Source organism: Schistocerca cancellata, chromosome 5 (genome assembly GCF_023864275.1).
Source record: "Schistocerca cancellata isolate TAMUIC-IGC-003103 chromosome 5, iqSchCanc2.1, whole genome shotgun sequence".
NCBI lineage: Eukaryota > Metazoa > Arthropoda > Insecta > Orthoptera > Acrididae > Schistocerca > Schistocerca cancellata.
The window spans coordinates 400,104,817-400,176,905 of NC_064630.1; positions in this window are offsets into that span (position 1 = coordinate 400,104,817).

Here is a 72,089-nt window from a genome sequence, read left to right on the forward strand (position 1 = left end):
AACGATGCTAATTTCGCATGTTTTAGAGTAAATAAACACACTAATGACGGCGATATTTTCGCTGAAACTAGTTTGATGAACAAATGAAACGAAAATGTTTTGCATCAAAGTGTATCTACAATCCCATACTCTTCTACGAATACACGGGCCAACAGAAGATGACGAGACCTTAATCTTGGTTCACGTTTGATGGAGCAAACGTCTGTAGCGTTCTTGTCAGTGCAAGTAAGTTTTATTTCAGATACATTGCGCATAGAATTTAGGTATATTCGAATACTGACGTAGCTATTTTCATGAAAAATTAAAAGGTGTACGTTTCTCTTTTATAATTTAATTTATGTTCTTGGTTGTTTGTCAGACTTACTTTTACTGTATCCCATGAACTTATTGCAGCTACAGCACTTTTGGAAGCAGGCATAGTCTTTCCACTCTCTAATTCCACTGACGCCCTACGTCACATGAAATCGTTAGAAGAATATGACTCATTAAACTGCATCATGAGCGTAACGGAATCTGGATTATGATTTCACACAACGGGCCAGGTAATGGGTTAAAACAACTTCTCTAAGCATTTCTCAGATATTCCCATTATTAGCTATCTTATAGAGGATGTGCGAAGATGGCTAAATGCACGCAAGAGGAAGAACACGAACTGAATTACTTTCGATGAGATTTCAAATCACTCGTCAAATACAAGCAGAACAAACTCATAATTATCGTTCCTTAGGGAGTTGAATTTCCAACAGATGTCAGTATAGGTTCAAATGGTGCAAATGGCTCTGAGCACGATGGGACTCAACATCTGAGGTCATAAGTCCCCTAGAACTTAGAACTACTTAAACCTAACTAACCTAATTACATCACACCCACCCATGCCCGAGGCAGGATTCGAACCTGCGACCGTAGCAGTCCCGCGGTTCCGGACTGCAGCGCCAGAACCGCTAGACCACCGCGGCCGGCGTCAGTATAGGTGTAGAATCATTACAGAGATTGTACTTGGGAACATCATAAGCTCTAAAACACTCGTGCATTCCAACATTTACACCAGTCAGATCAAGTGGAAGACAAAGGTACGCAACCATCAAGTAATGCAATCACAACTGAATGAAAAATGCTTAGAAACCAATTTCACCACACTGGAAGAGATTCTAATAATCGTGGCACATTCTGAAACTAGTAATGTCTTCCCTGGCTGGCCTGCATTCATATCGCTCAAAAGCGGTGCGATAGCAATATTATGAACGAATCGACGTCGTAAAGTCAATCCTGCAAAACGGAGAAAATTCGTTAAAATCACCACATGCGTCTTGGCGGCGCCAGGCTCTCACACAGTCTGGATGCTAGCAAATCATCAAGAACGAGATAACTCGATCCTATCGAAGTTTGTCGGACAAAGCTCGAACAGAAAAGGCACTGAAACTTTCCACAGTTTCCCGCACTGATTTTTATTCGACCAATCATAGAGCGTACTATTTAACCTTTGGTGTCCGACCGAAATGTATATATATATATTTAAAAATTTTATGCAAATAAATTTTTTAATTTCCCTCACATAATTATACTTTTTAATGATAGTAAGCAACGAATGCAAAAAGTAACTGGCAGAAACTAAAAACTCATTTCAATGATAATTAATTGAAACCCTCAGCTGCCGACAGGTGTTGTTGTTATACGTTGATGCGGACAGCTGAAAATGTGTGCGCTATTCATCTGTGTCCTCGGTGGCTCAGATGGATACAGCGTCTGCCATGTAAGCAGGAGATCCCGGGTTCGAGTCCCGGTCGGGGCACATCTTTTCAGCTGTCCCCATCGAGGTATATCAACAACACCTGTCGGCAGCTGAGGGTTTCAATTAATTATCACTTATTCTAGAGAAGCAGCATGGTCATCAAAGGTATCTGTTATCTCGAGAACAGTTACTATCTACATATATATAAACAATCATTTGTTTTTAGGAGGTGGTTTCACTTGACAATATAATTTTAAAATTTTTCACGGAATTCACTGTTATCATCAAAGTCAGCAAAAATGTAAGAAGAAGTTGGAAAACGAAAACAGTTATTTTTTTACTTTGGAACCACTAGGAAATACAATTTTCCATAACCCATCATTTCAAGTGACATATTTGAAACCAAAGTGGTAGTTTTCTTAGACACAGTCCTACATCTCGAAACTTCCATGAGCTCATAACGTCTAAAACATGTGGCCCTCCTTAAAAAAGAAGCAAAATGGGCCTAAAATTTAATAAATTTTGCATCAAATCTATATATTTCCCCAGAGGACCACTCACAAAAGCAGCAGTAAAAACTCAAATTTACGTTATGCGCTACATTCGTGGGAGTACATCAGTATACCACTAGAAGTCTCTATCTCGCAACGGCATCAGTGGTCGCTTGCTAAGGGCATTCCTAGTTCAAAAAAAAAAAAAAAAAAAAAAAAACTGGCACTCAGAATGATACGAAGAGCGGGAAGTTCGTTGCGTACCGTCAGTTCACGCCATAAGTCAGGTTCGAGAATAAAATTCAAGTGGAAATTACAGAGCCGCAACACAGAAGGAATAAGACAAGCTACTCTAGTCACCAATCAATGTACAGTTACTCATTCATTCACACATTATGGAGCTTATTCTTGAAGAGATACGCTCGTGTATGCTGAGAGGATAGCACAGAACGCCGATGTGAAAAACAGTCAATTTAAATGAGTAGGCAGTTGAATTGATTCAATTTCAGAGAGTTTACAGGTCTCATATAGATATGATTTTACATATGTAAACTGAAGCAGAGAGTGAAAATTTGTACTAAGGCCGGGAATCGAACCCAGGTCTCCTGATTACTCGGCTTGGCGCAGCAGATCGCACAACTGCACGGATTACCCTGGCACGCCTCCCTCCTCGATCAAATTCTCATTGCCGCCCTCTGTGTACTTTAAATTCCCTCTTACACATCAGAATTGCCAAAGCTCTCCATGTTCTGGAACACCACAACACCACCTCCGCACCGAAGGCGAATGGAGGACCCAGCCTGAAACCCAGGTGCAGGAACTTAAAAAAAATAAATGAAACAATTTCAGACACTTTACTGGTCTCATACGGATATGATTTTATGTATATACCCCGAAGCAGCAAGTGAAAATCCCCCGTTCACATTCAATGCTGGAATGCCATTCGAAAACATGGAGAGCCTCGGCAATTCTGTTCGTGTTTAAGGGGGACTGAAAGAAGACTGATGCGGCAGTGACAATTTGGATCGAGGAGGGAAGCGTGCCAGGGTAACCCATGCAGTTGTCTGAACACCTGTGACGAGGTATTTTGGTGGCTAACGCACTGCATAGTAAGCAGGGGACCCGGATTCGATTACTGGCCTTGGTACAAATTTTCAGTTGCTGCGTCTGCCTATATACGTGAATAGGCAATGGTTCCCTAGGCAATTTTTCTCCTATCTCTTATTTACACAAAGCAAAAATTAGCAGAGATACCTAATAGACTAAATGAACGGAAGATACACATTCCCACAAGTATTACATGTTATGGTGACCATTAAACATTAGTTGAAACAAACGTCAATATTTGAAGATAAAATATCGTGTACATCTACAGCATTCTCAGTAAGCCACCTTACGCGGTTGGCGTAGAGTACTTCTGGTAAATCTACATTTACAAATTATACTCGACAAGCCACCTTGGCGGGTGGTTCTTTGGACACCACAGTCACCTCCCTCCTTTTCCTCTTCGAGTCACGAATGGTGCGCGTGAAGCACAATAGTTAATAAGCGTGAGAGGAACCTCGGATCTCTGATTTTCCCTTCATTGTCTTTACACGAGATAAGCGTAGCGGGAAACAATGCACTGATGGGCCAAAACGTTTGACAAAAATGGTTCAAATGGCCCTGAGCAGTATGGGACTTAACATTTGAGGTCATCAGTCCCCTAGAACTTAGAACTACTCAAACCTAACTAACCTAAGGACATCACACACATCCATGCCCGAGGCAGGATTCGAATCTGCGACCGTAGCGGTGGCGCGGTTCCAGACTGAAGCACCTAGAACCGCTCGGCCACACCGGTCGGCCGTTTGACAAAGGCACATCGCGAGATATAATACCGGATAGTGGCACTGCGGACAAGTGGAACGGTGAAAAAAAGTATATAGGTAGGGAACAGACGATTGGGAAATGGAAAAATCATTCTAGTGAAGGAAATGGGAAATTCACTAACATAAGTGACATTGAGAAATGGCAGACTATAAAGGTCCGGCGCCTGGGAACGAGTATCTCGGAAACTGCGGAATGTGGTTTACCCTTCCCAAGCTACTGTCGCGAACATATAATGTAGAAAGTGAGTAAATGACAGTGAGACCATGTCTCGGTGACAAAATGTTGGACGTCCACGCCTCATCTTAGGACCTGGAGGTCAGGGTCTTGCACGCTCTGTAAAGCGGATAGCTGGCAGAATAGGTGGAAAAGATGTCGAGAGAGTTCAGTTGTGCACACACCACATTTCCGAACACCTCACTATGTGCACGTTGTTGAACACGAGGCTCTGCAGCATATGAGTCCCACCTGCTCTCACGTTGACTCAAGACACCATCGATTACGACTGAAGTGAGCTAGGGATAATATACATTGGACCGTGGGTCAATGTAGACGTGTTGCCATGGCAGACGAAACGCGTTGCTTATTACATCAGGTCGATGGTCGTAGCCTACGTCGTCAAGGCAAGTCATTACTCGTAACGTGTACCACGCCACAGGTGCGGGCTGGTGGTGGTGTTATTATGCAATGGGGGACATTCATTTGGGCTTCCATGGGTCCTTTGGTATAATCGAAGACATCATAAGAGCTTTGATTCACATAAACTTTACTGTAGACCACCTGCAACCCTCAATGTTTGACTGAGCAATGTAGCACGGTAGTTATCACACAGGTCTCGTGTTGTCGATGGCGATTGTTCAAACCCCTGTATGGACATCCATATTTACGTAATCCGTGATTCCCCTAAATTGCTGCAGGCGAAACCTGGGGTGGTTCCTTTGCAAAGTATATGGCAGGTTTCCTTTCACATCCAATTCTTAATCCGAGCTTGTGCTCCGTCTTTAGCAGTACCACTGTCGATGGAACTTTAATCTACAATCTCCTTTCCTTCGTTCCTTCCTTCATGTTTGATGTCCCCTCGATGGCGATGGCGTTTTGCAGCTGGATAACAGCTCATGCCACATGGCCGGGATCGAGATAGAGTGATTTGAGGGGCGTGACAGTGAACTCACGTTGATCTCCTGACTTCCAAATCCGTGAGATTTGTGGAACACATCTGAGACGATACTTGCTGAGCCGTGCTGGCCCCAGCTTATGCGTTGGTTTACACCTTAGCCTGTTACTCTGTGCTTGGTTTCCTGCGGTTATTGCGGTTATGCTGTGGTTCTTCCTCTTTCTACGTGTGGTAGCAGCGGTGTGTATCGATATTCGCACCTTGTACTATCTTTGGTCTGGTGCTTATAGCTTCCGGTTAGCCGGTGTGTGGCAGTCGGTCAGTTGGTGTGGATCAGCCAGGAAATCTCCGCGTGGCGCGGTGGGCCGGGCCCGCTGGCGGTCTCTAAACAGTGTCGGAGTGTTTGGGAGCTGTTCCGATTGCTACGAGGTTCGTGGCTCGCCGTCCCAGGTCATCAGAGTTGGTGGTGATTTAATTACCTAAGCCAGTCTGTTCACATTGTGCCGCTGGTTTTCGTGGTTGGCTGTTGGGGGTATTCCCGTGAGCAACAGCGAGTGTACCAGTTGGCGAAAGTTTGGCCACCATACGGTTCAGTTTAACTGTATATTGGTTATTTGAGCTCCTAGTGCACTAGCGGAATTTTTTGCCTTGTGGCCGATAGCGTTCCAGTTATCTGCCCTGGCCGCTGATATAAAATTCAGGCAGTGTCCTTTCCTCACCGTGTTGTCCAACACGTGTGTGTAGTTTTGAAAGCTTTTGCACACTTGGTTTTGGGCAGCTACGCCTTTTAGGTTTTGGCTTTGGAGTTCCTTGTGTGCTGGTCGGGTGGAAAGCAAATGTCGGTGACTCCGTTGACTGTCTCTTGGTTGGGTTGCCGGTGGATCGGATATACGAGTAGTTGGGCAGACTGCCTGTCTCCCCTAAGGGAACGTTAATATTTCAAGTGCAGACCGACCCCCGGAAACTCTTGAGCACCGCTGGATGTACTGCCTTTTCTTATTGGTGTTTGATTGTGTATTTTAATGGCTCATAGCCGACGGTTTGAATTTGTATGCTTTTAGTTGGATTTCAAATAATCGGCCTTCAGCCGCTTTAAAATTGAAAGTTCCTTACTTCTCAAGTCTTGCATTGTTTGGGCCTTCAGCCTCATTTAAAATATTTTCTTAGATAAAGCTTTGGGCCTTCTGCCTTTTGAAAATTCATTGTAGTTGTGTTTTTCAATCATGGGCCTTCAGCCGTCTTAAAATTAAAATTCCTTACTTGCTAAGTCTGAGATTGTTTGGGCCTTCAGCCTCATTTTTTTTCTGCATAAAGCTTTGGCCCTTCAGCTTAGTAAAAAATTTTTGTAGTTGTGTTTCGAACCATGGGTCTTCAGTCGTTTTAAAATAAAATTCCTTATTGTTAAGTCCTCGATTGTTTGGACCTTCTGCTTACTTTTTAAAAAATTATTTAAGGATAAAGCTTTGGGCCTTCCGCCTTTGAAAATTTATTGTAATTGTGTTTCTAAATCATGGGCCTTCAGCCGTTTTAAAATTAAAATTCCTTACTTGTCAAGTCATAGATTGTTTGGGCCTTCAGCCTCATTTGAAATATTATTTAAGGATAAAACCTTGCGCTTTCTGCGTTTTGAAAATGTATTATACTTGTGTTTTAAATCATGGGCCTTCATCCGTTTTAAAAATTAAAGAAGTTGTGCCCTTAAGCCATAAGATTGTGTGACATATTCAATCGATAGTTAAGCTGAGAAATTTGCGCTGTAATGTTTGGGCAACTAAATAAAGTTACATGTGTTCGAGCGTAATTGACAGCCGCTCATTTTTGGCCGCTTTCAACAGTTCCAACTGCCTGTTTTGTGTGCGGACCTAACGAGGCGTTTCACTGGCCGCAAGCTGTGCGCCCACAGACCATCGGCCCCTCATTTACGGGTATTTCCTGCGTAGACATCTGCTGCTGCGTACGCTGCCGGTAAAAAAATTCGTGAACCTGAAAAGACGGAATCTATTTTGGTCCGTCGACGGCACATGCCCCCTGGGGAATAGGATATGTACCGATAAAGTTTTCAGCGTCGTCCACCAACAGATAGGGTAGTGGCATAGCTACCAGAGCGTCATCTGTGTCTGCCGTTCACAGCCGGAAGCATCAGTGTGGTGTAACCGTCTGAAGCCGTGGGTCTACTGGCACATACATCTCTAGCCCGTCACACACCGACGTGCACGGATCTACTGGTGCTGTCAAGGATCGCCTTTAAGATGGACTGATGCGTCGTGGTCTCCAGCGATGAAAGCAGATTCTGCCTGCATGCAGATGATGATCGTTTCCGTGTACAACGTAGACTGCCTGTACAGCTCTCTCGTAGAGTGCATTCGTCCAAGACCCGCTGGTCCCGTCCCAGGCATTATGGTCTGGGATGCGATAAGCTACAGGTCTCGTTCACCTTTGGTGTTGTGTCTATGTTGGGAGGGGGGGGGTGAGGCTATGCTAAACAGGGTCCTGCTCATGTAGAATTTTGTTATACTCTGTCTTTTGCCATTCTTGTAACAGGTTGTTCCAATAGGATAATGCTCTCCCATACACTGCCCGTGAAATTCAACGTTCTCTGAAAGACGTGTAGCAACTTTTCCTAGCCAGCACGATCTCCATACTTGTCTGATATGATTGACGAAAAGCTACTCGCGCGATTTGTCAACCAACAACTCTTACAATACTGCGTGAACAGGTCGAGCAGGCGCGACATACGTATCCCAGGACGTTATTCGCCATCTGTACGATCGACTGGAGGTCAGGGTCACCTCCTGAACTGCAGCCTCTGGAGGCTACACCACATGCTAATATCGGTGTTTCATCATAGGTCTATACGTGGTACCTCAGAGACACCTGTCTTATTGGTCTATAAATGCAGTCATTTCATGTACTTAAATGGCTCTGAGCACTATGGGACTCAACATCTGAGGTCACCAGTCCATTTCATGTACTCAATATGCATTGTTGCAACATTAAATCTTTAGTGAATTGGAAACCTGTAAAAGGGCGCATAATTTTTTTTTCCATCGGTGTAATTCCGAAGTCCATGCTACGCAGAATTATTGGTTTATTGCGTTCGGGGTTGACCAACACGCCATAACAAGGATAGTCTTGACGATTTGGCTCATCAGTGAATACTAGTTGACCGTTCTAGAGACGTAAACTCTTGGGATTTTAATGATAAACCATAACTTGATGTGTAACGCCTCTATTGTAGCGTCTACCACTGTAATTCGATGAGCGTCACCAAGGTTTTGTCGCGCCTCCAAAGCGAAGGCGCATTCGTGAGGACGATGGTTCAGACCCCCGTCCAGCCTTCTTGATTTAAGTTTTCGATTACTTCCCTAAATCGCCCCAGACAAGCGCTGGGACGGTCCTCTGAAAATGGGACGCCCCATTTCATTTCCCATCCAAGTTTGTGCGCTGTCTCTGACCGGGCTGTTGATAGAGCATTAAACTGAAAATTTCCTATATTCTCCCTATGCGAACTTGGGACGAAACGAGCTGCTCTTCTTTGGGTATGTTTCTATTTATTAAACCTGTTTGATACTGGTCGCAGAATGACGATCAATAATCGAGTGCCTATCGAACTTTCTGCTTATAACTCTCAGTCTAGCATTAGTCTTGTGTCATCGTTCCACATTACGTTTCTCGTTGGCATACTGACTGATATTTAATTGGTGTGACTGCCTCCAGCAAGGGACATGTGCAGACTAGTCAATTTCAGGAATGTTTTTGTCCGCAAAGCATTCTATCACAGGTGGTGTTTTACTGCAGGGTGCATTCTGATGCTCTTACAAGCAACTGTAGTCTCCTAACTGTTTCTCCATTCTACTCTGTGCCCAATGCTGTAGAATGTGTCTACATCCTTCCGCATTTAGTGTCTGCTTAAGCGCAATAAGGGAACTACACTATAATTATGAACCGCCACACGATAACACAAAGTAACGTGCCAAAAATTTGGCTTGGAACGTTACGAGCAAACATCTTGCCTCAAATTATTACGAAAAAGTTTTCAGACCGAAGTTTCGCTAAAATAGTCCCTCTATAGTTTTATATGTGATTAATAGTAAGTACAGTATTGGTCGGAATGCAGCTCGAATCAGTGAGGAGATAAACAGACGGGAAAAATATCGCAGCACCAAAACGTTGTTAATGTACAGTAATGAAATTTCGGGAATACTTTTGCCTAGATAACATATTGAAATGAGTAACATTGAAAGATCACAGGTTAATTAATGTACGCGCGAGATAAGATATTGCAAATGTGAAGTGCTGGAACAGTAACAGCCGGTGCAGCCGCAGGATGTTGAATGCAAGCATTCGAACGTGCATGCATTCTATTGTATAAGTGCCGGATCTATGCATGTAGGATGGAATTGCATGCCTGTTGCGTTTGATCAACTAGTATAGGGACGTTAATGCTGGTAGTGGATAACGCTGGAGTTGTCGTCCGGTGATATCCCACACGTCCTCGATTGCAGACAGATCTAGTGATCGAGCACACCCTGGCAACATGTCGAAACAGTATAGTATGCTGGGGTACAAAACCGGTATGTAGGCTAGCGGTATCCTGTTGGTAAACACCCCTGGAATACTGTTCATGAATGGTGTCACAACAAGTCGAATCACCAGACTGATGTGCAAATCTGCAGTCAGCGTGCGTGGAATAATCACCACAGTGCTCCTACTGTGTCATATTCCAGACTGTAGCTCAAGGTGCAATTCCAGCGTGTCTAGCACGCAGAGAGATTGGTTGCATGACCTCAAGTGATCTCCTTCTAACCAACACACGGTCATCACTGCCAGCGAGGCAGAACCAGTTTTCATCAGAAAACACAACAGACCTCCAGCCTGCCCTCCAAAGAGCTCTCGCTTGACACCACTGAAGTAAGGGACTAAAACCAACAATGCATGACAATGCATGCACAATACAGACACAAACAACACAACAATCATAAAACAAATAAACACCGGCACAAAAATGGTTCAAATGGCTCTGAGCACCATGGGACTTAACAGCTGAGGTCATCAGACCCCTAGAACTTAGAACTGCTTAAACCTAACTACCCTAAGGACATCACACACATCCATGACCGAGGCAGGATTCGAAATGCGACTGTAGCGGTGGCGCGGTTCCAGACTGAAGCGCCTAGAACCGCTCGGCCTCTCCGGCTGCAAACACCGGCACAGCATACTGAGACTGTCGCTTGGGAGAAGAAGGCTCGAAGAACTTTTATTCCGAGGCTCCTCCTCCCCAAGAACAAACTGCATAGTGTTTAAAGTATACTGCACAGAAGCAGTAATGTATTGCTCGTCTTTTTGTGTACAGACAGAAGTATATTCTCTTCTCTGTTCAAAGCTACAATCAATGAATTTTATATATCACTAATGTATTATTTAAAGAATAATGCATTCAAGTAGCAATGAACTATATTCTATTTCTACTAACAAATTAAAAACTTAAGTTTATTTCTCATGTATAGCTAAAATTACTGTATTTCATGTTGTTGTTGTTGTTGTTGTTGTTGTTGTAGTCTTCAGTCCTGAGACTGGTTTGATGCAGCTCTTCATCCTACTCTACCCTGTGCAAGTTTCTTCATCTCCCAGTACCTACTGCAACTTACATCCTTCTGAATCTGTTTAGTGTATTCATCTCTTGGTCTCCCTCTACGATTTTTACTCTCCACGTTGCCCTCCAGTACATAATTGGTGATCCCTTGATGCCTCAGAACATGCCCTACCAACCGATCCCTTCTTCTAGTCAAGTTGTGCCACAAACTTCTCCCTAATCCTATTCAATACCTCCTCATTAGTTATATGATCTACCCATCTAATCCTCAGCATTCTTCTGTATTACCACATTTCGAAAGCTTCTAATCTCTTCTTGTCCAAACTAGTTATCGTCCATGTTTCACATCCATACATGGCTACACTCCATACAAATACTTTCAGAAACGAATTCCTGACCTTTAAATCTATACTCGATGTTAACAAATTTATCTTCTTCAGAAACGCTTTCCTTGCCATTACCAGTCTACATTTTATATCCTCTCTACTTCGACCATCAACAGTTATTTTGCTCCCCAAATAGCAAAACTCCTTTACTACTTTAAGTGTCTCATTTCCTAATCTAATTCCCTCAGCATCACACGACTTAATTCGACTACATACCACTATACTCGTTTTGCTTTTGTTGATGTTCATCTTATATCCTCCTTTCAAGACACTATCCATTCCGATCAACTGCTCCTCCAGGTCCTTTGCTGTTTCTGATAGAATTTCAATGTCATTCGCGAACCGCAAAGTTTTTATTTCTTCTCCATGGTTTTAATACCTAATACGAACTTTTCTTTTGTTTCCTTCACTGCTTGCTAAATATACAGATTGAATAACATCGGGGATAGGCTACAACCCTGTCTCACTCATTTCCCAACCACTGCTTCCCTTTCATGCCCCTTGACTCTTATAACTGCCATCTGGTTTCTGTACAAATTGTAGATAGCGTTTTGCTCCCTGTATTTTACCCCTGCCACCTTCAGAATTTGGAAGAGAGTATTCCAGTCAACATTGTCAAAAGCTTTCTCTACGTCTACAAATGATAGAAACGTAGGTTTGCCTTCCCTTAACATGGCTTCTAAGATAAGTCGTAGGGTCAGTATTGCCTCACGTGTTACAATATTTCTACGGAATCCAACCTGTTCTTCCCCGAGGCCGGCTTCTACCAGTTTTTCCATTCGTCTGTAAAGAATTCACGTTAGTATTTTGCATCCATGACTTATTAAACTGATTGCTCGGTAAAATTCACATCTGTCAGCACCTGCTTTCTTTGGGATTGGAATTATTATGTTCTTCTTGAAGTCGGAGAGTATTTAGCCTGTCTCATCCATCTTGCTCACCAGATGGTAGAGTTTTGTCAGGACTGGCTCTCCCAAGGCCGTCAGTAGTTCTAATGGAATGTTGTCTACACCCGGGGCCTTGTTTCGACTGAGGTCTTTCAGTGCTCCGTCCAACTCTTCATGCAGTATCGTATCTCCCATTTCATCATCTACATCATCTTCCATATCCATAATATTGTCCTCAAGTACATCGCCCCTGTATAGACCCTATATATACTCCTTCCACCTTTCTGCTTTCTCTTCTATGCTTAGAACTGGGTTTCCATCTGAGCTCTTGATATTCATACAAGTGGTTCTCTTTTCTCCAAAGGTATCTTTAATTTTCCTGTAGGCACTATCTATCTTACCTCTAGTGAGATAAGCCTCCACATCCTTACATTTGTCCTCCTGCCATGCCTGCGTAGCCATTTTGCACTTCCTGTCGATCTCATTTTTGAGACGTTTGTATTCCTTTTTGCCTGCTTCACTTAATGCATTTTTATATTTTCTCCTTTCATCAATTCAATATTTCTTCTGTTACCCAAGGATTTCTACTAGCCCTCGTCTTTCTACCTACTTGATCCTCTGCTGCCTTCACTACTTCATCCCTCAGAGCTACCCATTCTCCTTCTACTGTATTTCTTTCGCCCATTTCTGTCAATTGTTCCCTTATGCTCTCCCTGAAATTCTGTACAACCTCTGGTTTAGTCAGTTTATCCACGTCCCATCTCTTTAAACTCCCACCTTTTTGCAGTTTCTTCAGTTTTACTCTACAGTTCATAACCAATAGATTGTGGTCAGAGTCCACATCTGCCCCTGGAAACGTTTTGCAATTTAAAACCTGGTTCCTAAATCTCTGTCTTACCATTATATAATCTATCTGAAACCTTTCAGTATCTCCAGGGTTCTTCCATGTATACAACCTTCTTTTATGATTCTTGAACCAAGTGCTAGCTATGATTAAGTTATGCCCGTGCAAAATTCTATCAGGCGGCTTCCTCTTTCATTTCTTAGCCACAATCCATTCCTTCTCTCCCTTTCCCTACTACCGAATTCCAGTCACCCAGGACTATTAAATTTTCCTCTCCCTTCACAATCTGAATAATTTTTTTTATTTCATCATACATTTCTTCAATTTCTTCGTCATCTGCAGAATTAGTTGGTATATAAACTTGTACTACTGCATTAGCCGTGGGCTTCGTGTCTACCTTGGCCACAATAATGCGATCATTATGCTGTTTGTAGTAGCTTACCCGCACTCCTATTTTTTTATTCATTATTAAACCGACTCCTGCATTACCCCTATTTGATTTTTTATTTATAACCCTGTATTCGCCTGACCAAAAGTCTTGTTCCTCCTGCTAGCGAACTTCGCTAATTCCTACTATATCTAACTTTAACCTATCCATTTCCCTTTTTAAATTTTCCAACTTACCTGCTCGATTAAGTGATCTGAAATTCCACGCTCCGGTCCGTAGAACGCCAGTTTTCTTTCTCCTGAGAAAGACGTCCTCCTGAATAGTCCCCGCCCGGAGATCCGAATGGGGGACTATTTTACCTCCGGAATATTTTACCCAAGAGCATGCCATCATCATTTAACCATACAGTAAAGCTGCATGCCCTCGGTAAAAATTACGGCTGTAGCTTTCCCTTGCTTTGAGCCGTCCGCAGTACCAGCACAGCAAGGCCGTTTTGGTTAGTGTTACAAGGCCAGATCAGTCAATCATCCAGACTGTTGTCCCTGCAACTTCAGAAAAGGCTGCTGCCCCTCTTCAGGAACCACACGTGTGTCTGGCCTCCCAACAGATACCCCTCCGTTGTGCTTGCACCTACGGTATGGCTATCTGTATCGCTGAGGCACGCAAGCCTCCCCACCAACGGCAAGGTCCATGGTTCTTGGTGGTGTATGAAGTGCTAAATCATTATTTAATTTGTATAATCAGTGTAAACATACATTAGCACAACCCATTTCAGTTGAGAATACCTCGAGGTTGTACCGATGCCTTCTCGTCTGAAATAGGTAGAAATAGGCCATTGTCAACCAACATGCTACTTAGACTGTATTACACATCCAAATACAGCGTATCACTTCCCTCTACATACTGCAAATTACTTTCACCACCCCTGTTGTATTACATTTTCTATTTTTATTTTATTTTTCTTTGACACGTGTATTATATAAACTATATTCTCATAAACTAGGTAGTAAGAAATTATATGAAATCGTTTTAACAATTGTTAAGCATTCAATTCGCTGTAACCTCAGAGAAATCTTTATATATAATGTTCCTTCTATTATTTTTAAAAAACATTTACAACTGTACCAATAAGATCGAAAACAATGAGAAGTCTTTGCTGTTAGATTCAGAAGCATCCGACCCACTTTACATTTCAAGGCGGTGAGTTACTCTGTACTGTTAATGAAATAAATAAATAAATAACGCAAATGGCGGTGATTTGGGATCAGTGGAATGCGCGCTACAGGACATCTGGCTCGGGGCTGTTTTCGAAGTAACAGATTTGTAACCGTTGTGTCACTGTAGTGCCAATGGCTGCTCAAATTGCTGCTGCAGGTGCAGTACGATACGCCAGAGCTACGCCGAACACGACAGTCTTTCTTCTCGGCAGTGCCACGTGGGCGTCCGCATTCCCGTCTCTTGCGACCACTGCCAGCAATAATATACAGTGGCTGCATTCCTGCCAAGTCTTCCTGCAATGTGGCAGAACGAACATCAGGCTTCTTGTAACCCTATTACGTTCTCTCGTTGAAACTCAATTAGATGATGATGATGGCGTCTTTGTCGCCTTAAATTCATTCTTAACTAACATCAACTCACCACGACCAACCTCAAAGGTACCTCACGATCGTTACAGCGTGCATTTAAAGCAACGTTGATTTACTTCCTCATAGTGGCACAACTGATGTCACTCTTAAGCGACTGGCGCGAAATTGCATAGACATCATCCTTTAGATGAAGAAACACGCATACCAACTTTCGTGTATGTTGCACAATTCCTTCTAACTTTCCATCGGTGCACATTATTTGACCCTAGTTGTACGTAGAGGTTTGAACGTGTAAGTCAGCGAAAATGCTGGACTTCCAGTTAATGTTATGTTGATAGCGATGTTTGACGCTAATTTTGCACAGATTAGCTAAGATTCTGTACTTTAAGTTTGTATGTTCTGATTCGACTTCGAATCGGTATTAAGCAGTAGGTGGGCTTCGTATATAGTACTTTAGTAGTTGAATCACAGAGGATTACGTTTAGATATTACTGTTCAAGAATGAATAAATTGTAGTTCAGGATATAGATTGGAGAGGAATTATTAATCAGTATTGAGTCCGATATTGTGTTCTGGCTGTGTTGGAATGTGGTCTGGCACCCTCTCATAGTGAAGAGTGGTTTATGGGTGAGTTAATAGGGGCGGTTTGTTTGGAAACTGCAGTGAGTGCGTAGGGACGACTCATTCGCTTATTATGCTAAAAGCCTAAACTATTCAATTCTGTTATGGAACTATAGATTTATTCTGAAATGTCACTGTTACCTGTTTAGAAAGAATATCTGTGCGGAGTGCCCAAATTATAAGAAACAGTACGTGGGATAAAAAGATAGAAGTCAAAGTCTGAAGAGAGAAATTTTATTTTCCTATGTTAAATGTAAAGTGGCTGTGGCGACAGTCTTTGGTCATCTAGAACTTGTTCTTTTGAGGGAGGTGGCGGGGAGCAGTGGGTACACTTACTCTCGCGCAAGGCGGCGAAATATTCTACAAGAATGTACACAAATAAAGAAGTTGCTTACGTGAAAAAATATAAATCCAAGGCTTCCGACTTAATTATTTTGTCAACAGTGGTATAATTCAGAGATCAGTTAAATATCAATATAGAAAACAAAAATATTATAATATTATACAGAAAAGGCAATAAAAATAATTTCGACTTCCAAGTAACAGGTAACCAGTTATTGTAAAAAGTGTATTAGTGATCTTCATTGAGAATAACTTTCAAAAATGTGTCAGTACACCGACTCTTTTCAACTCTACTGTCGAGATGCTTATCTCGCGTGTGAATAATTAAAAGATGCAAAATACAAATACTCAAAGAAGGTAGCATCAAGCCTTTTCTTGTTAAGAGAAATAAGTATGGAATACGTATTGGATACAAACCAGGGAAAAGTTGTTGAAAGAAATGCAGATGTTGACTTTTATAAAAACTGTTAAATGAAGCGCTATTCTGTATAAAATACATGTCTTTTCTTGCTTATTAAAAAAAGTTAGAGTGGTATTGCCAATTCTGGCGGATGCGGTAATAAGATTTCTATATTAGCATTCGTTAAATAGTAAAACTTTAAAAAATTTAACACGGGGCATTTTTGCGTTGACTATTGTGTCAGAGATATAAATATTAGATCGGAAGTGGGAAGTGAACTCGTTTTGGCTTACACTACTGGCCTGTAAGTGATATAAATTTTTGTCACGATTTATTTTAGATGCTAGGTACCAGGACTGATGAGCGGTAGAAATAAAAGGAAGAGTCTCTTTTGAGAAAATGGTTTTGCTGAAATATTATCTATCATGTAATTGGTGTTGTGTAATTCTCACAATCTATCCGAGCATACGCGATAAGGGGAGAGTTTGCGGTTTATTAAGAAAAACAACGCAAGATAAAAAGTGACATTTTTATTGGGTATTATCTTGCATTGACTTTTCATATACCTGTGCGATAGGCTATATGAGTGTCACGTATGATTATTAATAATGGATTACGATACTAAACAAAGACAGAAAGGTGTCGATCTACCTAGAGATATTTTATTGAATGAAAGAAAGAGTGAGCGATAAATAAAGTATAGACAATATTTTAACCCTTAGGACTAGAATCACTGAACATAAATGAGTTTCAGATAGGTTTGTACGAGGTGTTTTTACATGGGTGTAGTGAAGTCTAAATTGGAAAGAAGGGGCGGACTATGCATAGTAGAAAGTAACATGCACTGGTTATACCAATTTGCTCTGCAGAATAAATGTAAGTTTGGACCAGCGTTTACTTATTGTCATAAGGTCTCACGTAGTATTACGAAGATTTTGCAAAATGACAGGGCTTACCTTCCTCAACATTACGGCATCCACGTCTGTCTTTGATTCTTCGCACTCCACATGATGGCAGACGACGTTCTCCAGGTATTCGCCAATAGCGTACAGCGTATAGCATGATTCATCACTGCAAATCAGCAATTACAGGCATCCATTGAACACAGGCGTCGATCCTTATATCATCTTAAGCGTCATTTAGCAGTAACTACAAGGTTGTGTGGCTTCTGAGGACGGACCATTGTACTCCAATCTTTTCTAGTCTCCATGCACAATCATTGTGCTAGTTGGACTGCAGATAGCACTTCGGAACTCAAGAGTGATTCTTTCCCCTGATTTTGTGATATTTTTTAAAGCCACCCTCCGCAATGCTCAACGGTTCCTATCCAGCAGTACATGATGTGTGCCTAGTCTTGTTTTAACTGTGACTGTTCCTATTTCATAGTCCTAACATCAACATTCCACCAGGGGAGCCTTAGAAGAGTAAAACTGTCCCTGATGTCGGGCTGCTGTGGCCGAGCGGTTCTAGGCGTATTCAGTCTGGAACCTCACTGCTGCTACAGTCGAGCCGGCCACTGTGGCCGAGCGATTCTAGGCGCTCCAGACCGGAATCGCGCTGCGGCTACAGTCGCAGGTTCGAATCCTTCCTCGGGTATAGATGCGTGTGATGTCCTTAGGTTAGTTAGGTTTAAGTAGTTCTAAGTCTAGGGGACTGATGACCTCAGGTGTTAAGTCCCATAGTGCTTACAGCCATCTGAACAATTTTTTTTTTTTCCCTGATGGATCTTTTACTCGGACGACACCCTGTGGCCAGTTCGCATTCTGATGGTACTACATGCTGCACTGACAATACGATATTGCCCGCCTCCTTTTATACGGACGGGCCCCAGTCACGTGACATGTAGTGGCTAATTCCGCATTCTGTAGGGATGTTCGGATGCTTTTCTTTAGATTGTGTACGTTTATCTGTATGTGCCGCTCTGGACGTTACCACTTGACTAATTAGGTGTGTACAGAAGTTTGTTTGATCTTTAATACAACATAGTAGGACAGTACTACCGCCCATTTAAAAACATCATTTGTTGATGGCTCGATACTAAATCGAAACCAATAATTTTAACCATTTGTGTGACTTAGGATTGAGATTTTTTTATTAAATGATACATTTTAAACGACTACCACTGACTGCCTAAGGCAATATGAACTAGTCTGTGACAGTTAATTACACTACTGGCCATTAAAATTGCTACACCACGAAGGTGACATGCTACAGACGCGAAATATAACCGACAGGAAGAAGATTCTGTGATATGCAAATGATTAGCTTTTCAGAGAAATCACACAAGGTTGGCGCAGGTGGCGACACCTACAACGTGCTAACATGAGGAAAGTTCCCAACCGATTTCTCATACAAAAACAGCAGTTGACCGGCGTTGCGTGGTGAAACGTTGTTGTGATGCCTCGTCTAAGGAGGAGAAATGCGTACCACCACGTTTCCGACTTTAATAAAGGTCGCATTGTATCCTATCGCGAATGCGGTTTATCGTATCGCGACATTGCTGCTCGCGTTGGTTCAGATCCAATAACTGTTAGTAGAATATGGAATAGGTGGGTTCAGGAGGGTAATACGGAACGCCGTGCTGGATCCCAACGGCCTCGTATCACTAGCAGTCGAGATGACAGGCATCTTATACGCATGGCTGTAACGGATCGTGCAGCCACGTTTCGATCCCTGAGTCAACAATGTGGGACGTTTGCAAGACAGCAACCATCTGCACGAACAGTTCGACGACGTTTGGAGCAGCATGGACTATCAGCTCGGAGACCATGGCTGCGGTTATCCTTGACGCTGCATCACAGACAGGAGCGCCTGCGATGGTGTACTCAACGACGAACCTGGGTTCACGAATGGCAAAACGTCATTTTTTCGGATGAATCCAGGTTCTGTTTACAGCATCATGATGGTCGCATCCGTGGTTGGCATCCGTGGTACACGTTGGAAGCGTGTATTCATCATCGCCATACTGGCGTATCACCCGGCCATTGGTTACACGTCTCGGTCACCTCTCGTTCGCAATGACGGCACTTTGAACAGTGGACGTTAAATTTCAAATGTGTTACGACCCGTGGCTCTACCCTTCATTCGATCCCTGCGAAACTCTGCATTTCAGCAGGTCCTGTACGGGCCTGTCTGGATACAGAAAATGTTCGACTGCTGCCCCGGGCAGAACATTCTCCAGATCTCTCACCAATTGAAAACGTCTGGTCAATGGTGGCCGAGCAACTGACTTCTCACAATACGCCCGTCACTACTCTTGATGAACTGTGGTATCGTGTTGAAGCTGCATGTTTGTGAAAATGTAATCACATGTCAGTTCTAGTATAATATATTTGTCCGTTGAGTACCCGTTTAGCATCTGCATTTCTTCTTGGTGTACCAATTTTAATGGCTAGTAGTGTAGTATCGATTACGAAAGAAATTATATTCTGTTTGAATGCATCGAAGACGTCATAATGTATTCGCATTATGATGATTTCGGAGCAGTCCGGAACAGTCCATATCCTCATCGTAGCCTATAAATGTTTCATTTATTTCCCTGGGACGTTACTACGGTGCGCTTTAAAATAAACTTTTACTTCGACAAGATTACGTACATTTCCATACTACAGACAATTTTGTGCTAAAGGTAAGGGTTAGAGAGCAGGAGCCTTTTGGGCTGAACGACTGACAATACCAGCAGGTACGACGGCCCTTCATTTTGCGCCCTGAGACATTACTGTGGCTCTACGGGAGACGGGATCGATAACGACGTCATATTTTAAAGGCGCTCGACATGCACCCCCGTCTGCCCCATAAACTCGACGGCGACGGCGTCGGCGACGGCAAGGGCGACAGCAGCGCCTCTCGCGGCCCATTGCCTCATCTCGCGCAGACGCCGCGACGCACTCTCGCTCCAGACTTGGCCGCGGCGGCGCTGCAGTAGCGGCGACACTCCACCGCCATTAGCACGTAATTTAATGATCCACTCGGCCGAGACGCAATAAAAAAAGGGAGCGAAAAAACATTTGCAGCACACTCCGGGAGGCTCCAGCCGCGGCGGTAATGCTCCGGCGGCGCGGCGGCTGTTTGCAATAAAGGCGGCACGCGGCGAAAAGCCGTGCCACGCCACACCGGCCGTTATGCCTGCGACCGCGCTCCGCTGTTCCCCGTGCGACGCTTTCTCTTTACCGCCGTGCTGCGTACTTCTCTACACGGCAGCTTCTTTTCTCCTCTACAGGTTGTTGCTTTCTAGTAGCAGGGCTGTTACTGAAAAGTGTCTCATGACGCTTCTCTCTTCACTAATACTTGTCGGGACTACACATGAATAGAATAAGAGAAAACCTTATTATGTCTTCAATTTTCTTTCTTATCTACTTTCACGTTAACGTTGAAGCTTCGAATGTATTTGTTCGTTTTCAAACAATTACCAACGTTAAAAGTGTAGCACTATCCAAAATCACAATGGTTCATTATAATGTTTCTAACATTCGAGACTCGTTCTCATGTGAGTAACGAATTAATTAGAAGGAACCGACTGATGAAACTTTGATAATTAGTCTGCTCACGTAATCTCATGTGTTTTCGAACGCCCCAGATGACAATATCAAGTAGTTACCTATGCACCGCTAGAAAGCACTGTCAGCTATACAGGGCGATCCATTGATAGTGACTGGGCCAAATATCTCACGAAATAAGCGTCAAACGAAAAAGCTACAAAGAACGAAACATGTCTAGCTTGAAGGGGGAAACCAGATGGCGCTATGGTTGGCACACTATATGACACTGCCATAGGTCTAATGGATATCAACTGCGTTTTTTTTGTTTTTTTTTTTACGTAGGAAGCCCCATTTTTATTACATATTCGTGTAGTGCGCTAAGAAATATGAATGTTTTTGTTCGACCACTTTTTTCGCTTTGTGATAGATGGCACTGTAATAGTCACAAACATATGGCTCACAATTTTAGACGAACACTTCGTAAAAGCTAGTTTTTTTAAATTAAAATACAGAACGTAGGTACGTTTGAACATTTTATTTCTATTGTTCCAATGTGATACATGTACCATCCAGCAGGCCAACCATAGCGCCGTCTGGTTTTCCCCTTTCAAGCTAGACAAGTTTCATTCTTTGTAGTTTTTGCGTTTGACGCTTATTTCGTGAGAAATTTGGCCCGGTCACGATCAATGGACCACCCTGTATAAATGATTGTGTCTCATTATGTTTTTGCCCTGTGACTTTTCTTTCATCCCTTAATTCCATAAATTAATAGCTATAGGTTTTGAAATGTTGTCACCTCCTCACATTTAAACTTTCTACACCCTCTGTGCCACTGCCTAGTCTACAGTAAGTTCCAAAAATTTTGTCACTACGCACTTTTTTGGTCATGATGTGTTTTTATACTTCATATGTCTTTTCTTTTTTTCAGATGGCATACAAAAGTATCTACAGTGTGGAAGAACGTGTTCTGCCAAGTGCATGAGCTCATGAATGTGCACAGACCGGGAAAACTATAACATACGTGCAACGGGATTTTGCAGCTTGATTCTATAAAGAAGCTCCATCGAAGCGAACGATGCTGTGGTGGCAACAGAACTCTTCAGAACATGATCCCTTTTGGATGGAAAGAGGACAGGTCAGCCATGAATACCACAATAAACATGTACAGCAGTGGCGAAATCTGTGACCAGCTCAACCATAAAATCATAGCGGAAAAGATTTGCTGAACTTGGAATTCCAAAAATGACTATGTTGACAGACATGGAAAATGACCTGGAATTAAAAACCTTTAGCCCAACGTTCGTAAATTAATTGTGGGCGAAGACACGAAACTTGCTGAGGATTACTCGATGTCTTTATGACTCTCCCACATATCTAAATATTAGCTGTGTGTATGTATTTCAGAAAAGCAAAATAAGAAAGGCCACTGAGGATGCCACAACTGTGTTGAAACATAATAATTTGTGCACTTGCAAAAACGGGGAGCCATCCTTAATGTATTGTTGTAAAGAGTGCTATAAAACTGCGTAAATACTTTCATATTTATATTTAACATTTTCACTAGCGATGTATTTTTAAAGGTGATAACGGTTTTTAAAATGATCTAACACGTTCGAAGCTAGTCACCATCAACTCAAATGTGGACGCAAGTAAGGCAAAAAAAGTGGTGAATTAACACGATTGACGTTTGAAGGTAGTAACATATGCATGTTTGGGAGAAGAGCAAAGTGGGTTTAGAAAAGGACGCTCGTGCGGTGATGATGTTTTCTAGAATCAAGGAAGCTTACATAAACGACCTGATAAATCATGGACTCAGTTAGGGACGTAGTGTGTCACCGATCCTCTTTAACATTTATTTCGAAGACCGCATAAGAAACTGGAAGAAGGAAGTGCATGAAGGCATACAGCTGAGAAGGAACCACCACCTAAATGTTACGTTGTATGCATATGATTAATTACTACAGAAGACAGAGGTACGATTACAACACCCTTCGTAAAGTATATGTTTTGGGAAGAAAAAATTAAACTAAAAAAATAGTTAATACTACAACGAAAGCTATAGACCGCTGCAAAAAATTACCAATTTGATCGAAGATTGTCGAAAACAAACTGATTGAGCAAGACTACAGTTTCAGTTTTTAAGCTGTGACCTTTGTCCCCACATACAATGATGAACCAAGCTTAATAGCTTAATAGCTTGTTTCTCCGTCTTTGAAACGAAATACATCCCTGATTCTGTGTATCAGGAATCCGACAGTTTGTTGGTAAGTTTCGGGAGGTATGCGTCATTAGATGTCTAGCACAGGTCATGTGATTCGCGTAAATAGCGGACCTCTGATTTGCGTATATTTATATGTATATAGGGCTATTACAAATGATTGAAGCGATTTCATAAATTCACTGTAGCTCCATTCATTGACATATGGTCACGACACACTACAGATACGTAGAAAAACTCATAAAGTTTTGTTCAGCTGAAGCCGCACTCCAAGTTTCTGCCGTCAGAGCGCTCGAGAGCGCAGTGAGACAAAATGGCGACAGGAGCCGAGAAAGCGTATGTTGTGCTTGAAATGCACTCACATCAGTCAGTCATAACAGTGCAACGACACTTCAGGGCGAAGTTCAACAAAGATCCACCAACTGCTAACTCCATTCGGCGATGGTATGCGCAGTTTAAAGCTTCTGGATGCCTCTGTAAGGGGAAATCAACGGGTCGGCCTGCAGTGAGCGAAGAAACGGTTGAACGCGTGCGGGCAAGTTTCACGCGTAGCCCGCGGAAAATTGCCTCGTGCCACAACTGGAGACCGACAGCACCGACTTCATCTTTCAACAGGACGGTGCTCCACCGCACTTCCATCATGATGTTCGGCATTTCTTAAACAGGAGATTGGAAAACCGATGGATCGGTCGTGGTGGAGATCATGACCAGCAATTCATGTCATGGTCTCCACGCTCTCACTGAAAGATTCAGTGTTTAAACCTCCTCTACCAAGAAACGTGCTAGAACTGCAAGCTCGCATCAACGATGCTTTCGAACTCATTGACGGGGACATGCTGCGCCGAGTGTGGGAGGAACTTGATTATCGGCTTGATGTCTGCCGAATCACTAAAGGGGCACATATCGAACATTTGTGAATGCCTAAAAAAACTTTTTGAGTTTTTGTATGTGTGTGCAAAGCATTGTGAAAATATCTCAAATAATAAAGTTATTGTAGAGCTGTGAAATAGCTTCAATCATTTGTAATAACCCTGTATATATATACAAATCGAAGTTGTGTAATTCGATAGCAGTGCCTACACAGTTTTAAGGGAAGACATACTGGACGGAGACGAAAAGAGGTAAACATGAGATACAGTCAGCAGAAATAAGACTTTTCAAATATGTCCAATATTGCTCATGTAGGGACCACATAAAAAATGATGGCATCCGGGCAGAATTAGTATTTTATAATGAGATGATCTGACGACTATAGGGAAGAATGGAGACCACTCCTTAATCGTGTGGAAGAAGAGAACATTACAGTCATTGTAAGCGAGTACAAGCCCTCAGGAAGATGTAGGGCTGGCGACAAAAGACGTGGAGTCGGAACAGCCATATTTCGTGAAGTGCAGAAGAAGGAGAAGAAGAAGAAGAAAACTACGATCGAATAAAGTCGTTGGACCTTCACTAAACGAAATATTCGAGTCCCACGACGTTCCATGTGAAAATAGTCCATATTTCTCTACCACGCAATATAGTTAGAGAAAGGAATCATAGACAATGTCGTAGCGGGCCGCCACTCAGCTGCTGCTAACGTTATTAAATTTATTGGCGAAGATGATGATGATGTTTGGTTTGTGGGGCGCTCAACGGCGTGGTTATCAGCGCCCGATTATTGGCGAAGGACAGGAGAAAGGAGACACAGCGCTGTCGAAAAAGTTGACGCAACGTGACATCAGGAAGGTCAGTAAACTGAAATGATGTGATCGTATCTGGCATGTAGCGATTGTAATATTGTCAGTAATACAGAACTTTTCCCGTCTCCATCACAAAGTATTAACCGTTCAGCCTAAGGAGACTTTCAGTGTGGTTCCTGATAAGAGTAGCTGTTTCGATAAAAGTCGGAAGATGGTTTCTGACTTCGGACCTATATTCACTTCTTTCCGGTATCTGCCAATCTCAGATTTCAATAATGTGTACAAAGATATCTCCATTGAACAGATCAATAAATTAAAACGATTTCAAACTCAGTTACATACAACATTTCTGTGGGCTTTAAGCACACGTGTTACGGCTGCTTTCATTTACAAACACGGAGACACATTGAGCATTGACGTCTATCGCTACTGTAGACTTGCACCCAGGAAACTATCAGTATCGACCAAAGCCATTCGACTTCTTTCAAGAGAGTTACACCCATCAGCTAACTGACCGAAAGTCTTCTTAAGATGAACGATCAGTATTTTTATTAAAATCAAGACGAATAAAAGTTACATTGCCTAAAGTTCAGTAAGTCGGTGACGTGCAAATTATGGTGCGTGGAACATAATGCTGAGCGGACTGATATTAAAGTAATGCCTTGAAAGGAGAAAAACCGAAGTTCGCAAGAAATATCCCATTAACTATAGTGATGAATTTTTTATGCGACGGTAAGAACAATGCTACGAAATATCAAGTTCGCGCTAACTTTCGTCGCACAGCACTGGACTAAAACGCTGGCAAGGAACTTCTGAGAAAAAATGTTCTGCGTATGGAATTTGATTTTAAAACTTGCCACAGTAAACGATTAATCATGTGTAAACGACACGAAAAGTAAAAAATAAAACAGCATACCGCTCTAGTCGAAACTAATGCTTTAGAATTACAGCGCCCCGCGTTTTATCAGGTGGAACGTGAACGGAATATGGATTTAGACGCGTTATCTTAGGCATCCACAATAGGAGACAAGAGTACACACTTTTTGTTCATTACAGAAGTCTCTCAAATTTCTATCAGTCTCTGTGTGTAATCTTTTAAACTGCAGAGTTAATATGTCAACCGCGACGAGAAATATTGCTCTTCATCAGTCGCTTTACATTTTACGTTTCCTGAGGTGATATTCCGTTCATGGGAAATTGTGCTGATACCTTGGTGCGCTAATCTGCAGTCAAAATGGATGCGATCCTTTTTCTATCTGTTCCTGTTTCATTCCTTACGCATATTCACTCGGAAAAACCAAATACCATTTTCTGTGCTAGAAGAGGGAGAGAAATGTGTGAAATTCAAGGGCAAAAAGTGTCCTCCATTACTGCGACCTGATCAATGTCTGCTGTTGCGACACGTCTTAGGATGCAGCAAAGGTAATGTGATAAACTGGACACGTGATGATTGTCTTCGCTCTGTCCCAGGCTACTAAAAGTTGATTCCACCAGTGCGGTTCAGAAAGAGTTCTCACTTTGGACTATATCTAACAAAACAAAAAATTTAGCTTTCAAGTTACAGTTTTTGTACTTTAGGTATGACGGTCCACGCTAAAGATATAAAGTCATGAAATCAATTAAATAAATCGCTTAACTTTAGCAGCTGTTAAGTTTTATAAGCAACTGAATTTTCAAATGAGGCATAAAAGTAGAATAAAGCTTTTTAAAAGGTTTATTCCCTGTTTCTGTTCTTTGGGATGTGTTAATGTGATAGTTTTGTTCATATCCAGCAGGATTTTTTGAATCATCCTGACTTTTCCTTAGTTTTGATTTTTCATTTTTAATTTCAATCTACTACTGTAGGAGCGTGACTAAACTATTTTATGAACATTTTCTAACTTTATGTCTCAACACAATAGATATTTTGGATGTAATCACATGTAGACAGAATTTCACATCGTTAAATCAAACAGATGACATTCCAGAGTGGAGATAAAGTACTCCTGGGAAATCTGGGAAGAGAGAGTTTAAAATCATTAGAGCAATAATAATAACCAATAATAAGAATAGCATTCACAAAAAGATGCAACAAAGAAGTTTATTGTAAAGTAGAGAAACAGAATAGAACCGCAAAATGCAGGCATGACCTTATCATTTGAAACGAATGACGTGAATATGTAGTTTAAAAGAATATCAGATTTCATCGAGACAAAATCCAAAATCCCAATAAACTGGTTACAAGCATCACTGATGACATCACAACATTAATTATCAAGTCAAAGATCCCTCCGATAAAGCTCTCTTTCGCAACATTCGTTTTAAGCGTTAGAGCTTTGGAACTCCAGTTGTAAGAACCGCAAGAGAAGAAATTCTAGTTCTATTATGTTATGCGTACAGTACGAACAGTGAAAATTACATACCAAAGTTCTCAGGGGATGGGAAGATATAACATAAACATACAATGGAAAGTATGCAATGCAAAGAGACATGATGTGAAATAACGTAAGTTTCGTTTTATTCTCAAAAAATGTTATATATTGCAAATGAAACACCTCCCATAAATCGATACCATACCAGACTGCACGAACTAAATAAAATAGACGACAAGTTTTCTTCGCTTGTAGTAGCTTTGTATACTGTTCATAGGAGCTAAAATTGTGCCTGAGGAAAATTCGTAATTCTGGAGATGTCCATAGTGTTCCCCACCTATCGGAAGATAATCTAATTCTGTAGTTGAGCTCGGATCAGGAGAAAATGTAAAAGTGAGAGCAAATAATGAAAGAAAAAAATGCTTTGGTGACCAAAAAAGAGTTTAAAGGTTAAATCGCAATTGTACAAATTTATCGTTGAACCTATAACAAGTTATGGGAGCGAGTGTTGGGGACTAATCTTGTGGAGAGCATAGAAGAAAGACAGCTAAGATGGTTAAGGCATGTAAAAAGAATTAAGGAAGACATATGACCTAAGAGACACTTTTATGTCAACCTCCTGGAAAGAGGAGAAGAGAAAGACCACGAAAATGCAAACTAAGGGGTATCCAAGAAGCAATAGAGAGAAGAGGAATAGAAGAGGATAAGAAAGAATGGCGAGTTCGAGAAACTGGTGACAAAGATGCGGTGACACCTGTAGCAAGAAGAAAACAGGGAAAGATGCTTTGTTGCACAAACAGAAGTTACGTGAAATAAATGAAAATGCTGCTTAATGACGTATTCATTCTGCAGGGAATACTTACCGAAATTTAGTTGGGTTTTGCGATCCTAAAACTTTCTCAAAATATTGGTAAAAAAAACTGAGCTGGGAACATTCCATTACATGGAATGTCTGGGGTAATTTGAAACAAATATCAGTTTCTAAAATGAGCGATATAAATGTCTATTATTTTCGGTCACATTGCGGAAACTTTTTTTAAAGTTGGCGCAAATTCTCGTTTATGAGCCACATGTTCCTGTCTAGCCAGCCTCCTTCCTATGTGCATCTAACCACCACTGACCCACAGACACCATCCTTCTAGGTTCTGGGGGCGTCCTCTTTTTTCCTCCTCCTTGAGGAGTTCATTTCCAAATTCGCTGTGCCCACCTATTGTTATTCATCCTTCCCATACTGACACCCGCAGTATCTGATTTGTTTCTCTTGTATCGATTAACGTCTTATTGTTCACACGGTACGTACCAAACTCCACAACTTCTATTCCAAACGTCTGTTTTCGGTACGTCCTCTCTCTCTCTTTCTCTCTTTCTCTTCCTTCTCAACACAGCTCTCAAAAGTTTGCACATTGTGTAGAAATAGTCTCAACAATTACAGATGGTATGTTTCATCCTGTGCATTGTATTGCTATTCCAGAGCGCAAAGCTGAATTGTGTAACTGTTGTTTTTTTCTTTCTCTATTTTGTTATTTACGTCAACTATGATTGTCACAATATATGACAGCGATATTCTTAAGTATGTGAAGGCGTCACGTCTTTTATTTTTAGTCGTCTTATATCTTTCTCCCACCCTTAAATATTATGTTCACTGCATGCTAACCATCAGCCTACTTTCTTCTTATTGTTCCTTCAGCTTTCACAGCACGTAGCTTGTTTTCCTTTATCTGCAGCTATATTAACCTAATCTTCAGCAGAGCGAGGGCTATACGAAGTTTCATCTTCTGTTTGTATTTCCTTTCTCCTCATTCCTTCCTGTCAAGAGATTTTGTAATTTTATTAATATTTATGGCATTATAGAACTGTCCTATATCAGTCGTTCGGAGACCTGTTAATGACTGTGAACCAATGTCTCCTACTTACCCTTCCCGTGCAGCATCTGTAGAATTATTATACAGCTTGAATAACGTGTGCAATACTGCAACAGTGATAATAAGAGGCATTATTCGGCTATCAATTTTTTAGATAGGCTTTGAATGTCCCTAAGGAATGACATTCGAAAGCTATTCATTTTATATTCGACTATTGTCAGTAGTTTTTGAATTGTTATTTGTAGTGCTCTATTCTTTCTATTTTGATATCTGTTTTCCTATGTAATTAGTGCATCCAACATCCACGATATTGTTTCGTGTATTCAAATAATTGCGTACCCCTGGAGCTGTTATGATAACTGCTTTTCGAGTGTCAATTAACATTTACTGTACACCGTAACTGTTGTCACCTTAACGTGTCCCTTCCTGGTATAATTATTATATTTAGACTTCTGACCTTGGCCATCCTTTTTACTACCTCTTCATTTCGTACTTTATTCGTCCACAAAGTTTTCAACAATCTTTTGCAGTGCCACATTTCAAATGCCTTCACATTCAACGTGTTCCCCAAATAGCAATCCTTGCCACAGTGTGCTACAGATGTTGACTTTCAAGAATTGCTTCCTCGTTTCATGTCAATGCTTGAGACCTACAAAGTTTCTTTTTTCCGAAAGAAATCGTTTATTATCTAAATGCATCTACTGGTCTCACTATTTCTAGTTCGACCACCCGAGTAAGCTTGTTTGCTGAACAGGAGATTTCTTTCATTTTTTTAATTATGGTGTTATCCCTTAATTCTTAAGCTCTGACACCGTCAGATGCTGGAAACAAGGCGATTTGTGTTATTATAAATTTTAATAGCATTGATCATAATAAAACGTAATTACAACTTTATTATTACCGTTTTTGTGGACTGAGATCTAGTTTATATTAGAATTGATACCGAAGTACGACGTTGAAAGCGAAGACACCATTTCTAGGCGTAACTTGCCAATACTAAAATACTGGTCAAAGCTTGAGTGTTATCGTATAAACCAGCAGTATATTACCCAAATTTCATGTTAAACATGACGCTATTCTCATTGTTGTTATTCTATATTTCTTCTGTCTTTGCCTTATTTTTCCGTAGCACATTCCGTGCTGAGTAAAGTGTTGGAGCGTGTGTCCTGTGATGAAATTTCAGGTAGAACCAATGGCCAACGTTGACGAGATAGAGATAGATCATAAAACAACGTCAGGAAATGATGTACTAATATTACCAGTAACGTAATGGTGATAAATAATTGTAAAGTGAAATGAAAGAAAATAATGTATGGGCAAGAAAGAGAGTGGAAAAGAAGGAAAGGACATAGCAGTAGCAGGCGAGTACAACCTTAGTAGGTACAAGAGGTACGACATACGCAGAGGAGGTTCAAGGGCGCCTATGGTTTGATATCTTGTCGACAACAAAGTCAGTAACGACAAAGATCAAGTTCAGAGTGAACCAGGGAAGGGAAGGCCGCTGGCCACGACATTTTCAACCGACGTGTGTACCTCAAACGATTTAAGGAAACTATGCAGAACATTAACATTAATACAAAGCCAGGATTTGAACTCTGTTCTCTGCCATCCGAGTCCTATGTCTTAACAACTGAGCTACTTCAGTCGTTCCAGAGACACTAAGGAAAGAGGTAGATGGTGAGAATGATATTGTTGTTGATGTTGGTGTTGATGACTACGATGGTGATGTTGCTGATGATGATGATGATGATGTTGCTGAGGAGGAGGAGGAGGAGCAGAGCAGGAGAAAGCAGAACAGCAGAAACAAGTACTCTCCATAGACCAAAAAAGATTTTCAAATAAAAAATAGAATGGAAACTGTTTTGCGGCAAGAATTGCGAAGTACATTTTTAGAAGCTATTTTTCACGCAATTGGCTCCGATTGTAATTGCAACAAAAGCTTTATTTGACTCTGAGATAGCTAATTTCGTCCCTTTGCTTATTATCAAGCACATTCACATACATCTTAGGTACAAGATTCAATTTGTCGAAAGCCAGTCATTATCGACGTAGCTTGTGTTATATCTTGTTTTATTTTCTTGCGCAAATCACAAAAACGGTTCAGTATGCTGCTATCGGTCTAGACCAGCCAGTGGTCACCATCAGAGCGTCTAAAAGCACCTGCTGTAAGCGGAGCAATAGGATTTCCATCTCGTTTCCACTGGCATTATAACCCTTTTTCCAAACTAATACATACATCACCACGTCACAGCGACGGTTTTGAGATACTCGGCTTCATGGTCAGGATGACTTCGGGTAATTCATGTGCAGGTTTAATTACTGTATTTGGACTGTGCTTTCTCATTCTGGTTCAAATGGCTCTGAGCACTATGAGACTTAACTTCTGAGGTCATAAGTCCCCTAGAACTCAGAACTACTTAAACCTAACTAACCTAGGGACATCACACACATCCATGCCCGAGGCAGGATTCGAACCTGCTACCATAGCGGCCGCGCGGTTCCAGACTGAAGCGCCTAGAACCGCTCGGCCACTTCGGCCGGCTGTCTCATTCTGGGCATGGAACGTAGTATCCGCCAACAGATTTTGTTACACATTCCTATAGTCCTTACTGCTATGTAAATTACGCAATATCTTTGAGAAATACGATTCTTTTGCGTAATGCAACTTCATAATGCGCAAATGACGGAAGAGGGGATGGATTTGATAAACGGGACATTACGTAAAGTGTTTTCTTCCAAAGAAAAATGCTGTTAGATGCTGGAAAAAAAGATGCGGTTGTGATGAGAGCATGAAGAAGACAATTCAGTCAGAATCATTTTTTATACATGTATTAAATGTACATAGCCTATGTAACAAATGTGAAGTTTAGCTTTTGTATAACTTTTTGGAACAAGTCGTACAGAATTCATGCCGCGTGGTCTATGGCGCCTTGCCACGGTTAGCGCGGCTACCCTCGTCGGAGGTTCGAGTCCTCCCTTTGTCATGTGTTATCTTCAGCGTAAGTTAGATTAAGTAGTGTGTAACCCTAGGGACCGATGATCTCAGCAGTTTGGTCCCACAGGATCTTAACACAAATTTCCTAAACCGAATTCATTTAAAGATTTTTTATTATTTATTAAAGTATCCATTGTACTTGGTGAACATAAAGTCTTTCGCTTACTATAATAATTATTTTCTGTGGAACTACGCTAGATACATTATTGTGAACGACTGCTTAAGTCATAAAATTTTTTGTAGTTTTTCTTCCAAAAGATTATGGGATATTTTTCAAACGTCGTTTTTACGGACACACTTCTACATGTAATCTGACAGCATATGATTTCTTCTCTTCTCTTTCTTGTCACAGTTAGCGTAACGTAGGTGTGCTACTGTTATAATGCACTTATGCAGTTGAAAGCACACCGTTTTTGGTAGTTTCATGAAACACAGTCTCCTGTTTAGTTCAGCGAGAGGTACGATATGCCTGTGGTCGCGGTCCTCCAGGACGTAGTGAATCAAGGAACATGATGAAAAATATAAAGACACAGGCATTATTGGTGACTAGAAAGAAGTGGCAGACCTTGAGGGATTGATAATACAGTTGATATCATAGGTACAGGATTCCAACGCAGTACACGGTAATAGACTCGTCGTGTTTCCAGAGTGAGCCGTGGCGGGACTGGAGCCAGTTGTATCTCTGACATGAGTACGATAGATTCCCTAGTGCAGAGGTTTGTCTTTGGGATTCGGCCGGCTCGAGATATAAGGAAGTTCCGATCGCGAGTAGAGGAGAGGACACAATGCTTGGAAACATTACGCGGAGGTGCGCGAGTTGGTTGGTTGGCTGGCGGGCAGAAGCGAAGATGGCGTGTCTGAGGCCGGGCGGCGGTTCCCACGTGGTTGTAATGGAGGAGGCGGAAGTTGGCCGTCGCTGTGTATTCCCCAGCAACCTCGTGAGGTGTGGATGTGCCCGCTTCCTTCGAGAAACACGCTGTTATGGTCTTGCGAAGTGATGGTTTGATACCGTCGCAAAATCCCCCCAGCACCAAGACACCAAGTTAAGTACGCTGTTTACTAAGAGCGCTTAGTTAACTGCCATTGTGATCGCTCTGGGTACAGTAAGATGTTGCAAGACATGTGACATTATGTTTGTTCGATTTCATTCGAGGCCTCTCCCTAGGCGTGTGCTCTGCTTCCGCATAATATTGATGTATTTGCAGATATGTGTTATTAAGTTTTAGTGAGTGTTGGTTTTGAGTCAGTTCATTTCTCACTCTTAATATTGTTATCAAGTACTGTTTCTCTTAAAGGAAGCACTTGTGAGTGAAATTATTGCTTAGCCTCGATTTTATAGGGTAATTTACTGGTCAATCTTGAATGTTAAGGTTATGAAAAGTTTTTCTGGTTGCTGTCGTTGGGTGTGATCTGTTTTTCAGTGAGCTGAGGCAGTGGACAACCGAAGCACAGGGTTTCCCTTTAGATTAAAAGTTCGGCTTACGGACGGTGGACTTAGTTCTCTTCGGTAGCGTTTGCTTGATTCACATTTTGATCTACTCGACGTGGGGTTGCAAATGGAGCTGCGTCTTGGTTCGAAGTTAAGTTGGTTCAAATGGCTCTGAGCACTATGGGACTTAATATCTGTGGTCACCAGTCCCCTAGAACTTAGAACTATTTAAACCTAACTAACCTAAGGACATCACACACATCCATGCCCGAGGCAGGACTCAAACCTGCGACCGTAGCAGTCGCGCGGTTCCGGACTGAGCGCCTAGAACCGCTAGACCACCGCGGCCGGCGAAGTTAAGTATTACTTCTCTCAGTCGGTTCCACCATTCGTGGTTAAACTTCGGCCTTATAAGCTTGGACCTTCCTTCCGTTGTTACATATTGATAATTGTACAATGTTGTAACTTTCTGGGCCATAAAGGTTCATCTCACAAGTTGCTCGCTCTTGAAGATTGACAAGTTACGTTCAATATATATGTGTTTTGACTATTTTTGTAAAGGCGGGGCTCTGTGTCAACTGTTAATTTACATGTACAATTTAGAAATGAAAAGGGCTTTAAATAATGTGTCTTAACTATAGTTTTGTTGAAGTTCTGGTTAAATTAAGCCTTAGTGGGTCTGCAGCTCGTGGTCGTGCGGTAGCGTTCTCGCTTCCCGCGCCCGGGTTCCCGGGTTCGATTCCCGGCGGGGTCAGGGATTTTCTCTGCCTCGTGATGACTGGGTGTTGTGTGCTGTCCTTAGGTTAGTTAGGTTTAAGTAGTTCTAAGTTCTAGGGGACTGATGACCATAGATGTTAAGTCCCATAGTGCTCAGAGACATTTTTGAAAGCCTTAGTGGCTTTTGTCAATTTTGGTGCGAGGTTGCTAACCCGGTTATGATCTTATGTAATGAGTTTCTTACATATTTCGCCTGACTGGCGGTCTTTAATGTTTATGGGAAATATTTTATTAACTTATGATTTTATGTAATGAATGTCTCTTAAAGTCTTCCCCAAGTTGCGCCTGTTAAATCGTTTTGGGGAATTAGTAAACCCATTGGAATTGAAATGTTCACTTTATTTGGTCAGCCCTTGCACCCCCTTCAGATTTAAAGGTAAAACGAAACAGCTGTTAAGAAGTAACGTTCCACATAGAAACATGCATACCGCAGACTACTGTGTTGAAGATTTTACACAAAAGGCTGCATTTCCATGCATACAAAATGCAAATCTTGCAAGCTTTGCAACCAGTGGACAGGCCCATACGTGCTAAGCTTGCTAAGAACATGCTGGAACCACTCGATGGAAACCAAGGCTGCCTTAATGAAGCTTGTTTTTCCTGTGATACTGTGATACGTTTTTTTCACATCTCCCGGACAGTAAACAGAGAAAGTGACCGGGTGTGGGAGTCAGGGTACCCACACAACATGGTACAGCAGATAAAGAACTGCCCGGAAGTGAACGTGTGATACGGCTTAACGCACAACACAGATACTGGACCGTTTTTCCTACTGAGCCTACTATTACAGCATAAGTTTATCTGCATACATTGGAACTCTACGTTACACATCACTTCTTAGAATTTCAACCGTGGGTAGTCTTTCAGCAAGATATCGCTCCTCTACGCTGGGGTTATTTGTTCGTCAGTTCTTGGATGAAACCTTTCCGGACAGATTGGTCGGTACAGACTGTCCGACATCATGGCCACCGCCTTCACCAGGTGTAACCCCTCTTGATTTAATTCAATGAGAAAGTATTCAGTTCGCCAGTTCCTGGTATACAAACGCTTATGGCACGAGTATGAGATATAAAAGCGGTGGCGTAAGAGATGATGACACGGACACGGAGACAAATTGAATATCGCCTAGACGTTGTACGGGCAACAGATGGAGCACATGTGAAAGAGTATCTATGAAGACGTTATGGATTAAACTGCTATATGCAAAACTGCATATCTGTGTCTAGCATAGTTCCTTGGAAATACATTTTTCTACTCAGGAAAAGACTCTGCGCCCGTTCTGTGTTATCGTAGCCTCGTCCATTGGCGGCAGACGACCTTCCTACAGCGTGCACAGATTTTCCCCGAAATCTATGGGACTTTTACTAATATACATGGTGCACCTGAAAAACTCGGTGAATGGTCTCAGAAACGGAATAAACCAAGATTAACAAAGGAAACACCTTTACTAGGCTTCAAAGTAGTCACGATTAGCTGTAACAGTCTTCTGATATCAGTCGTATAAGTATTCGAAACTGTCACTTGCTTTTGGATATACGTACTATTAGCAGAAACGAGATCTGGTGCTACCAGTACTGTTCGGAGACCAAACGATAGTCGTTGGCCTGATGTACATCGTCTTCTCCTCTTTAAAAAAAAAAAAAAAAAAAGGCTGACAAAATCCATGGTTGGGGATGTTGATCGCCTTTTTCGACTGATAGGACTTGATCCATCATTAATTCCTACTCGAGATAGGCGGGGAAGACTATGAACGCCAGGCCACAGACTCACGTTTGGTCTCCGGATCGTACTGGTAGCGTCATGTTTCATCTACCGTAATTATGCAGTAATGCAACAATACTTGAGCACGGTATACCAGCGATTTTATAACAAGTTAAACAGTTGCGATTAGCTTTACAACTGATGTCAGAAGTGTGTTATAGCGGCCTGTGATAACCTTTAAGGATGATATTTTGTTCGTAAGTTTTTTCTTTATTTTCTGAGACTATTCGCCGAACTTTTCAGACGTACCTTGTAATTTTACCTCTTTAAATTACCCTACAACCTTTATCACGAAGAAAAGAAAGTAATAATAATAGCAATTTATAATAACGAAAAGTTGGATAATTCACCATTTTAACTCGTTATGAAGATCAAAGACACATTTGTGAAACCAGAACAATTTATTGCAAGTCATGGAAAATAAGATGACAGAATAAAGAGGCTGAGGTGTTTTTGGAGTATTGAAAAGTATTTTGTTTGGTCAGAGATTAGTGGAGGAACTGGCCCTCACTAAGTCGTGCAAACGCCGCGAATGTGGAAGAGTGGTGCAAGGTAGTGGTGTAATCGGAGACAGAGGGGACGCCGTGCTCGCGGGGAGCGCACGTGCTGCGCCCTGGTAAGGCGGTCGTTGGCCCTGGTCCACGCAGGGCTGGGTCCGGGCCTTGGACGGTCTCCAGCAGCTGGCTGGAACTGCTGGAGGTCGCCCGCCATCCGGGAACTGCCACCGCCGCCGCCTACAGCGCCCCTCGCGGCCCGCCACCGAGTTAGCGGCTGCTTCGCGGGCGCCTGAATAAATATGTAATCAAAACGAGAATAGCTTCTGTTTGTTTTCGCTATTGCCAGGCTTTGCATTCATTATTCTGCCGGAGATACCGTGCTGCTGCACTGTCTGGTTATCGTGTTCTTTCCTGTGCAGAGGCGCACATGCGAGATGTTGGTTACCTGGGCTGTGGACAAGTTGCGCTCTGTGTGAGGGTACGATTCTGATAAACAGTACGGTTCTTCTCATAAAGTTTGGCACGAAACACATTACAAGGGCAAGCACTAATCTCAAAGCAAGTTTCTATCAAAAAGTTCATAACGAAATTATGAGCGAATGAATTTTTTACGCGTGATTTGCGAGTAATCTATCTCTGCAAATAAACATATACTGTACAGGTGGTTCTGTTCAGAAGTATAGTTAACAATTGTACGGCGTGTGTGCGACTACGTGCTTTTCATGGGTTGTAAGGAAGATTCAAGGTATGTTTACACGTTTGCACTGTCTCTAATGTCGATGCGACGCTCAACCTTAATCTTCCTTCCTTCCTTTCTTACATGTGCGCAAATTTTCGTGCCTAGTGAGTCCAAGCGGCTATTGCAGGAAGAAAAAAGGGGGTACATACAAGGGCGCAGAGTGACCCACACCTCTGATTTCGGCACACGGGACACGGTGCGTTGGCGCCGGAGTCTTCCCACCTCGAATGGGAACACACATTTACAGTCGTGGTTAATTCTGCGTGTGATAAAAACAGCGTGAAAACAAAAATAAGTGAAACCTGGAAACAACAAATGTAATCAAATAAAAATCCTTCCTTCATCATACCAACGAATACATCTCCAGGAGTGATTCCGGGGTCTTGGTGTCCCGAAGTTGTTCTGGTTCCTGTACGAGCCCCTGCGACTCGTAACTAGTTTTGAACGTCAAGGAAAGTCGTGCTTATAATTGAAACAGCTGCATCTACTTTTGTATGGATACTGCAGAGTAGCGTTGCACTGTTAGGCGCCTCTCACGGAAGACGTAGATCGTTGTGCTCTACATTTGAAGATGCTTTTGAGAGATGCACTAACGGTGGAGTGCTCATCTTTGGCATGCTAGCGTAACAGGCGACACGATAATAGTTGAGTTCGAAACACATGCAATTAGTTCGTTTATTCGCTTATACTCACATATACAAGTCAACTTCCGGTATTTTCTTTCTGTCCGACTCAAATCATATCTCAGATAAATTTATATAGAAAATTTAAACTGGTTGTTCATGTTCACTGTATCAGAACTCGTCATGTAACGTGATATATTTTATATTTTCGTACATTATGAGTCACAAAGAATTGGTTACGTGTTATAGGGTCACTTGTAATCAACATTTGCGACTTACACAATTTTAAAAAATGGCTCTGAGCACTATGAGACTTAACTGCTGAGATCATCGGTCCCCTAGAACTTAGAACTACTTAAACCTAACTAACCTAAGGACAGCTCACACATCCATGCCCAAGGCAGGAATCGAACCTGCGACCGTAGCGGTCGCGCAGTTCCATACTGTAGCGCCTAGAACTGCTCGGCCACTGCGGCCGGCACACAATTTTTGTAGTAGTGTTTACGTTCAAAGAACACTTGACACCGAATTTCAGTTTATATGAATATGAAAAAACGTACATTTTTGAGAATTGTCCAAACTAGGAGTGTAGTGTGTAAGACGTTTCGTAGTGCATCAGAGTCTGTGCTTTAGTTACTGTAGCATGTATTACACAGATACATCTTTTTAAATTTAGTTTTACCTTTCCACAGGACTGTGTACTGCCTGCATTTATCGTAAATTAACGATAATTTAAAATTCATTAGAAAGTTTTAGGAAATTAGTTACTGTTATCGCAGGTCTTTTCTTTACCTTTATACAAAACTCAATTTACGTGCTAAATGCTTAAGTTAGAAAAGGAATTAGAATAATTTTAGCTACAGAGATCCATTAATTTAAAAAAAAATCACCAAGCTTATTTTAATGTTATTTGTTTGCTTTTCTGCACTAGATACAATATATTCATATTGCGAATGCTATTCTCGAATATGGGATGAGATACTTGACGTACGTAAGCCCTGGAAATCGCCATAGCTATTGTCAAACGATTGGATGCTGCTACAAATTGTGGTGGGAGTGCTCCAAGAGACGTGTTCGCCCGCCTGGTTAGTCGTGCAGTATAACGCACGGCTTTCCGGATTGGGAAAAAGCGCCTGGTCCCCGGGACGAATCCGCCCGGCGGACATGTGTCGAGGTCCGGTGAGCGGGCCAGTCTGTGAATGGTTTTTTGGCGGTCTTCCGTCTGCCTCGGCGAATGCGGGCTGGTTCCCCTTATTCCGCCTCAGCTACACTATGTCGGCGATTGCTGCGCAAACAAGTTTTCGAAGTACGCATACACCACCATTACTCTACCACGCAAACATAGGGATTACACTCGTCTGGTGTGAGACGTTTCCTGTAGGGATCCACCGGGGGCCGAACCCCACCATAACTCTGAAAGAGTGGTTCGGTGTGGTGTGGCGCCAGGGTGAAGTGGACTGCGGTTGTCGTCGTGGGGCTGTGGACCACTGCGGCTGCGGAGGGGACGGAGCCTCTCCGTCGTTTCTAGGTCCCCGGTTAACATACAATACAATACATACAAGAGTCCTGTTCCAGAACACCAAAGATGCTTCAACTGCTAATCTCCCCTGTGGATCCTGTAACCTCCACAGGAAGTATGGGATCTATTATTATTGTCAGTTATGCTGTGAGTAGTGTGCCAGTATTAGAACTAGACGCCACATAAAAGAGAGACAGGACCGACGGAAAACTCACCCATCTTCCTAACCAACAAGTTCTAGGTGCTGGCATCCACTCAAACCGAAAATGAGTCAGTTAGACCCACACCACCTGTTCGAAAACCTATTGTATCCTGTGTCAAGAGGACGCAAAGGTAACTGTGTAGCGATCTATTAATGGTTGACACTTCAGACGTATAGCAAATAATGGTACCCCTTAGGTTAATAGCAACAAACGATAGGAAGAAATATCAAAAGCACTTAGTGCATATGCCTGGAGGCCTCATTCAACAAGTTGAAGAGGCTAGTCTGGTAATCGTTGAGAGAACATGGTACAAACAACTACAGATTGTCATGCCTTTCGTCTAGGCTACGACGTCAGACTTGGATCATTCCAGTGACTGACAAGGAATGTTTGAAAATAAGCATTGCTCGTGGAGTTTCAGTGATGATCTCAACTTGCAGCATTGTCCTCAGAAATGATAGTGACCCCGTGGTTTCGTGTTGGGTGGAAGGACTGAACAAGGGACTTAACGATTCTGTGACTAGCTAAGCTGCAACATTCTGGACTTGTACCACTGGGTTTGAGAACTGTAGAATTTCATATAATGGGGCAGGTGTGCATTACACATTAGAAGCTGCTATCCTGGTAGGTGACAGTATGTGGGGTGCACTCAAGGTTTTTTTTAGATCAAGCAACTCTCCGTCCAGTCAAAATCACGTCAGCTATATGGAACCCAGAAGTATCAGTATGCCGGCCCCTAGTGGCCAAGCGGTTCTAGGCGCTTCAGTCCGGAACCTCGCTGCTGCTACGGTCGCAGGTTCGAATCCTGCCTCGGACATGGATGTGTGTGATGTCCTTATGTTAGTTAGGTTTAAGTAGTTCTAAGTCTAGGGGACTAATGATTCAGATGTTAAGTCCCGTAGTGCTTAGAGCCATTTGAACCATTGGATGTATCAGTATAAGCTCGAAAGAAAGGCGCCTAAGGGTGCCAGTCTTAAAATCCTAGTGCCGAAGCATTTCCAATAATGTGTCAGAGTTTGAAGCACTCCTGCAAAGGTCACGTAATACTAGGTAAAAAAATGCATATTTTATAGCATTGAAGTTTAAAGGGAAAATTTACTTTTATTGGATGGATAAGCAAATGGTATATGGACGTGGTGTATTTGTCCTACTGGACAAGAAACATAAACCCACGGAGACAGAAATTACACTTCGTTCAAGTTTGTTTTGCTAAGACTCAGAATCATAAACGTAAAATTGGGTCACGCTATTGACCTCCATGGCCAATTATGGAGGCAACCGAAAATTTAGGGGAAACCTAAGTTTACTAGCGCGATGATTCCTCAGTCATACTGTCATTGCAGGAGGAGACTGTAATCTTCCAACAATCAACTGTGGTGTTTACAGTTCTGTAGGTTATGAGCGTGAGAATTCGTAAAGAAAAGGAAGGAATATTGGAGTTGAATGTCCCGTAGACAATGAGGCCATTACAGACGGAGCACAAGCTCTGACTTAGGAAGGGTGGGCAGAGATAAATCGGCCATGCCCTTTCAAAGGATTCTCCGACATTTGTCTTAAGAGGAAAATCTTAATCTGGATAGCCAGACAGAATTTCAAACCGACGTCCTCCAGAATGCGCGTATATTGCGCTAACCTCTGTTGAAATGAGAAATATTCCAGTGAAATTTTACTAAAGGTGTTCTCTACTACCTACCTTGGAACAGATTATTCAGAAGCCCACTCATGAAGGAAATGTGTTGGATCGAGCAGCAACATATAGGCCTGAGGTCTTTGACGATGCCCACGTAGAAACTGATATTAGTGGCCATCATGCGTTTGAAGTAACGATGATGACCGAAGTACAAAAGGTCAACTAAAACAAGTAGAAGTGTTTATATTTTCAGCAAACTAGATGAAATGGCGGTACTGTCATATCTCAGTAAAGAATCCGAAACATTTATCTCTGGAGAGGAACATGTAGGAGAACTGAGGCTCCGTTTTAGAAAAATAGTTGATCATACACTTGGCAGATATGTACCTAGTAGAACATTTCATGATGAAAGGGGCCATCTGTGCTACACAGTCACTGTGAAGAAACTTATAAAGAAATAGAGACTAGCGCATAATAGGTATAAAACAAAAGAAGGTGCTGAATAAAATCCTTTTTCTGTCAATAAGAGAATACGCGAACTCTTCAAGATTAACATATTATCGAAAGATCTTTAACAAAACTAAACAAATTCTGGCCATATCTAAAAGCTGATAGTGGTGCCTAAGTTAGTGTCACGGACGAGACAGGGACGGAAACTATAGTAAAGCAAAGACAGAAACTGGTCCCTGTTTAATTCTCGTATCACTGCAAAGATGAGCGATATTGATATTAGTAATAGAGATGTTGAACAACGGCCTAAATAGCTAAAAGTGAAATAAGAGCTTTAGGCAAAATGAAATGCTTTTCTGCTGTTAGCCCTTATTTTAATTATAATGTAGATCACTCGAACAAAAGTTGTCCCCCAGTAGTGGGAAGAAAGCATATCGCTCCATCCCTCCACAAGGCGTATAGCGGAAGTGATCCACAAAACTGCCGACCAATAATATCATTAACAATCATTTATTGCAGAATCTTGTAACACGTCCTGAGCCCAATCATATTGAGGTATCTCGAACAGAATGGCCTCCTCCATGGCAACCACCATGGATTCCTAAATCCAACCCTTGTTCTCCTCACGTGACTTAGTGACAGCCATGGATGAAGGTGGCCAGGTAGATGGACTATTTCCAGATTTTTGACTGTAAAAGCATTTGACTTAGTACCACAAATACAACTATTATAAAAGGTGCTATCGTATGGGGTATCAAGCGAAGTTTATGAGTAGATTGAGAATATCATGGTAGGAAGGAAGCAGCTTGCTATTTTGGATAGACAAGCACTGTTAGAAGCTAAACTGGAGACCAATGTACTTCACTGTTTTGTGGTAGAACCGTAACAGTTTGCGATATACATCCGAATGACCTGACAGCCAGAGTTCTGTTACTCTGCACTTAGTGCTGCAGTTGTGTACAGGTAGGTAAACTCTTTAGAAAACTGTTACGAAATGGAGCGAGACTTCGACCTTCAAGATAAACAGAGGGACGCAATTGGTCTAAGTAAATGAAAGCTCCACTACCATTTGACTGCTTGATCGAAGATCCGTCGTGGTGTAAACTAGAAATATCTGTCCAAAGCGTCACATACACAAGAGATATCTTACGTGTTCCGCGTTCGGTCGTTGCCTTTCGACAAATTCTTCGCTTTTGTTGGATGATCTGCACCCCTTAAGAAATTGGATTAATGGAAGAGAAAGAATATTTAAAGACAGACTGTTCACAAACTGCCTATTGGCTTCTGTCTCGGGTTCTTCGGCCGACGTTGATCTAATGATTTTTCTGACGTTTCGCCAGCACGAGTGGCTGGCATTGTCAAAGCTTCACCCTCCATTGCCGGTATGGCAATGGAGGGTGAAGCTTTCGCCAGCACGAGTGGCTGGCATTGTCAAAGCTTCACCCTCCATTGCCGGTATGGCAATGGAGGGTGAAGCTTTGACAATGCCAGCCACTCGTGCTGGCGAAACGTCAGAAAAATCATTAGATCAACGTCGGCCGAAGAACCCGAGACAGAAGCCAATAGGCAGTTTGTCAACAAGTGGCCACGAAAGCCTTAACAATTTTGTACAGACTGTTCAGTTACTTACTTTATTCTCTGCCACAAATTTGTTTTGTCTGGTAATAAAGCCATACAGTTGCTCCAGTAAAAATCCGATGACGATCGCTTTTTCTAGTAAAATCTGGGTTTTTAGTTATTTTTTGTGTACTTTAGAGGGAAATAAAATCGTCCAGTGCCTAGGTAATTACAGCAGACGGAACTTATCTTTACAAATAAGTGGCATAGCGAAAGGAATCTATAATTTAAATAATTACAGTGCTAATAAATATCTGTATTTCATGTAATCTATTTCATTGGTTTATCTTCCTCTACATCGTTTCATCTTCAACAGACTCAAATTTCGTCAACAAACTGATACACGAAACAATTGACCAAAAGGCTGTCTGTTTAACTTTCATACGTCTAATGCAAATTGAGTGCTTGTAACGCTCGTTGTTTTCATACAGCTCTCAAGCGTATGGTGTACTGGTGCAAGATGAGCGAGTGCATTGTTGGTTCGCTTTGACACTGAATGTCAGGAGAAAATGTTCAAATGTTCAAATGTGGGACTTAACTGCTAAGGTCATCAGTCCCTAGCCGGCCGGAATGGCCGTGCGGTTCTAGGCGCTACAGTCTGGAACCGAGCGACCGCTACGTTCGCAGGTACGAATCCTGCCTCGGGTATGGATGTGTGTGATGTCCTTAGGTTAGTTAGGTTTAATTAGTTCTAAGTTCTAGGCAACTGATGACCTCAGAAGTTAAGTCCCATAGTGCTCAGAGCCATTTGAACCATTTTGAATCATCAGTCCCTAAGCTTACACACTTCACCTAAATTATCCTAAGGACAAACACACACACCCATGCCCGAGGGAGGACTCGAACCTCCGCCGGGACCAGCCTCACAGGCCATAACTGTCAGGAGAAACTAAGTCGTATACATATAACTAAAGAAGGTGCAATGTTCATTGCTTTGACTAAACAGTCAATAAGTTATCCCTGTATATGTGTGCCCAAGAACACAGCCGCGACAATGAAGTGAACTGACTTGGAATACAAATGGTTGTATTTGTTTTTAAAAAGTCGCCTAGCAAGGATAAGTTGCAGGACAAGTTAAAGGATCTTGAAATCTAAGTGAAGGTTGAGATTAAAGGTTTTTTATTTGCTCTGATGAATGGCATAAAGCATAATGAGGTAAACAGAAAGCAAAGTTCTAGATCGTACACATTAAATTACAAAACGACGCTAACTCAGTGGGAGGTACCAAAAACTGTGGCAGACTGTATGGAGCTAGAGCCATAAGATTTGCTTATCTGGACAGCTTACGCAATGAAAGCCGAGGTTACAACAATAAGCTACAAATATAACCAAAATAAGTATCACAAGTTGCGTGGCAATGCAGCGAGCGACGAGCTACTCAGAACATGGCACTCACTACAGCAATTGTGCTACTATTATTCTCTTAACTAATCACCTTGTACTGACCAGCATCAAACGCCGTCCCGAGATGCCATTCTCTCTGTCGGCCCCGAGAAGAAGGCTCTCTGCATCACGACACGGAACATAATGTTGAGAAAAAAGGTTAACGGTTCTCAACGCTCTCTAAACATCTCTACATTGCGGGGATGCTATTGCCACTGTGTCGGGTAAGCCGTACTGCTAAGTTCATGAAAATGCAGGGGAAAGAGCACGTAGCCTCTCTACTTTTGCGCAGAAGGTGTATGTTTTTGAAGACGAAACTGGAACTGGGCCGAAGCAATGCCTTCATGGTTGGTCAGCGATATGCGCCAACAACTCTCTCGAGAGCGATGTAATACTATTGGCCGAAGCAATTTTAAGAGTCAACGCAACACTTTTCCTCGCTGGCGAGGTGATGCCACGGTGTCGGAACTTTGAAATCATGCAGAAGAATGTATCGCTCAATTATTGTCTGGGGACTGTAAGGTGGCTGACGTCAACTGTGCAGGTTCCAACCCGGCCTTCAATAACTGGCGAACAAGTCATTGCCGAGTTTCTGGGAATTGGCCATTTACCCCAAACTATGCCCGCTCCACCTAATGAGTTTCAGCGACTGTCTATCTGCCGACAAAGCAGATATGGAGGCGCTTTCGGTAGCACACCAGCCACCTTGGGTAGTGAACGGCTGCAGACGCAGTGCCCCAGTATACTCACTAGACAATTGCGAAAAAGCCGCAGAAAAATGAATATCGCATAGAAATAAGTGACAGGAACGTCGCATTCTGACAGAAATATCACAGTACTTTCAGAGGAATGCATCTAACGGATTCTACTGGATAGGTGCCACTTACTGGATACAAGATTTTTGTTAAAAACATTTGCGGTTTTGTTATATATGTGATTTACGATGTTTATTTTATGTTGAGGTATTTTTTACAGCTAGGTTTACAAGAAATCGGTATGATTATTTTAGACGGAGCACCTGAAGATATGATGGATCTGAATAAGGCGAGCTACAGTAGGTGAGATACTCTAAAACAGTTTTCTTCTAATACGATCAGAACTCCAGTGGTTTTTTTCACTTTGCGTCGAATTCCATTGTATAGTATTAGGATCTACATATTTCTAAGTTTTTTGATGTCTAGTTTTCGGCTATTGTGTTGCACATACAGAAGAAAGTAAAGTCTTTTCTAGTGTAGCTAAGAATGATGAATTATATGGGAATGTGGATCGGCCAGGGTGCGTGCCAAGGTAGTACGTGCAGTTACAATAAACTCTGTGGTAGTATCGCCCGATGATTAACACACCGGTCTAGCAAGCAGGAGATCCTGGGTGCGAGTCCCAGCTGGACACACATTTTCACTCGTCGCCGCTGATTCCGCACAATATAATTAATTGTTTCCCTTTGCTTTCCTTTGCTTTCCTTTCCTTTCTTTCCCCTTCCTCATTAATTTACACAGTAAGAATTTTCAGTTTCAAGCAAATGGGTATTTGTTGATGGAGAGGTGGAGAAGCGGTTGAGTTTGCACAATGTAGTGCCATTACAAGGGTTAATGCGTGCAGAATACGAACTGTGAATGGCGACAAGATCTTGCGACAGATCCCCATCTTGGCTCTCAAAAATATTGTGCACGATGGAAAGGCTCACTTACTACATATGGTCATTTATCGATAACAATTCAGGTGTAGAACATGTTACATAACGAGGTAACATCCACAATGGCAGAAATTTAAAGTGCTACACCATGAAGCAGCCGCTGATAATTTAAAAATTTTGTACATGGCTGGAGCAGTAGCAGTAGCATGAAATATTCTAGTAGAAAAAGTGAAAAGCCACACAGCTGCAAAATAGAACGTTTATTGAAACCCCTTTACCATGGTTTCAACGTTTATAAAACCGTCTTCTTCAGATGGAAGTACTGGATTACACGTTGTGGCACAGGTACGTTAAAATATAGCCGAAAGGCGCCAGTCAAATATAAAACTTCAGATCCACAATAATAAAAATTTGCACAACATGGTTGATATCATTTAGTATTTTCACACCGATGTACAGCTAGAGCAAATTAAATATCTGACTGAAGCCTTTCAGCTAAATCTTAACGTTTCTCTGCCACAATGTGTAATGTCCCCACAGAAAATACCCTCTACCACGCACCAATTAATCATTGCCACTAAAACCATCCACATTCATTCACTTTGGAAAAGTATCTGATCTGATTTTCTCGTAACAGATGCGGCGACATATCGACGACGCCAAAGTATTTTCTAGTGCGTTTATTCTTTGAACGTCCAAAAACGTGTCCTGTCACGGATTGGCCATTTTAACATTTGTTTTGAATGTTAAGGACAATCAGTTGCCGTCCCTTCATCTAAGAATAGATGATGAATGCAGCTAGCCGCTAACTTTGTGTAATGTCTTGTCTGTATAGACGTGTATCTGTTGTCTTTAAGATCCCTTCACCTTCACACAAATCTATACAGTAAACTAAGGGCCTCCCATTTCTTGGCTGATCCGTGATAAGACAGGCGAAAAGTTAGACTAATGGAGGATTATTAGTATTATCTCTATTTTCATTCGCTCTCTCTCTTTCTCTCCTTTATCTATGTACATTTTTAATATAATATTTCATTACGTGAAATCAGCCAAATAGAATCTTTGGTGGACTCCTTCGTCTTGGTAATCAGCGGCTGGCTTGCTGTAAGAGATCTTTACCTTTATTATTACTGTTAAACACTGCATTCAGTCGGGAGAATCAATCGTGTTGACAATTTGTTCCTTTTACGAAAGATTGCGAATTCCAGATGTGTACGAAGCCTTTTTGGACGATTTAACACAGACTCAGTGATTGCAGGCTCTCTTCGACACAGCTGGAACTTCCCCACTAATTACAGGGCCAACGTGATCATCAAATGATTCAGAAAAAACTCATTCGTTCATTCACTCCAGAACAAAAAGTCACAGACCTTATTTATGAAGGAAATCGCGTATTAAATCCATCTCCAATACATGTCAGATCTCCGGTGATTCCACGTCTTAATTATTTTCCGTTTACAGTCTCTTTCTCTTCAAACAAACCGCTAGCGGCACAAATGTTAATTGGCTCGCTTTAGCGAGAAGAAAAGCAAAATATGTATCTCTCAGAAACACGTCAATCCCTCAACAGATACTCCAGAAGCTGTCCTAGTTACCACTCAAACAACCATGGAGAATGCATATATGCAGCTCTGTTATTTCAAAGAATAAACGCATCTGTTAGCAGAAAATCAGATCAGATACTTTTCCAAAGTGAATGAATGTGGATGGTTTGATTGACAATGATTAATTGGTGCGTGGTAGAGGGTATTTTCTGTGGGGACATTACAAATGTATAATCCAGTTGTCAGTATTTCCTTCTGGGGAAGACGTTTTTTAAACGTCGAAACCATGGTAAAGGTTTTTTAATAAGCCTTTCATTTTTCAATTGTATGGCTGTTCTCTTTTTCTGCAAAAAGATGTCTGACAATTAACGAAATTTCGGTATGTGTTCATCACACAAAGTATACTAAGTGATTGAATTCGGAACATCAAAATGAGGTAAGGCCCACACGGCCAGAAATAGCCTCTAGTATTCGATGGGACATTGAAGCAAGAAACCTTTGAATGTCATCTTCACAAGTACCTTAAGCACCTACTGCGTTAGTTCATGGAAATTGCTGACTGGTACGAAAGTATTTGTGTTCCGATCCCGTCCCAGACATAATCTGTGGATGTCACCTGCAGGGAACTGAGCAAACAAGTCAAAAATCCGTACATTGCTCCACGCGCTTGTGTTGCGAGCCGCGGTGTGTGGTCTTGCATTACCTTGCTGGAATAAAATATTTTGTACCTGGGCATGGTTGGTTGGTTGATTGGGGGAGGGGACCAAACAGCGAGGTCATCGGTCCTATCGGATTAGGAAAGGAAGGGGGAGGAAGTCGGTCGCGCCCTATGAAAGGAACCATCGCAGCATTTGCCTGAATCAGTTTAAGGAAATCACGGAAAACCTAAATCAGGATGGCCGGACGCGAGTTTGAACCGTCGTCCTCCCGAATGCGAGTCCAGTGTGCTAACCACTGCACCACTTCGCTCGGTTCCTGGGTATGAAGTATATGACAGCTCGGTTTACCATTCTTGCCACAAAATAACAAGAATTCAGCAGCAAAAATACGAAATAAGTCCTTTTATGGTGTTCAGTGGCTGCTGACATCGTGATCCAAGGAGTTGGAGAGGTATAGGTATGTGTCTCGAGAATCACTGTTACCTATTACCCTTCACCAGTAGCCTGCTGACATGTCGTAGTCGATTTCACGGTCACAAACTGAAGCGAGAATCATCGATAAACACCACAGAATGTCACTCAATGCCCCAGTCGACTCTGCTTCTGCACCATCCAAATCTCTTTTGTCTGTAGTATGATAAACGACGCATGAAAAATGGAGGTATCAACCTACCTCGCAGTAATCTGTTCTCAAAGTTTCTTTGTGAGGTACTTCGTAAATCTTCTGTCAGGAATTCAGCAGCCGCGACATATGCATTCGCCAGAACCATTCGAACTATCCTACGATTTTCTCGTTGCATAGTCTCGAAGAGCCTACACTTATTGCCACATTCTAAATCTTTGTTGTCTTCACTCGTGTTCTGGTTCCACTGTACTACAGCCATTGTTGGAGCAGCCTGTAGGTACAGGTTGACAATTACTGAACTAAGTGAAAAAAGTAAGTTAGTTACGAACTACAGCGCGTACACACATTATTCAAAATGTAAACGTCACTACAGATATTCTAATTTAGGTTATGACATGTTCGATACGCCTGTCATCATTGGCGATGATGTGGGGTGGACGAATAGCGAAATTCTGTATGACTCGATGAAGTGTTGCAAAATAGATGCTGTCGATGACCTCCTAAATGGCTGTTTTCATCTCAGCAGTGGTTTTGTGGTTATTGATGTACAACTTGGCTTTAATATAAACCCACAAAAGGGAGTCGCATATGTTCAGATCCGGAGAACATGGTGGGCAATCGACGCCTTTGCCAGTGGCCTCTGAGTATCCCAGAGCCAGAATGTGATCACCAGTGTGTTCCTGCAGTACATCAAATATTCTCCTGCTTCGATGGGGTCGAGCTCCGTCTTGCGTGAAACAAATCTGGTCGAAATTAGGGTCATTTTTGATAATGGGAATTAATTTTGCTTATTGACTGACCCATCCAAATGAAAGTGGGCTTCGTCGCTAAACCTGACTCAAGCTCAGAAATATAGTGGTAGCTGAACGTTCACATGCTCTGAACATGCTGCGTAACGGTCCGCACCAAAAATGTTAGACACACTTAGTGGTCATCACATACTTACGCCATTCTTTATCTTTAAGAATGGGGTTTTCTGTACTGAAAATAATGAAAATAATTTCTCAAGAGGAAGAAATTTGAATGAACATATTTCACAGGTGTGAAAATACTGGAGTATATAATGAGGCGACAAAAGTCATGGGATATAAATAGTAACGCATACACCAGGTATGAAAGGGCAGCGCACTGGAGGCGCTATCATTTTTACTCAAGTGATTCATGTGAAAAGGTTTCTGACGTGATTATGGGCTCATGACAGAAATTAACAGATTTTGAACGAGAATCCCTTTCGGAAATCGTTAGAGAATCAATATTTCGAGATCCATAGTGTCAAGAGTGTGTCAAGAATACCAAATTTCAGGCATTACCTCTCACCACGGACAACGCAGTGGCCGACAGCCTTCACTTAATGACCGGGACCGGCGGCGTTTGCCTAGATTTGTCAGTGGTAACATACAAACAACACTGCATGAAATAACAGCAGAAATCAATGTGGGACGTATGCCGGACCTATCCGTTAGGACAATGTTGAGAAATTTGGCGTTAATGGGCTATGGCAGTAGATGACTGACGCAAATGCTTTTGTTAATAGGACGACATCCCTTGTAACGTCATTCATGGTCTCGTGACTATATCATTTGGAACCTAGACGACTGTAAAAGCGTGGCATGAAGTGCAGATTTCAGTTGGTAACAGCTGATGGTAGGGTTCTAGTGTGGCGCAGAGAAGCCATGGTCCCAAGTTGTCAAAAAGGCATTGTGAAATCTGGTGGTGGCTTCATAATGGTGTGGGTTGTGTTTTAGTGGAATGGACTGGGTCCTCTGATCCTATTCAAGCGATCTTAGACTGGAAATGGTTATGTTCGACTACTTGGAGACCATTTGGAGCCATTCATGGACTTCATGTTCCCAAACAACGACGAGATTTTTATCAATGACAATGTGCCATGTCACCAGGCCATAATTGTTCGCGATAGGTTTGAAAAAATTTCTGGACAATTGAGCGAATAATTTGGTCACCTTGATAGCCCAATGTAGGACATAATCGAAATGTCTTTTCGTGCAAAAAATCCTTCACCGAGAAGACTTTCGCAATTATGGACGGCTGAGGCACCATGGCTCAATATTTCAGCAGGGGACTTCCAACGACTTGTTGAGTGCTTGCCACGTCGAATTGCTGCACTGCGACGGGGAAAGGGAGGTCCGACACGATGTTAGGAAGTGTGCTATGACTTTTGTCACCTCAGTGTAGGTTAGATGTCGTTCGGTTATTAAGCAACAATTTCCGTTACATTGGTACATTTCTAGGTATATGATATGTCATTGTCATTACTCTTAAGTTCGAGAGCAAGAGTATCTAGCATTTTCCAGTGTCTAGTATTACCCATCTGCAGCAATCAACGTTTTATTTGTTCTGCTATGACATTGTTCTGTAACCATGAACACTGTAGTCTGAGTGTTGAAATGTGGACGATTCTGATACGGTTTAGACGTCGTAAGGATAGTGCTTTTAGAGGGAAACCCAACTAGTGAGATTATAAATTTGAATATTCTACATCAACATATATACTCCGCAATCCACCATATGGTGCGTGGCGGAGGGTACCTCGTACCACAACTAGCATCTTCTGTCCCTGTTCCACTCCCAAACAGAACGAGGGAAAAATAACTGCCTATATGCCTCTGTACGAGCCCTAATCTCTCTTATCTTACCTTTGTGGTCTTTCCGCGAAATATAAGTTGGCGGCAGTAAAATTGTACTGCAGTCAGCCTCAAACGCTGGTTCTCTAAATTTTCTCAGTAGCGATTCACGAAAAGAACGCCTCCTTTCCTCCAGAGACTCCCACCCGAGTTCCTGAAGCATTTCCGTAACACTCGCGTGATGATCAAACCTACCAGTAACAAATGTAGCAGCCCGCCTCTGAATTGCTTCTATGTCCTCCCTCAATCCGACCTGATAGGGATCCCAAACGCTCGAGCAGTACTCAAGAATAGGTCGTATTAGTGTTTTGTAAGCGGTCTCCTTTATAGATGAACCACGTCTTCCCAAAATTCTACTAATGAACCGAAAACGACTATCCGAATTCGCCACAACTGCTGTTAGATGCTTGTCCCACTTCATATCGCTCTGCAATGTTACGCCCAAATATTTAATCGACGCGACTGTGTCAAACGTTACAGTACTAATGGAGTATTCAAACATTACGGGATTCTTTTTCCTATTCATCTGCATTAATTTACATTTACCTATATTTAGAGTTAGCTGCCATTCTTTACACCAATCACAAATCCTGTCCAAGTCATCTTGTATCCTCCTACAGCCACTCAACGACGACACCTTCACGTACACCACAGCGTCATCAACAAACAGCCGCACATTGCTATCCACTCTATCCAAAAGATCATTTACAACAACAGCGGACCTACCACACTTCCCTGGGGCACTCCAGATCGTACCCTCACCTCCGATGAACACTCACCATCGAGGACAAGGTGAGTGTGAGCGGCACTAGTATTCAGATTTAATTTGAACTGATTAAGTCGCAAAAGCTGGTAGACGTATGAAACAAGGACAATTTCGTCAGCGATAGCGTCAAACGTGTGCAGCAGGCTGGTGGGAGCGCTTTGCCGGTACAGCGTGTTACACGGGTTGCCTGTAGCACAGGTTGTCGAGTGCTCGTGGGTCGTCAGGCTGCAGCAGCTGGCAACGCCGGCTGGAGCCCCGCGTCGCGCCGGACGGGCCGCGCCAATTAAACAAATGAATCGAGTTAGGCAGCAACTTGTGCGCTCGCGACGGAGGGTGGCCCGGCGCAGGCGCCGCTGCTGCAACAGCCAGGCCCCGGGGACCTGCCGACACCTGCAAATCTCGCCTACACGTGGAACCACCTGAAGATCATTTGGAAGGAGGTGAAAGCACAGTTTTCAAAAGTTTCTCATAACACTGTCTTTGTATCAGAAATTAGCCAGTACGTCATCATTATTGCCGTCTCTCTAGAGAACTGCGTTTCGTAATACTGCTAATACGAGGGATATTTCATACATAATGCACAGGTTGGTATTATTGTGGATTTTTTGATGCGACAACAATGAAAATTACGTCAAATCTAGTTGTGATCTTGCGGAAAACGCACATGTTTTTGATTTTTCGCTGCCTACTCTAACACAAAATTGGCGAGAAGTAAAAATGGACCATGCAGGAGTATCGAGTACTGAGAGATCGAAACTTTATGCGGCAAAAACTAGACAGAACTCCGCATTGCGTTAAGTGTATTTTGTGGTGAATTTATACTGGACAATAGTAAAGTTTGACGTTGGGTTAATCGTTTTCGTGATGGTCATGTGAGCATAGACAATAATCCAAGAGCCGGCCAGAGTGGCCGAGTGATTCTAGGCGCTTCAGTCCGGAACCGCGCGACTGCTACGGTCGCAGGTTCGAATCCTGCCTCGGGCATGGATGTGTGTGATGTCCTTAGGTTAGTTAGGTTTAAGTAGTTCTAAGTTCTAGGGGACTGATGACCTCAGATGTTAAGTCCGATAGTGCTCAGAGCCATTTGAACCAATAATCCAAGAGCCGAAAGACCAAAAATGTCAATAAATGAACAAAGTGTGAAACTTGTGGCAAATGCTCATGAAGAATGTAGCAGTGCGGTTTGTGATGAACACTTTAATCAAATTATTCCAATGTCAGTGTTCCGTATTCTGACAAATGATTTGAAGATGAGAAAAAAATCTATGAGATCGATCCCACACTGTTTTATTGCTGAAGAAACGCTTGAAAATTGCAACCTTGCTCAAACAAAGATTCGACCGTGAAGGTCAAGGATTGTTGTCAAATCGTCGCTGTTGATGAAACGTGGATTAGAGACGGTGAAATCAGATCCAGGGAGTGAAGAGCTTCAAATTCTGCACATCTAAAATAATTTTGACCCACTACATCAAAGCTCAAGTAAATGATGGATTTTTTCACACCGTCACCAAGAAGTCATAATGACAGAGTCCCACGTGCAACAAGTGTCACAGCAGCACATTATCGTAACTTCATGCAAAACCTGCACAGAAAAATGCACAAAACCCCACCTCACTTGTTCCAGTCTTGGCAACTCATTTTTGCGACAATGCTCGCCCGCACATCGGCAATGTTGTAGCCCATAAACTTAGTCATGCGTATTACGCATGGGAGGTGTTTCCGAATCCTCCCTACAGCCGGTTCATGATTTTACTAGACATCGACTTCTACCGAAGTTGAACAAACGTAAGCGTGGACGTCTTTATCTTTCTCTGGAAGAGCTTTCTAACATCGTTACCCTAGCTATTCGACAGATGAACAGAAGTGGTAACCTGGATGGATTAATAGAGCTTAAGAGACGTTATAATTCAGTGATAGAGAAGCAGGGAGACTATAGTAAAGGACTGCAAAAGTGATACTGAAACAAATAAATAAATAAACGTGTAAGTAAGAAAACATTAGTGTGCATTATTTATGAAATGTCCGTTTGTTTCAAAACAGTTTGGCAAAGGCCTTTGATGGCCTTAATACCTCATAATGAGACACACTCTGAGTAGCTGTCTACACCTACATCTTTAGTCTGCAAGCTGCTGTGTTCATTCCAGAGCGTACGTCTCATTACACCGGTTAGTAGCGTTTCTCCCGCTCCATTCGCATGTAGAGCGCGTGAAGCATGATTGTTTAAATGTCTCCATGTGTGCTGTATTTAATCATATTGGCCTCACGACCTTTATGGCAGGAATACATAGGGGGCTGCAGTATTTTACTAAAGTCATAATTTAAAGCCGGTTCTTGAAACATTATAAGAAGACTTTTTCAGCATTCTTAACATCTTCAAAAGTCTGACAGTTTAGTTTCTTCGGCATCTATGTGACACACTCTCACGGGTCAAACAAACCTGTGAACATTCGCGCTGCCCTTCTCCGTATATCTTCGATATCCACTGTTAGTTCTGTTTGGTACGGGTTCCACGCACTTGAGAAATATTCTAATATGGGCTGCAAGAGTGATTTGTAAGCATCTCTTTTGTGGACTGGTTGCAATTCCCCAGTATGCTACCTTTAAACTGAAGTCTACCACCACCTGCTTTATCCATGAAGCAGCCTATGTGATCATTCCGTTTCTAATCATACAAAGTGTTACACCCAAGTGTTTCTACGAGTAGACCGCTTACAAATGTGAATCATTGACTTAATAGTCATAAGATTCTTGGTTTTTTTCGTTTTGTAAAGTGCACAGTTTGACAACGTAAATCTCTGAATATTTAAAGCGACTTGTCAATGTTAGCTCTACTTTGAAATTTTCTCAGTACCTTAACGACTATTTATGCAACGTTTTTCAGACAGGACCACTGTATCATATGTGATAATCTGAGATTACATTAATATTGTTCGCAAAATTATTAATATACAATAAGGGCAGTAAGAATCCTAACACACTTCCCTGGATCACAGCCGAATTCACTTCTACAATTATCGACGAATCTCCATCCAAGATAAGCTCCAGCGTCCTCCCTACCAAAACATTCTCAGTCCAGTAACAAATGTCACTTCGTACCCCGTGCGATAGCTGTTTCATAATAAGCGTATAAGTAATACTGAGTCAGATGCTTTTCGGAATTCGAGAAATAGTGCTTCTAGCTGACTACTTAGATCCAAGGGTTCCAACATGTCACGTGAGAAATGCGAGTTCCACTTCGCGTGATCGATGTTTCCAGAATCCATGTTGGTTAACTTGATGGAAGTCATTCTGTTAGAGACACCTCATTATGTTCGAACTCAGAATATGTTGAACGATTCTTCAACAAATCGATGTCAAATATATTGGGCGGTAGTATTGTGGATCACTTCTACTACGCTTGTAGTGGAAGGGGTGTGACCTGTGATTTCTTCCATCTACTGGACACCGTTTTCTTGCAGGATTATACGATACGTTATAGTTCAAAGAGGCGCTACTTCAGCCGCAAAATTCAGCGTATAATCTGACATGAGCTCCATCGAATCCTGGAGCTTTGTTCATTTTTAACGATTTCAGATGTTTCTCAACGTCACTGACGCTAAATAAATTTCGCTCTTCTTTTTAGTGGTACTAGAATTAAAATTCGGCAAAACTCCTGAATTTTGCGTTCTAATGGAACATTTGAAAAAAGAGTTTAGCATGTCTGCTTTTGGCTTTCTACCCACGAACAACTGGATGCTAACTTTGGTCCCACTAACAGCCGAAACCATCGCGTATCGATGAAAGTAGGGCTTTGCCGTGTAACTCAGAAATTGGTTACACTGCATTTTATACCATGCTAACAGCGCAAACTGACTGAAATGCAAAAATCAAACCGGAAACCTTACGGGTCCCTCAATTATCAGTCTTCTGGTTGCTTCATGACCTGACTATAAATGGTTTTCTTATAGCACCAAATATGGTGGAAAGATGGGTGGTCGCTAAATTGTTTGGCTCCTGTACCATAGACTTTTGCGCCCTGTTCCAGTCAAATTGAACGTTTCCGCTTCCAACAGCAGTGATTTGTAAGTAGGCTGTTTATGTTTTCTTATTGGCAACGTTACGTAGCACTCTGTATGAAAATCATACAAGCAGTAGTTTGCATTGTTGTCTGCCATTGTAGTGTTGGGCAGCTGGATGTTAACAGCGCGTAGCGTTGTGCAGTTGGAGGTGAGCCGCCAGCAGTGGTGGATGTGGGGAGAGAAATGGCGGAGTTTTGAAATTTGTAAGACTGGATGTCATGAACTGCTATGTATATTATGATTTTTCAACACTATTAAGGTAAATACATTGTTTGTTCTCTATCAAAATCTTTCATTTGCTAACTATGCCTATCAGTAGTTAGTGCCTTCAGTAGTTTGAATCTTTTATTTAGCTAGCAGTAGTGGCGCTCGCTGTATTGCAGTAGTTCGAGTAACGAAGATTTTTGTGAGGTAAGTGATTTGTGAAAGGTATAGGTTAATGTTAGTCAGGGCAATTCTTTTGTAGGGATTTTTGAAAGTCAGATTGTGTTGCGCTAAAGATATTGTGTGTCAGTTTAAGCATAGTCATGTATAAATTTTTCGAAGGGGACGTTTCAGATTATTAAAATGTAAGAAGTGGTTAATCATAACCTGTAGGGCACACACTAGAATTGGTTTGATGTTCCGTTTACTTATCAAAATTGGGGAATAAATGTTGACAGTGTGTTGCATAAACTGAGCACAAGAATATTTAGTCCAGCAGAAGATTGCACGATAATGAGATTATCTTTCAGATTCAAGCTGAAATTTTCGGCCAAATAATTCTACAGATTTGCGCACTGTAAAGTTTGAGACAATCACAAACTAATCAGTAATATTCAGATTTCCATATGTTAACTGCATATTGAATTGCAAAGATCAGTTGGGGAGCATTCAGCTCCCCAGAATCCTTCTCGATAAAATCTGCTAAACTTTCTTACTCTACAGATACGCAAATCCCACTTACATAAGCCTTGGCTCATATTCTCTCACTCTGCACGTGTAGCCCCTATACACTCTCGCCACCACACCACTTCCAAATCCCTTAATTTTGTTACCGAAATACGGAAAAACATAGATAAGAACTACATATTATAATCTACACTAAACCTGTTGACCCCACAGTGCGTCACTTTCATAGCCACACCCCCACCAGCAAGCATAACGGTGTTGTTTGGCTTCGGTATTTATTAAACTTCCCTTGATCATTTTAAATTAAATTTTTAGAATTAAGCATGAACCCATTCGTTTACAAATAGTTTTTTTCCACACGAATTCAAATGACAGCATTCTTTGGCGGCAGCCATCAAGCATATTCTTGGAAAGCAAACTTCTGAGAATCCCACTGGTTGCAACAGCCAGGCCCATACTTTGTCGGTGTTGGCTCGAATGCACAGTGCCCTGGTAGAGATCTGAAACGGGGCGTGTAGGACTATAACGTTGAATGTTGCATTCATTACAAGTCAAGGCGTCGCTTTTAGATGACCGTTGTACTAGCCTCCATCTTCCTGCTACAGTTCAGTGAATAGAACAATTCCGACACCTACGATATTACAATTATTACGATAATTCTGACAACGTCTGACCAGTACTGGCATATACATAATGGATGTAAGAGTCCAGGCCGTAGACGCATGGTTGACGACATGTGGAAGTTTGGTTGTGGCCATGAGTCGTGCACGGATAGGCAAATGATAAGGTGACCGCTCGCGATAAGCGAGACACCCGGGTCCGAGTCCCAGCCCGGCACAAATTTTTATTGTTTTCGTTCCATTCTGCATGCAGATGATTGCTGTCATTATTCGCAATTGCGAATACATTTAATGATTTTGACAACGGTCGTGCTGCGGCTGATTCTCACTCATCGACTCGTTCCATCTTACTGATGCGTGGAGGAGTGTGCAATCAGTCCCTAGTTAGTATGGAAGCTGAGGGCATGATTCAACTGTTACAAAGTAGCACCGACACAGCGAAAAAGACCGACTATCTGGATGAGATGGCTTCTAACAAAGTGACGTTTTATTAGACAGTGCAGAGCCTAAGATGAAGTGCAGCCGTGTATACAACTACAAATGAGCTCCATCAGAGAATTAGTGATTCCTTGAAAAAATAGATGCTACAGTCGATTCTTCAGACGAAAAACATGCAATGTTCATCCAGTGCAAACTAGGTGATTGTATTTTTGTTGATTCCACATTTATCACGAGAAAATATATGAATCGCTTACTACAGAAAGGAAGAAAGATACTAAAAACAAAAAAAACTGCCACTTATCTCCTGACATGTATTTCTGGTCTTGATGCAGGCATACTTTCTTGTTATATGCATGTAAAAACCACGTATGACGTACAGGGAAAGAGGGACAGTTCTTTGTTGGTATTGGACACGTTCCCTTTCGGCAGTACATTGGACTTCCAAATTAATTTACTTTTCTTAGACTAGTGTTGTACGTGTAAACTTCTTTTATTGTAATAAACACTGTTTGTTACGTATTTCCGAATAACTTATTGCATGGCTGCGTTGCTCAGTTATCTTCATTTACATCATTTACATCATGCATTTCTTGACGGCTATGATGCGACTCAATTGCAAAACTGCATTTTGTCTAGAAGCATAGAGACCGAAGTTATCTTGATGTTATCAATTTTGTTGTTATTTATAGGCAGTACGGATATGTAGGGTTTCCTTGATGAGATTTCCGAAGGTTGTACAGCTTCTCTCAAAAGTGTCCATCGTGAAGCCAGCAATATTCATGTTGCATGTAACACTATACGGATTTTCAGATGGAAAGTTAATCTCATTGTATTCTGAAACAGTGAAAACTCTTTTTCACGTGTCTAGGAGCGACTTTAACATGTGAATCATTGCTCAGGCAGGTTCTTTCATAGAATGTACGCCACCAAGAGCTGTAGTCTATGAAAGGATTCAGCTTCATTTGAAAAATGGATAACTTGTTATCTTGTTTTGGGGAATGATTTATGAGTTCATTAACGCCATCCGCTGTATAGTGTCTTCCCTCCTTCTTCAGCTTCCTCCTATCTATACCGCTTCACACAAACATGTCCCAGACTAATTCTCTATTTGCAGTAAACGGAAAGTTGACGCGTTGCCACAACCATGTTACCATGCAAACAAGTTTCGTTTTTCCGAGAAACAATGCATTGACTCAATCAGAATGATAATCGGCAAATAACGGAAATTTGCAAATTCGGATTAGTTGCCTTTCTGCAGCAATCAGTTCAATGGTATGTTCCATCAGACTAAAACCGGACACAGGGCAACGTCACAGTTATGTCCCTAAGACCAAAAAGCGAGTTATTTGTATTCTCTTTTGGGCATGGCAACTTGCATTTATGCGTTAATAACAAGTTGTGAAGCTTATCATTAACTTATTTGACTTTTTTAAAGACTTCTGTAAATTTGGTTTAATAATTAACCGCCATTTACAGAATACAGTTAGTCATCATCGTCTGTTTGCTTATACTGTCGTCACAGACCCGAAACGTGTCGTAGGTGTGAAGGTGCATGTTTATCAACGTAAGTCTTAAACATTCTCTGAACACAGACAAAACATTGAAATAAATTTACAGAAGTCCTGAAACATTTGGTTATATAAACATTCACATTGAATATGGCCGCCAAACAGCAACTGTGTAAATCTGAAAAGGTTGAAAAATCAGCCAACCAGTTGGAAACAAAGGTTTTCTAGCTCTTGACCTAGGCTCCGATATTTGTAAAAATATCTCCTTCAGAAACAGTGGGCCTTGTTACATCACATAATGGTACATTAGATTAGATGAAGCCGAGCGACTCTTGTCATATGGAAAATTGACGAAACAAGAATTATCACAAGCCAAGGCTTTAGATAGCAGACAGACTACATATATCGTAATTTATGCAAATATTTCATACTGTGACGCCTATGGCAATTTTGAGTTGACAAGAGTCACTACCTATGGGCATTTACTAGGGAGCATTCATTCTGAAGTACAATGAAACGCTACTGTTAGTACACTTCATTTAAACCATTCGCATGCCAATGATATTAGTGTTTCACTAGAATGACTGTCGTGGTACTCTGTGATATAAGAATAACTTTTCTACTTTTGTACTCATGAAATATGGCCTTTGGGTATGAGAATGAAATTATCTGTGTTTTATTTGAAAGTTTCACACTTCCCATTTTCTGCCTATTTCGTTCCCTGAATAGGAGGTAGTATGAAGTTAGGATGTGATGGTATATAGAAAGGTGAGGACTAGCCAAAGATAGCTGGAGTTAAATCTAAGCATAGAAATAGTTGTAGCCTTTGGTAAAGATAGAGTGGAGAGTGGGGGATGGCAGGTGGCTACAGCCTGCAGCAGAGGTTCCCCTCCGGACATTTCGAACAGGGAGTTGCCGTCTGCCAAGTCCGCCATGCTGAGACACTCTTACACTAGCTGGGTGTTGTGGAACTCTCGCTGATATGATGAATAAAAGGTATAAAATAAGTTATAACGTAGTGGTTAACGTTCGAGATGTGATACGTAGAGTCAGGGAAGTGATAGGAGACCGTTTAATTGTCGTAATTTTAGTGGTATAGAGCAACTGACAAATTGTGCTCTTCACCCTTGAGTATGAGTATTGGCCAACAGCCCTCTATTCTGTTTGTGGAACTATAACGAGTAAAATCTGTTCATTTGAGAGAACGTGTCGAGTTGGTGAATTTATACTAGAGTTCTTTGGACTAAACCTGAGCATTACAGAAGTTTCTATGTAACAAATTCATGAATACATGTTTGCGCCAGTTCTGTGAGTGTGGTTAATTACCTTAAATGTTTGCTAGAGAAAATGAAAGCCAGAACACTTTCATTCAGTTCTTTTACAAATTTTATGCAGATTCTTTGTGACTTCTACTGGAACTGCAGTGCTCGCCAAGCGGGTGTTTGGACTATGTTATGAGTCCGCGTGAGATATTAGAGTGCCCTAGAATGTCTTAATGTTTTCTAAAAGTGATTCAATGAAATTGATATACCTCTTCGGCAGAATGTTTGTCCAATTTTGACTTGTTTCTTTGTAAGTGCGATATGGCCATGTGTGTAGCAGTGGTTCACGTGCAACCTAAGCGAGTGAGTCTAATGTCATTTTATTTCTTGCAGTCAAGTCTTAAGCAATAATTTGATAACTTTCTGTGAATTGCTTTTGTGTATACTAAAGGAGTCCTTGTGTTCCCACCATTGTGTTAGCGCGTTTGTTTCAACCCCATGGTGTGGATTAATAGCCCATTAGCGTTAAATTCATTAATTTATATGAAATCATTTAACTTCGCTATTTTATTTGTTGCGTCACTCCATATCTGATTGCTTTGCTAAGGGATATCAGGTACGGTAGCCATCTTGGCATTGTATAGCATAATTCGTGTATCGAAGCCCCTCAAAAATCTCCACTTTGCTTCGCTTACCGCCAATGTATGAATGTTATGTTGCATACTGCTACTTGTAACAATATTAAATTTAATGAATGCCACCATCCTACAGCGTGACTTCCTTTGTACGTAGAAGACCAAATCAGGGGAAGTTCGTAACTATTGTTACGTGATATCACTCCAAGAATCAGTGTTATATCTACAACCTCATGTTTAGGCCTATAAATGTAGATAATAATAAAGAACCACCTTTTGGGATGGATGTAAGATCAGCACTCTTTCCTTACTAAACACAGATTGTGTTGAACCCCATTGCAATAACCGATTTGAAAGATGAAGATAGCAGGAAGAGTTATTGAAGCCATAAAGGAACAATTAGAAGTAACATCTTAACTATGGTCATGATAAAAGAAACTGTTATTGCCCTTTGTACTGATTGTATTGGTTAGAGGTATAGCTAGTGTTATCCGTCGTATGTTAAACTGATTAGATTTCAGGTTCCCTGTACAGTCAGTAAATATATAATTAAAATCAGACTGTAATTGTTTAAAATCACTGTACCAAGAACCCCAGCATGCAGTAACAGTTTAAGATGTGTATAAATATTACCAGAGAGTAGATAAATATAGAAGCACAGTCCACATAGATATGATTACAGAGCAAAGATCACGGAATAGAAGAGTATTTGCCATTCCTGTACCGGAGTACCATTTAAACCACCGAACTATATGAGAAAAACCTAAATTAGCTACTCACTACGGCGTGTGCATACCTGATTCAACTAGTAAACTGCGCTACACATATTCGGATTTAGGTTATGACATGTTCGATGTGCCTGCTCAGACTGCGTCTGCGTGACCCGTTGAAGTGTAGGAACATCGATGCTCACGATGACCTCCTGAATGGCTTTTTCAGCTCACCAATAGTTTTATGGTTATTGCTGTACACCTTCTCCTTAATACCGTCCCACAAAAAGGAGTCGCATGTGTTAAGATGAAGATAATATAGCGGCCAATCGAGACCCATGCCAGTGCCCCCTCAGTACACCGAAGCTAGAATCCGGTCCCCAAAGTGCTCCTCCAGGACACCAAACTCTCTCCTGCTTCGATGGCTTCGAGCTCCGTCTTGAATGAACCACATCCTGTCGAAATCAGGGTCACTATGGACAATGGGAAAGAAATCATCTTCCAAAACCTTCACGTACCGTTCGGTATTCACCGTGCCATCAAAGAGCATTGCACCGATTATTCCGGGACGGGACATTCAAGACCCCACAGTCACCTGTTGAGGGTGAAGAGGCTTCCCGACTGCGAAATTCGGTTTCTCAGTTCCCCAAAGGGGCCAATTTCTTTTATTGACGAACATATCCAAATGAAAGTGGGCTTCGTCGCTAAGTCCTGTGCGTCAATTGTGTGGACTGTAGTGTTGGCCAAAACACAACCGCTGTTCCATAGTCCTGGCGTTTAATAGCTGATGGGTTTGAATTTTGCATGGAAAGAGATGCAAGTTTGCAACAGCAATACGTCGCAGTGTCTCCCAGTCGATTCCCACCCATTTTGCGGCCCGTATGATCGATTTCCTGGGACTGGTTTGAAACACAGCGCATTGTCTTCTCTATGTTTTCAGGGGTTTACACCCTTTTTGGACGACAGACATTGCCAGCATTGTCATCACGAACACTACCCGTTCTCATATACTTGCGAATCAAATTCTTGATTGTTAGTTCAGTTGGGCCAGTTGCCTTCCGCTTGAACTCGGTCGCAGACTTCATTTGAGCCGCAGTTGGGCTTTTATTGATCACATAGTAGGCCTTCGCAAGCACTATACGCTTCGGCACGCTGCACAGTGACATTTTCATGTGCTAATGTCCCAAAACAGCAAGGCGCATGCGCATGCGCATACTAATTCTCATCATGCCCCACTGCAACGGTGCAGTTTGAAAGTCCTAACGCAAACCGTTCAGAAGTTATAACGATTTTATTTCATATACATACATCGAAAAATTTTTGCATCACCTGTACAGAAAATTGGAATAGGGCTCAACATAAACATCATTTCCACCTTTTTTGTTGCTCATGAAAACCACACACTGCATGTTGTACCACCATACAGCGAGACCTTCAGAGGTAATGGTCCAGACTGCTGTACACACTGGCATCTCTAATACCCAGTAGCACGTCCTCTTGCATTGATGCATGCCTTTATTCGTCATGGTATACTATCCACAAGTTCATCACGGCACTGTTGGCCCTAATTGTACCGCTCCTCAACGGCGATTCGGCGTACATCCCTCAGAGTCCATAAAAACCCCTTTTCAATCCATCCCAGGCATGTTAGATAGGGTTCACGTCTGGAGAACGTGCTGGCCACTCTCGTCGAGCGATATCGTTATCCTGAAGGAAGTCATTCACAAGATGTGCGGACTGGGGTCGCGAATTGTTGTCCATGAAGACGAATGCGTCGCTAATATGCTGCCGACATGGTTGAACTATCTGTCGGAGGATGGCATTCACGTATCTATGCGCCATTACGGCACCTTTCATGACCACCAGTCGCGTACGTCGGCCCCCATAATGCCTCCTCAAAACAGCAGGGAACCTCCACTTAGCTGCACCCGGTGGACTGTGTGTGTAAGGCGTTCAGCCTGACCGGGTTGCTCCAAACACGTCTCCGACAGTCTGGATGAAGGCATACGCGACACTCATCGGAGGAGAGAACGTGATTCCAGTCCTGAGAGGGTTCCTTCGGCATGTTGTTGGGCTCATCTATACAGAGCTGCATGGTGTCGTGGTTGCAAAGATGGAGCTTGCAATGGAAGTCGGGAGTGAAATTGCGCCTCATGCAACTTATTGCGCAAAATTTTAGTCGTAACACGACGTCCTTTGGCTGCGCGGAAAGCATTATTCAACATGGTGGCGTTTCTGTCAGGATTCCTCCGAGCCATAATCTGTAGCTAGCGGCCATCCACTGCAGTAGTGGCCCTTGGACGGCCTGAGCGAGGCATGTCATCGACAGTTCCTGTCTCTCTGTATCTCCTCCATGTCCGAACAATATCGCTTTGTTTCACTCCGAGACACCTGGACATTTCCCTCGTTGAAAGCCGTTCCTGGCACGAAGTAACAATGCGGACGCGTTCGAACCGCGGTATTGACCGTCTAGGCATTGTTGAACTACAGACAACACGAGCTCTGTACCTCCTTCCTGGTAGAATGACTGGACACAATCCTCTTGGAAGAACATCCGCAAGTGAGCATTACAGCAGAGGTTGAAAATACCGCTTCAGTTATAAATTTGTTTCTTTTTACACAACCTGTTTCGGGCTGTTATAAGCCCATCTTCACGTGTCGCAGCTGTGCTGTGGTTCCCGAGCGCCTCTTGTACCGGGCTTGAAAGGTATAGGTTAATGTTAGTAAGGTCCATTCTCGTGTAGGGATTATTGAAAGTCAGATTGCGTTGCGCTAAAAATGTTGTGTGTCAGTTTAGTGTTGATCAGGATAAGTAAAGAGTGAAATGTCTGAGTACGTTCAAATAACGTAAGGGGTTTGCCAGCACAGTAATTCAATAATTTTTCTAAGGGGACGTTTCATATCTCGACCCTTAGCCGAGGATACCTTACTGGAATTTTCTGATTTTTTCTTGTTTCTGTAGTTGGCGTAGCTGTTCTTTATTGCTAGCGCGTAATTATAGAGAGAATTTCCTTTGTAGTTGTAGTTTTTCATTGTTGTACAGTAAAACAGTTGTGGCATGCATATAGATTTGCACCAAGTATTTCGCAGCTGCGCTTGCAATTAACTAGATATTATTTTCAGTACTACGTTAATGTGTTTTCTTACTCTGCTCTTCAAATTGTGCTTTTCTGTGTTATCGTGTGAAATATTGTGACAATTATGGCGTGTGAAAAACGTAACACTAGGCTCCAAAGTCAACTCAGAAATAATAGTGACGACGAGCGTAGCTTATCAGCACCACTGTGTAGTGAATTAACAGACATTCAAGGTAGTAATTTGGTAATTGTGCATAGGGAAATGGAGCTGGCGGCAAATAATAGCGTAGACAGTGAAACAAATAGTGAACAGGTAAGTATTATCGATCGATCGGTCGGCAACAGCTCGCCTCAGGATTCCGAAATGACAGGACACGATCTTGCAAATACTGTAGATTTAGGTTTTGCGTCCTCGCCGTTTTCTCAAATACGTCAAGACACATTTTCTGCTTTACAAAATGCGAATATTTCCGGTTCAAATGCACTGTCGAATAGCACTGAGGAACATGTTTCAGACACCAGTGCATTGTTATTACAGTTAATGCAACAAACGGGACAAAAGCTTCAAAAGTTAGACACAATGGAACAAAATCTTCAAAAGTTAAACATCACACTTGAACAAACACGTGAAGATTTAACTACTGATTTACATAACATCGAATCGAAATGTCAAAAAGTCTGTAATGATGTAAAACACAAATTTGGGAGCATTTTCAACCTATTTTTTCGCGGCATGAAAATGCATTACAGAATTACGAAGCAGCCATAAAAGAACTGCAAACTATTGTTCATAAAAATCACGAGACCTTGCGGGCTAAAATTGACTCAGTTACATCTACCGATTCAGTTACGCTACTTACAAAAGCTCAGGAAAATTAAAGGACACAGTAGATACTCTGAAAATTGGTTCAGAAAGACACATGGAGGAAATTAGTTCATTATCAGAGAAAGTAGTTGAACTTTCGGATCAGCTAAATAATTTATCTACGAAGGTAGATGATAATCTGAATGACACAAGACCAGTAGTCTTTAATCATGATTTTGACTATAAGCTGTTTATTACTACATGTAAATTCAAAACATTTAAGAATTCGGCTGCAACATTCATCCACAAGCGTGTCTTCATCAATTCTCTCATTGTTTTCTTCCCAACTGGTCATTAGAGTACAGATTAAAATTTATGTGTGGCTACTTAGAGACTGAACCAGCTGTAAGAATGCGATCAGTCATTCACAATTGTCACAGTGAAGGAGAATTTTATCATGCCTTCCTCTCAGCATATTGGTCTCAAGCTACACAAGACCGAGTAAAACATAGCATCATAATGATGAAACATTTTGAACAATCTGAATTTTCCAGTCTTGTGAAATATTTTCAAGACACGTTGCACAAGAATCAGTACCTGTCAAACCCATACAGCCCCTCAGAACTCATCCGCATTTGCTTAATCAAATTGCCTGAACGTTCACGACATGTTATTTTGGCAGGACGTTGCAAAGACGACATTGAAGCTTTTCAGGGAAATTGGAAATTGACACTGACAATTGTGGAACACGAAAACGGGAGCACATCAATTACAGGTCACATCCGTCACAATTCCGCGATGAAAGAAATGATAACTGGGCACAACAAGGTTATTCTTACAACAAAAATCGTGACCAAAACAGACACCACCCGTATGACAACCGTTGGCAGAATAATAGTTACAGAGATAGATCGCATTTCTGTAGTAATGTATATGACAGAGATAACCATAGAAACAGACAATATGGGAACCAAAACAACTACTATCAAGGGAGACAGAATAACTTCAGACACAACAGTTCACCGCACAGTTACGATTCAGGGAGAAATTCTCCACCGCGTGACTGACAAGAGAGGAATTATGGAATCTACCGACATGACAACAGACGATATAATCGTAACGACAGACCTGAATTGCACCAGAACTGGCGGGATTCAAACAGGGCAGGGCCCTCTCAGCAAGGTGAATTTGTAGAAGTTAGATCTCCTAATCCAAATAACGATGCATGCCAACAAAGAGACAGAAAATGACTCACGCCGCAGGCAGCTACGTGCGCTGACTGGCTCAGAGAAAAATAACATAGACGCTAACCTTGAGAAAAATTTGTGCATTCCTTACCGACATATACCACATGATAATTGCTTTGAAGTTGGAACTCTGCGCACTAGAAAGGGTAAAAGATTGCACCACATTTCACATGTAAAACCGTTTAGTGAGAGATAATCTGCTTATTAACTTACTCTTTGCTATAAAATTTTTCACTTCACATTACTAGTACTCTTTGTCACACTTAGAAACTGTTATCGTGCCACAATGTTTTGAAGTTAACTATCCAGTCTAGAACCTAGGGAACATATTTAGACAGTAATTACCACTGCATTGTGATAGTGAACAGAGGACACAGTGTTACTGTGTGTGTACATTCTTACTTGTTAATTGCACGATTACGTAACGACTATAAGGCTTACATACATAGAACGTATACTGCTAATGAGATTTTAATGCAACATTTTGGTTTACTTGAAAAGTCATTCTTTATTTGAAGTACTTTCTGTGAGATTAAAGATGACTTAGTATTTGGTTTCTTTGATAGCTACACGATTATACCATGATGCTACTAATGTGTGACACAATTTACATTGTTGCTTTTGTGCTGTATCTGCTTTATATCTGCACAGTTTTTCTGAATTCTTCTGGAAAGTAAAACATGTTTTTGTAGTAACTTTTGTGGTATAGCTACAATGAGACAGCTTTTTTTGTAGCACAACAATAGATTACAGTGTAGTACTTTCTTGATCACGGTACTGTATGTAATAACTACGATATCTATTCGCAGAGCATTTCGCTTTTGTTTATTACAAAGTAAGTATATTGATTTCCACAGAACTTTGCTTACAGACGACGACATTTACGACACTTGGCACATTTTTTACCCTTAAGTAATGACAGATATTATGTTACAACAAGACGCACAATTTAGCACGGCAGTACACGTATTTGAGTGATTAATTTTGTACATAAAACATTTATTTTTAAAGATTTTTGAATTACAAAGAAAGTTTTCTCTGATATATTTCATTCCATTGCTGTAATCTGTAACACCTGAGGGTATAATTACATTAATCCTCAGGGGGGTACATGCCTACTTTGTGTACCATGTGTTTGGCAAGCACAAGGAGCCCTAGCTAATATGGTATTTGCTTATCCAACTTTACACATCGGTACCATATTTCTCTAACACATAAATTACACAGCTATCTGATCATTTAACTGAGAGAGACAAACATTTATTTTACTACATCAGTGACAGATGTTTAAGTAATTACACAGTTGGATAACTTCACACTTATGAAATTGTATTTTGTATGCACTTTGTGAACTGTTCATATATTTTTTTGGAACCATTGTGATACTATGAGAGCTTTGAATGGTGTATTTGGTATGGGATCATGATTTTGAAGTACATTTGAGGTAGATGACTTTATTGAAGGTTTTGAAATTATTGAAAGAAGCTGCAGCGATTTTCAGATGTGACTGATCTGTTATAATATTATTATGATGTGCATTATGCTGTTGGGGTATGATCCACAAGCTGATGATATATGAGGAATTTGATTATGCTACATATTTATTATGAAGAAGTGTCGACGAATATGTATATGTGTAATAAGGTAAGGAATAATGAATAGAGGTTAGGGACTCTGATTTGTGAAAAAGGATATTGGAAATCGAGAATCGTACTTTAAGAGCTATGAAATGTGTGTAAATGCGTGAATGTATCACAATGCCGAAGAAAATTTTTTGGTCACTGTTATATTTATAGGATTTTATTTCTACACATTTGTAACACAAATTCTCAACCTGTGAAATTTTTTTACATGAGACTGTCACTGTAGTGCAAACTGCTGTCGTAAATATTTCAGTAAGAAAGCTAAGTGACCTTGATGTAATGCGTTGTGGATGCCCACCTGCCTGGAGAAAAAGCGATTAGGTGGAGAAAAAAGGAGACCATTGTTCTCGCTATCGACATTTCTTTGTACAAAGCATCGCAAATATGACTCGCTCAAACTTGAAAACATATGATTACACTTTGGAGCTCTTAATTTATGATATTTACTAAAGTGCCTAATGACATGATGAGAAACATTTTACATCTATTGTCTTTCTAGTTGAGTGATTGCTCATTTTGTTTAATATCTAGTTTCTAGCTGCACTGCAGCATTGGTTAACATAAAATTTAATAGACATACTAACATAGATATTTTCTGTCTACAGACCCAGTAAAGAATACCTTTATGATGTACTTTTTTAGAAAAGAGACCACAAATAGACATTTCCCTTTACAGGAATTACATAAATAATTTTTTTAAGATTTGGTAACTTGTCTGCTAGATTAACTTATCATGATGCATCACTCTAGTGGTAAAATGTGACATAGGTATTAAACATGGCCGTTTTTACTGTAATATTTTTCTGCTTGAGCTTTGTCATGTTTAGGTATAAGTTACTGCATTTGCTGCTGCTGTTTGCCAGGCATAGTGCTACTGAATTTCACTTTGTATTACTCTTTTAAGCCAGTTTTACTAATGATTTATTTTTCTTGTTGCTGCTCATTGCCTCATATTAGTTGTAATGTTGCATTTGCTTTGCTGATTTAGATATACTGCTGCTTGCTATGCCAATTTGCATTTTTTTGTCATTGCTGTTTGTGTTAATTGTTTTGTGCTGCTGCATTGTCTAGTCCCTTAGTTTAGCACCTGAGCTCAGTAGATTTAAGTTAGCATAAGAGGAGGTAGACTATACAAGAAACTAACTATGAAGAATAGGGAAAGAATGCATTGAGAAGTTATATGAAAAAGATTTTGGCAAAAGTGAGTATTGTATAATGAGAAATATTTATTTTAAAAAAGGATGAATAGAATACAGAAAGCAGGTTTAGATAGGACTTTTGGGAATAATGATGAATGAAGGGAGATCGCCAAGAAAAGGAAAGTTTTGTTTGCAAAATACTGCAGTAAAACAAACCCTGTCCTTTCCTTTTGTATTATTGCGCTATGTGTTTGTGTACCCTTGTGTATTTGTGTTCTTCCTGTCTTTATGTGTTTATCTGATAAGATTTATATTGTAGAATTTTTCTAATACTCAGCTATATTCACTATGATGAGGAACACTGTTATCCTCAAATATAATTTGCATTAATATGGTGTTATTTACTTTTTAAAGATGTTTAGACATTATTAATTCTGTTCTGTTTTAATGTTCTTGTGTAAAATCAATGTTTCGAAAACTATTCTCGTTAATTTATATATTTACTTACGTCATACTTCCTGTGACACTGATATATATGTCTATTTCTATTCTTTTGTAAAGCCTGTATTACACCAAATATTATCTGTATTAATATGTTTTAATGATGTTTTCTGAATCTTTGTAATTATGTAATGGACACCAGTTCATCGAATAAAGTAACTTGTAAGCATTCATTTCAGTGCACACATTTCTGTTGGTCATAATATATGCACATTATGTGAAAAGTTGGGACTGTTGATGATTGCATGTGTGTTAATAATTTAGCAAGGGACTGGTTAATAGCATTGCTGGTTCTAAGGACAATTCCTAAAACTTTGTGAGTGCATAAGTGGTGGTTCACGGACTTGCTATACTGTCCGCAAGACTCTTCGGTGGTGATTGTGCACCTGCACAGTCGCAACAGATGGCTGCTGGTCATCTCTACAAGGACTACAGTGGGTCTTAATCTTTGATGGCCCACCAGTTCCATTATTTCTACAAGGACTGCAGTGGGTCTGCACCTCTGGTGGCCCACCAATACCATATTCGCTACCAGGACTACAGTGGGTCTGCTCTGTGATGACCTACCTAGCGATATTCTTCAAAACTTCGACTGACTCTGCTATGGGTTTGCTCTGTTGTGGCCCATTACCTGTCTGCATGTCAAGAGTCAGCACTGTCTTTCCGTTGGAAGCACAACACTACTTCTTCAAGACTGCATGTAAATCCACTACTTACGTGTGCATTTTCTTTTACTGCTCAGACTTTGAGAAAACACTGCAATTTTACCGTGATGAACGATCAGGACTGTCTTTATGGACTGTGAGAAAATTTTATCTTTTGACCAACATTGTATCAATAAGTGTGTGCATTTGCTTTCTTTGTCATTGTAATTGTGAAAAAATGTTAAGAAATATATAGCGGCCAGTGCCCAAAACAATTTGTAAAATTTTTTGTGGGGAGCGTGGGGGCTATGTATGTAGGCTGTTTAAGATCTTATATTGGTAACGCCACCGCCACGTAGCGCTCAGTATGAAAATCACTGGCTGTGCTGTGTGCAGTCTGTGGCTGGGTGGCATTGTTGCAATTTGCTATTGTAATGTTGGGCAGTTGGCTGTTAACAGCGCGTAGCGTTGCGCAGTTGGAGGTGAGCCGCCAGCAGTGGTGGATGTGGGGAGAGAAATGGCGGAGTTTTGAGAGCGGATGATCTGGATGTGTGTCGTTCAGAGACAGTAAATTTTTA